The 72,089-nt window shown below is 30.9% G+C and overlaps 2 protein-coding genes and 1 pseudogene across 3 annotated transcripts; 2 read left to right on the top strand and 1 right to left on the bottom strand.

Annotated features, from left to right (window-relative positions):
* Positions 1–561: 561 nt before the first annotated feature.
* Positions 562–42,032, top strand: LOC134695444 (uncharacterized). Of its 2 annotated transcripts, none has more exons than XM_063556696.1 (7): positions 562–690; positions 10,638–10,823; positions 21,128–21,370; positions 23,609–23,850; positions 24,529–25,117; positions 29,988–30,047; positions 38,577–42,032. In XM_063556696.1, exons 3-7 carry the CDS (start codon positions 21,148–21,150, stop codon positions 40,619–40,621), a joined length of 3,159 nt encoding a protein of 1,052 aa, XP_063412766.1. In that variant the 5' UTR covers positions 562–690; positions 10,638–10,823; positions 21,128–21,147; the 3' UTR covers positions 40,622–42,032. The 2 variants fall into 2 exon arrangements, with proteins under 2 accessions (XP_063412766.1, XP_063412767.1); XM_063556697.1 differs by lacking the exon at positions 562–690 and adding an exon at positions 9,140–9,214.
* On the bottom strand, positions 41,540–51,103 carry LOC134695446 (uncharacterized). The gene is made up of 3 exons (XM_063556699.1): positions 50,880–51,103; positions 45,299–45,483; positions 41,540–43,270 (listed from the first exon to the last, which is right to left on the bottom strand). Exons 1-3 carry the CDS (start codon positions 51,099–51,101, stop codon positions 42,727–42,729), a joined length of 951 nt encoding a protein of 316 aa, XP_063412769.1. The 5' UTR covers positions 51,102–51,103; the 3' UTR covers positions 41,540–42,726.
* A 14,195-nt stretch (positions 51,104–65,298) lies between these two features.
* On the top strand, positions 65,299–69,907 carry LOC134695445 (uncharacterized; annotated as a pseudogene).
* The last annotated feature ends 2,182 nt before the right edge of the window (positions 69,908–72,089 follow it).

The raw sequence follows: 72,089 nt of genomic DNA on the forward strand, positions 1-72,089 counted from the left end.
ATATATTTTCTATGCTGACCGTTTATCTACATCAGCACTTTAATCAACGAAAAGGATAACTGTGTTTATGCATGATAATAGTAGAAAACAAAGTCTATATAGTTTTCAAAATCATTGAAAAAAAGGACGATAAAGATTTCCTATATACAGTTTTATAAGAGAAAATTAAAATCACAAAAATACTGAACTCAGAGGAAAATCCAATCGGAAAGTCAATAATCACATGGTAAATCAAATGACAAAACACATTAAAAACGAATGGACAGAACTGTCATATTCCTGACTTGGTACAGGCATTTTAGAAATAGGTTATACCAACAAGTATCGTAAAATTGAGATGTATCCAAGTTTGACAGAGACATTTAAAAATTGTGTACGACACAACAAACCTCACGTTTGAAATTAAACTGTATCGAGTGGAGAAATATCTTGTTGCAATCGATGCAGTGGTAGGATCTATTTATCAGCTACGTAGTATATTATCTAAAAATATACCACACATCATATACCACCTGATTTAAATGTTGAGTTATTTTCTGTAGATTTACTGAAGTGTATCAAGGTTTTTGACCAAATTATTTCTTTGTTCACAGTGTTCATTTAAACATGTCATGAGGAAGATTGTTTTTTTCTAAAGGAATAAAGTAGAAGATTGATTTCTGAAGAGACAATATTTGTTTGCATATTTTGGTAAGTCATTCTAACATTATGCTACGATTCATCTTATATCTCATGTAAATCCTTTATTCAAGTAAGTATCGTCAGCAAGTTTTGTTTACTAAATGTTTGTAAGCTAAATGACATCAATTTGATTGTTTTCCAACAAACAATTGGATGAAGGATAATATAACGTTCAAAGCAAAACAGTCGATGACTTTGGTACAGTCTGTAATGTTTCATCATCTTCATGTATATCAAATTATTTCCGTTGAAAGTATCCACTCAAAGCATATTTTCTCACCTGTATGTGTGCTCAACTGTATTATTTCTTCTGGTTTACATTTTTGTATGAATAGCTTCCCAATTTTCTTTTTTTGACATTTTTACTGTACAGCTTCCTTGTTACTTTGGTGTTGACTGTTTGTCATTACAGCTCTATTGTGTCCTTAAAATGATCAATGGTTTGTACACCAGACTGTTTTATTCTTGAACTTGTTTTTAGCTCTTCAGTTTCTTAAATTGACTTGATATCTGTACAGTTCCCTCAATGTTTCGTTGTGCCTTTGTTAAAGATTCACTCGTCTTCGTTTTTGGCATGCCATTATACATCCATCAATGCGTATGGTTTGCTTTGTTTATCGACAATGCTGTCTAGTATTTTTAAAGTATGCACTTGTACTCAATATTTACTTTTTATTGATTACTTGATTTGAGATAGTCACTGATAAGTCTTTTGTAGAAAGGCGCATCTTACGTGGATAATTTTATCCTAGTATCTATGAAGAGGTCATCTAGATTTAATTTGACGTTGACTACACTTTCCTTACTTATAAGAAATGTGAAGGACGATCTTATTTAAGAATTAATACGTCATCTTATCTCATTATTATTGTATCATCATATCTATAGTGGGATGGTAAACCAATTTGTTTAAATGTTAGCTGATTTTTAATCATTTCTGCAGATAATGATATATGCACTCCTTCTTCACGTTTTAAATATATCATTCCAATTTGCTTCATAATAGTTATCAAAAGTACCAGGATTATATTTTATACGCCAGACGCGCGTTTCGTCTACATAAGACTCATCAGTGACGCTCAGATCAAAATAGTTAAAAATCGAAACAAATACAAAGTTGAAGAGCATTGAGGACCCAAAATTCCAAAAAGTTGTGCCAAATACGGCTAAGGTAATCTACTCCTGGGGTAAGACAATCCTTAGTTTTTCGAAAAATTCAGTTTTGTTAACAGAAAATTTATAAAACTGACCATATAATTGATATTCATGTCAACACCGAAGTGCTGACTACTGGGCTGGTGATACCTTCGGGGACGAATCTCGGGGACGAATCACCACTATGTTTTTGTTTGGATTTGATATCGATGAATAAATACATACAATGGTATAACGTAGTAAATGTTATTATGTAAATTTTCACCGTATTAAAGTTCTACCTTTATCAAGTTTATTAAATATATCCGAATATCAGCTTTAGTAAGTCCAATTGACAGAATGTCTTATTCTTTAAATAATTAATTTTGAAATCTATTTAAAGGTGAAAAGCATAGCGACGAACTTTTATGTTTACTAAATAGAAATGTGATACTTTACCTTAACATTGAAATTTAAACACAGCAAATCGGTTGAATGATTCCATTGATATACTGACGATAAAAACTCTTTAAGTTTATTAAAAATAAGATCTTTTTCTTGTCGAGTTTAAATGGAATTTGTGTTTTAAAAAAAATAAACTTTTTTTAATTCATATTTTATTTATTGATACATCACTGTAGTACTAATTCGTATACCATTTATTGTATATCAGATTGAAAGCCAATTAGTATGTTCTTGTGTTTACATGTTATAAATAAATCATTAGGTCAGTACATGTATTTCCGTTTTGTTAACGGTGGATATAAATGGTCAAAATCCACTATGAATCTCTTTCTGGCTTATAAAAATTATATTTATTCATTTGAATCATCATAAACTGCGAATATCAATCTTGATAATTTTTTAGATTTCTTGTCATATAAGTACGAATATTAACGTTGATAATTTAGTTATGACCTACATGCATCTACCTATCCTCTTTGTCCCCGGTAAGACTTATTGCTTAAATGTACTTTCTCCATTTCTGTCTATATAAGGCGCTTTTCTTAAACAGTAACCCATCTATTGCAGTTCCGAATTGTTGTTATCAACCAAGTGTTCAGTAATCTTCTTGGCTTTCTCTCACCTTGTGGTGTCATGTGCGATAGTATCTACACATTATGGTTGTGTGGTATTCTCAATACTTTGTCTTGTATCTTAGTCGTCTTTGTATGGTCTCTGTATTTTCTTTTCTCAATACCATTGGACGTTAAGCAACCAACAATCAATCAATCAATCGTACATTAATATATGTCTGTAATAAAACTTCAGCTATAAAAGGTGGTACTTGTGATGTTATCATGTTGTTATCATGTTGTTATCATGTTGTTATCATGTTGTTATGTTGTTATCATGTTGTTATCATGTTGTTATCATGTTGTTATCATGCTGTTAATCAGCAGATACAAATAAAGTGATACTGTTTCCATTACCATTTACAAGTTTATTTTTATTCAGCATTTGATTACTTTATATAGTTTCAATTACGATACGTGTATAACAATTTATTCTATATAATTTTATATTATATTTGGTCACAGTCTGTTATCGACGTAACCCATTTCAACTTTGCATAAAAAGAAAGAAAACCGTTTTCGATATCACTGAAAAAATCAAGGTTTACGTGGTTTGACCTGTCCGTATCATTATCTTGTTGATTTGCGTTTGCCATGCAATGCTCTTTAATGTCTCTTTTTATCACCTAGTAACTTTTTTCACTTTGAATATACTATTATTAAGTAAAAGGAAAGGTCGAGAACTAGGAATACGATAAATTAGTGACCATATTGTTTATTATTTAGATGCAACTAAATAACGTCTTCTTTGTGATTCTGTATAAATTAAAACATTAACATGGAGGTTTCGGTGTAGTCATGTTATTTTGATTTGTTATGTGAAAAACGGTAGAGGTGTGTTTTTAAAGTTTCTTCATACAAACGAAACATGAGACATAGTAGTCTAATTTTACAGTACTCCGTACTTAATCAGAAATGACACTGATTCAGACAAAATTCTCCAAACGGACAATATGATGAAACGCTTGAATTCGTGATTGACAACATAGTTGGTTCCCTTGAAGAACTTTTTTTGAAATAAACAATCGGCATTCCAATTGGTAGCAACAGTTGTCTTCTTGATGACTTAAATGATATATAGATACAGTAATGCCCAGTGACCCCGAAATGGTAAACAAGTCGGGTAGGCTACGCTTTTTTTGGAAGACCAATGACAGTTGGGTCAAACCTTTTAGCCGTCCATGTTTCTTGATATTTTGTGGCAGTAATATGTGCAAATCATTTTTTTATTTTGAAGGCGCCGGCTAAATAGAAAATTTGTTATTTTGCCGGTGCCGGTAAAATAGCCACTGCCTTTTTTAAAAGTGGAGAGAGTTGGTAAAAATAGTGGGCCGATTTGGTGTGGGGCGATTTGTCCTAATTCCCAAAGAAGAATCCGGAGAATTCCGAACTTACATTGTTTCTCTCCATTAGGCTTATGGTGTAACACCACTAATTCAGGTCCGGCCAGAAAGCACATACCAGAAAGTAGTACATATTTAACACAAAATAGTTCCTACGCATTGAAATAACTTTCAAAATATTTAGAATATTTTATTAATTTTGGTATCAAATGAAAGCTGCATGACTGGTGATCCTTGTAGAACAATTTTTGACTGATAATTTTGAATAATAAAAAAATGGCATGAAATTTAAAAAGGAGGGTACATTTTGCCTTTTTGTCAGATCGGAAGTACCTGTTTTGGTACATCCGAAGTTCAGGGAACCAGTTCTTTCTTATATGCAATGTAAGGTATGTTGATTGTTTCAGTACAGGACACCAGAAGGTGTTGCTTTGACATGCAATGATTGTCACTTTATTTGAACTTAAAATAAAAGAGGTGTGTCTGTTTGAAACGGAGGAATTTAACATAGAAAGCAATGGGACCATGAATTAGTGGTGTACTTCCTTATTTCCTAATAACCAAAACGAAAGTAAAAAAAAATCAAAAATTGGCATTAACATGTTACCAGAGAAGTTGGTTTATTCAAGAATGTGACTTTTTTGTGTATATGTATTTTATTTCGTTTGAAATAGAGTTTTTCCCTTTTGCTATTTGTAGTTAATATTTACAGATGGGAACCAGTATAACTAGTTAGGATACTGGTTTTGTAACAGTATGTACTATTTATAAGTTTGATGTTAGGTGTAGGAGGCACGAGGAAAGTTTTGGCGGTTTTTATGGGTGGGGTTTAAAGGTACTACATAAAGTTTGGGATTTAAATGTATAAGTATCGAAGGTGCTCGCAGTTACGTCGGATTGAAGTTGGTCACATAGGTATATGTGCAGTTGCTGCTATTTTTATTGTACGTACAGGCGTTGGATGCATTTGCCGGGGGAAAAGAAACGATGCGAAAGAGGAACAATGGTATATGTCATGTGTTTATATAATGTTTCGATTGAAGAAATATGTACAGTTCAGTAAAATAAAATATTGTATCGCAAGAGAAAATAAGATGTTACTGCGAGCAACTAATCCTATATCTATGTTTGTCTTTTTTATAGCCTATTGAATTAGAAATTAAATGCTTTAAATTCGGACGAGCAGGGCGAGGGAGAATTTAAAGTAAGACTATATATACTCTACAATTCTTAAAATTTCGAAACATGACATTCTCAAATATTTATCTCATCCACAAAATATGTTACCTAAGGTTCATCATAACAAATGGACAAATATGGCCGTATTTTCACCTCTAAAACTACTCTGTGTACAGACTGACCTGTGTTGTTTGGAAAGTTTTGAGGTCCACTATCCACTAGATATAGAAAATGTATATTGTGTTTAAGCATGTTAAGAAAGATCAAATCTTTCTTGGATTTTGATTTGCATATTTTTTCCTTTCTGCAGAAGGTGTAAAAATAAACAAACAAACACCTGAATTACTTCGTACTCGAAAATCAACCAAGCAAAATGTTGGATTTCATGTTTCCAGCATGATTTTTGTGCAGCATGCTCAAAGCACAGAGCAAAGTTTTATGACTTCAACTTCTGAGCTTCTTAAAAATGAAGCTTCCAGTGGCCGGATGTTACCCTTCCATGTCAGTTTTAATCAAGCATTGTACTACAGTACATGATATATAAGGTATGAAGATGTTAAAACATTTAGAGATCTAACAGTGTTGGGTTGATGTTTAGACAAGTCGTATGTACAGAATGTACACAAATTGTATCACCATCACCGGTAGGGATTTGATATATAAATCTACTGTAGAGTTGTCGCTGGTTCAGACGTACTTATAAATATAATTATTTCTGTGACTGTATCTTACATTAATTTGTAGGAGTCTTTACCAGTCAGGGGTGCTACTTAAACAAGTGATTTCATAATCACCTATTTCAGTGATTTTGTATATTCAGTTATCACCTATTTAAGTGATTTAAGTGTTTTCTTTGATCTTCAAATGCTAATTTCAGTGATTTTCCATATTTTCACAAACTTTTCTATAATTTTCCTACATAAATCAATTATCCCTTTACTTTTTGATATCAATTTCACCAGCATGACCAGTGCGCTTGGGCAGTAAGTTAGTGCGCTAAGGCTTTTAAAAGTACCCTTGGGAATATTTTCTGTAATCAAATATTCATTAAATACTCTTACTAGTAGACAAAGTCAACGATATTAGGTGACCTGATTGGTTTTCTTTAGAATTAGAATGATTTATTTTAAGGTTATGTCCTGATCTACAAATTATTCCAGTTTTGCATATCCAAATAAACTGTAAAAACTGGCATGCTTATCAAGCAAATGGCAATTTCTGCATGTAAATAGTTGTTTTTTCAATGGAATTCTGGTCTTTTTACCAATAAAAAAATCAAGCTTGTGGGAAAAATATCAACAAAAATGTTATAAACACTTATTGAAGTGATTACATTTTAACTTCTCAAATTACTTGTTTCAGTGATTTTGAAAAGTCTGTGCGAAAATTTTAAATATTTCACAGCCAAAATCACTCAAAGTTTAAGTACCACCCCTGACTGTTTACTATAGATAATTTAGCTGATCTGTAAAAATAACATCTTCATGCCTTATACATATCATGTACTGTAGTATGACGCTTGCGTGCTGGTAACTATGCAGGCGAATTGGTGTCACAATATCTCAGTAGCATGGTTTCGATTCTTAGAGGGAAGAACAAAAAATTGAGAAAGTCAATTTACAAATGTAACATTGTTGGGTTGATGTTTAGACAAGTTGAATATATACATATATGTAGGACTCTAAAGTGCGATTGGGACGCTGAGGTATGATGGTCACGCTAAAGTGCGATAATTTTTGCTTAAGTGCAATTCTTCCATACGCTAAAGTGGAACTTGTGGGATGGTCCACGAAAGTATAGATGTAAGAAACGTAGTTGGATTATGAAGTTAACAGTCATTTATACAAACCAAAACTGAACACGACGGAAGACAAATTACAAATATTTTATTAAGAACTTCTGAACCAAATGTCAATGACTTAATTAATTTATATCTTACCGTGCCTTGTTGGCTAGAGAAAATGTGTTTTATTTCGGTAGCTGGAAGAACTTGTATCCTGCTGCCATTAACCATTTTACTATAGGCCCAATTGATTTAAGTAGTATTCACATAGATGTCCTGTATCCTACTTTTACTGTTAATGGAATCGAACGAATACATTTGAATCATTGTTTATGTTGCAGTTTATTTTGCAGTCCCCCTTAACATGTTGTCGCTTTGATTGAAACGTAACCTCTGCAAAGAAAAGGTACATGTTTGATGCGTAAATTATAAATTGTCGGCTAAAACATTAGTTTGTACATTGCAGGAAAATATAACATTGATGTGTAGTCACTACAAAAATTGATAATACTAAGCTCGGTAAACATTGCCTTTCTCTCTCATTTAAATCAAAGCGTAAACAAATAAATGCTACATATTCCAACAATATCGAATTTTGTATTTGTAATTTATTACCTTGGATGATTGTAAAAAAAGAAGGAGGTGTTCCCAAAAGTTATAAGACAACAATGTGTGAACAGCAAGCTTCACCTATTATCACAATACTTCACAGTCAGGGGCGTTACTTAAACAAGTTATTTTTTTTTAATTACTTATATATAAGTAATTTTTTATTTTAAAAATAATAAAATTACTTAATAGAGTTATTTTTATTTTCAATAGACACATAGACTAAATGTAGTTTTCATGATTTTAAACAACAATTTATAGCATAAAATAAAGAATTTATCAGATTTGAGAGGAGTATAGAGATAAAAGGTTACTTTGAAAATAATGACAAAAATATTACTTGAATAAGTTATTTTAGACATTTGTGAAAAAAAAATAGCAATAACACTTATCTTAGGCACATATGTAATTGATTTAGGTTACAAATTATAAATAACTTCAGGTCTTAATTAATTCACAAGTATCTATCTATTTATATCAGTCTACCTTCAAGATTTTAATGAAAAATGATAATTTAATAGTCCCAAGAGACCAATCTTTGACCCAGAAGCGTCGGTATGAAAGATAAGTGCGTGGGAAAGTTAATTAGTGTTTCTGAAGAATTAGTTTTTATATATCAAGGGAAAAATAACCAGATAACTGTGAAAATTATTTAAAGCTAGTAAAATCTGTATTCTTGGACACCTATAAAAATAATATTCAGAAAAATAACTTATATAAGTTATATTTAAATAAGCCTCGTTTTCAACATTACTTGTATAGGTAATTTTAATTATTACTTGTTTAAGGAATGCCCGAGACTGCTTAATACACCCAATTGTTCATTTACAAAATTATCATGATTATAGTATTTTGTGATACCTAAATTACCTTTATATCAATTATAACGTGGTGGGTCTTTTAGAATCATTCACTTACATGACTTAAGACGAATGTTAAATTATAATGACTATCATATATGGTATACCTTAAAATACTAGATTTTGCAAAGGACTTTTTTTAAAATTGAATGTTCTTAACATTTTTTAAAGCCCCCGAACATGACCCTAATAGCCCAATTGTTCTATTGCATTTTAGCGTGATATACTATCTTACCTTAGCGAATAAACATGCAACCATCTCACTTTAGAGTGAGACACCATTGAACTTTAGCCTAGACCATCCCACTTTAGAGTGACCATCGCACTTTAGAGTAACATCGCACTTTAGAGTCCTACATATATATATGCATTTAGCATGTTTAGTTTCTGCGTAAAGTCTCAAGAGTTCCATACAGCCTACTATAGATTAAAATATTTTTACAAATAACAAACATTATATATATGTCATTACAGATTTAGAAAATTTAAGGATTCAAGAGTAGACAACTCATGAAAGTATCTGTAATGACACACCAAGCTTGTAACCAGGTAACACTGCAAATTATTTTCCGTAATAACCCTATAGAGTTATATTACGGATTACAAATGTGTCGAGGTTTGTGATTGGATAACAACACAGAGATGTCAGTATATATTCAGGAAACTGCCGGGGTATATACGACGTTTTAATCCCCAATTGGAGCCTCAAAAACGTCATCATAACACCGGTAACTATGTGACGTAGTCAAAAGCTATCAGACTTTCAGAGGCTCACAGAGGGAAAATAATGACGTGCTTCAGTCAATAATACATTTTTGATACAAAATCACGCAATTTACACTTTTAATACTTAAATTTAATGTTAAAAGTGTTATTATAAATAATTACATACACGATAAAATTATGTTCACAGCAAATTAGAAAATCCTTCACGTATGCCGAACATATCAGGTTGGGTTTTTCATTATAAATGTGCTGTCAACAAATACCTGCACTGGAAAATAACATTAAGTCAGGGGTAATCCGTAATATATATGTGTAATTCATTATGTAATTCAGGTCTCAGAAAGGATATATACTGTGACATTCCCGGCTAAGGGATTATATCCCCTTCGCCATTTGGCTCAGGGGATTAAAACTCTAAGCCGGGAATGTCACAGTATATACCCTGTCTGAGACCTGAATAACATATATAATATCATTCTACTTTCCAATAAATAACTAAAACTTTACATTTTAACAATTTTGTACACTGCTATATTTTGTGGCCAAAAAGGGGTCTTACTGGACCTTCTCCTTTAATTCTCTTTTATTTGACCAGACACATGACAAATACAAACATGAAAATCAAATATCTTGACATGTATGTTGGTTTATACCATGTATACCGAGAAAATTGTATCGTTCAATTTGCCAGGTAAGGAAAAAGTAAATTTACAAAAATACTGAAAGTCCCTATTTATCAAATGGCAAAATTAAAAGCTCATGCATATTGAATATAAGTTACATCATTTTAGGTATTTATGGTATCGCTGTAAAATTATAAATATAAAAAAGAAGATGTGGTATGATTGCCAATGAGACAACTATCCACAAAAGACCAAAATGACACAGAAATTAACAGCTATAGGTCACCGTACGGATTTCAACAATGAGCAAAGCCCATACCGCATAGTCAGCTAATAAAGGCTCTGATAAGACAATGTAAAACAATTCAAACGAGAAAACTAACGGCCTTATTTATGTAAAAAAAAGAAAAAAAAAATGAACGAAAAACAAATACGTAAAAAATGGGTTTTTCCACTTGGTTTATGGGTAGATTTTTTAGTTACAACACGTACATTGGTTTGGTACAAACCTCAACACACATTTTTAACATGGTTAATTTCATTTGTGATAAATTAGATATATTTTGATGACGATTATTTTGGAATGACTTATACATATATTGTTTTTACTTATATTTCTACAGTATTAAGATTGACTGTTTAAATAAGTAGAAGTGAGGAGTTGACGGTTTATATTACAAGAAGTGAAGAGTAGATTTCATATGAAAGAATGACTGAACCTACAGTAGATAGACCACTGAAACGGACTATACCATATGATTTACAGACACAAGTAGAAGAAATACAGATAAAAGTACCAAGAACTACAGGTATACAAAATATATTAAATGTTATCTAATTAATTAATCATGGTAAAATGCACAAGTTAATGTAGGTCAGAATAAGAATAAAAAAATGACTGAACCAACGGAACACAGGCCATCAAAAAGGACAATGCAGCAAATTAGACAACAATACAAACCCTGAAAGCGACCAATGTCTGTGTTCATTTCCCCAATAAAGTGAATTTGAAAGAAAGTCACAAAATCGTACAAACTAATCACAAAGTACTTACCTTTTGCTGTTTGTTCATATAGAAAAACAAACAATGGCAGCCAAACAATTACTTCAAAGTTTTCGGTATTTAACGCTGAATAAGGAAAAAACCTGAAATAGCGATATCACTAAACGAACAAAAAAAGAAAAGAACGAAAAAGAGTGTAATCGCGTGTAAAGTGGTGAAAAGCGTGTACACGCCATGTGACAAAATTCACGCGTGTAATTCGTTGAAATAGCGTGTATTGCACGCGAATATCATGTCACTTGGCAAGTATGATTATAGTGGACATCATTCATGTGTTTGAGGTCATCGTCACTTCCATTCTCATGTTGAGCAACTTGTTGGAAAATTGTGATGCTGTTTTGCACGAATTGTTCGGCAAATTGAATTCAGTACTCATAATTGACAATCACCACTGATGTCATTTGTGAAATGTGATTAAAGTCCCTACTAAACAAACATTATTAAATATTCGAAAGAAACCATCAGATATAAATTCAGGAATTCGATATACCAGATAAAAGATAACCCAAATCCATTGAAATCACTCGTAATATTTCCAATGACTCCAGATTACCTTCGTTATACAATTGAAGATAAATTGTAAGACAAACTAAATAATAATCATAATAAAAAACAACAAATAGTAAGTTTGAATTGTGGAAATTTTTTGTCATGGATTTATTAGGACAGTTCAACTATATATCAACCGGCCTATGAATTTGCATTCATCGACAATGTCTCATTAATGTCCAAGATAAAAACATAGAAGGGCAACCATCATATGTTTTCTCCAAATGGCAACTGGGCTACCAGACGCCAACTGTAATAAATTCAGCCATTCATTAAATCAATTTATTCAGATCATATTCTGTCCAATCCATGACGCTTCTTTAACGATATCTGAAAATATACAACAGAGAGCAGAAAATATTCTCAAGGGTGGGATAGGGTGGGTTTTGTGTTCCTTCGGTTGAAATCACGCAATGAACAAATCACGAAAAGCATGCAATTTTATACCAAATAAAAGCGGGAAAACCGCTTACGAAATTATGTAGGTAAATAAAAGACGCTCAAGTCCTTCAAAATTAAAGAAAAGATAACTCTAGTTTAGCAGACGATAATCTTAATTTATTAAATTGATTTAATGCTTAATGATTAAATCTTATTATTAAATATTCGAAAGAAACCATCAGATATAAATTCAGGAATTCAATATACCAGATAAAAGATAACCCAAATCCATTGAAATCACTCGTAATATTTCCAATGACTCCAGATTACCTTCGTTATACAATTGAAGATAAATTGTAAGACAAACTAAATAATAATCATAATAAAAAACAACAAATAGTAAGTTTGAATTGTGGCAATTTTTTGTCATGGATTTATTAGGACAGTTCAACTATATATCAACCGGCCTATGCATTTGCATTCATCGACAATGTCTCATTAATGTCCAAGATAAAAACATAGAAGGGCAACCATCATATGTTTTCTCCAAATGGCAACTGGGCTACCAGACGCCAACTGTAATAAATTCAGCCAAATGCTAGCAAACTTGTTTGTAAGCATCGCCAAACAAAATTTATCAATCCATGACAAAAATTAACTTTAACACACAAAACAAATTAAAAATTTAGGTTTTGAACAAACATTAATTGAATGGAGTTTAACAACTAAACATTAGTTCATCGAAGTATATCAACTATACTAGACATTAGTTCAACGAAGTAAATCAACTATACTATACACCAGTTCAACGAAGTATATCAACTATACTATACAACAGTTCAACGAAGAATATCAACTATACAATTCAACAGTTCAACGAAGTATATCAACTATACTATACACCAGTTCAACAAAGAATATCAACTTTACTATACAACAGATCAACGAAGTAATCAACTTTACTATACAACAGATCAACGAAGTAATCAACTTTACTATACAACAGATCAACAAGTAATCAACTATACTATACAACAGTCCAATGAAGAATATCAACTAAACTATACAACAGATCAACGAAGTAATCAACTTTTTTATACAACAGATCAACGAAGTAATCAACTTTTTTATACAACAGATCCACGAAGTAATCAACTCTACTATACAACAGAACAACGAAGTAATCAACTTCACTATACAACAGATCAACGAAGTAATCAACTTTACTAAACAACAGATCGACGAAGTAATCAACTTTACTATACAAAAGAACAACTAAGTAATCAACTTTACTATACAACAGATCAAAGAAGAATATCAACTATACTTTACAATAGTGCAATGAAGAATATCAACTAAACTATACAACAGATCAACGAAGTTATCAACTTTATTATACAACAGATCAACAAAGTAATCAACTTTACTATACAACAGATCAACGAAGTAATCAACTTTACTATACAACAGATCAACGAAGTAATCAACTTTACTATACAACAGATCAACGAAGTAATCAACCATACTATACCACAGATCAACGAAGTAAAAAACTTAACTATACAAAAGATCAACGAAGTTATCAACTTTATTTAACAAAAGATCAACGAAGTAATCAACTTCACTATACAACAGTACAAATATAAACAACGTGCACAACAAAAATAAGAGTTTTAACCTTGTATTTACAACTAACAACAAAACTGTTGTATATTCAATAGAGCTGTTCAACTTGATGCATGCGTTTAACAAATCAAATGAAATAAATTATTCAACTGACATACAAGTTCATGTGTCCATGCACGATGGCTTGCAACTTTAAATAGGTTAAAATTCATTTGGATATCAAAATCTGTTTGGATCTTAATAAACAACTCTAATGCTGACTGAATATCATTAATAAAAATGTCACTGCCAATATATGACAGATTCGCCATGATCAGCGAAAAGAGTTGGGTGGATATCATCAAAATCAGTATGTTTAATAGCCTTGCCCCCAACTTTGTGTAGGTAAGATCTAACCCACTTTGTTTAAAACAGTCTGAAACTGAAATCTTGTCAATTATTTCCCATTTATATGGCAAAAATGAGGATCATCATATCCAGGTCTTATTCGCAAAAAGGCTTTCAAACTTTGTGGAGGACAAATCTCATTTGATTCATTTTTATTTATTTTTTACAACTAAAGTAGTGGATCTCCCATTTTGATCCGTTTTGAAAAAAAAATATATCGTAATAAACAGCTAATTGAAGATGGTCAATATAAACATCCCGCCTATGTAAAACATGCTCTTGTATAACATTCGTTGTAATGACAAATGCACTCACACGTAAAAATGCAGCAAGCTAAGTTAAATGCTGTTTGAAACAATATTGTTTCATAATAAGAAGAGCACACGTGCCTCAAAGCCACATTTAATCTAATCAATATCAATAGTCAAAGGTGCCCGAAGATCTTAAGAAATGTAAAGTCTATCACAACCATCCAAAAGTTTCTGAATGATAAAAGATTTAGTTAAATCTTCATTCCCTTGAATTTTCAATTTGTAACTTATTCCAGATATATATGATCTAATTGTAACGCTGAATAATGATTCAATGACAAAAAACCAATGTAACCAATAATTTGTCTGTTACTTGGTGGCCAACTAAGGGGAATAGAATATTCCATCCTGAACATATTGAACGAATGCAATGCATTTTTATAAACATTTCTGGTACTTCGAGAAATTGAATAATTCAACAATTTTGAAGCTTGTATAACAAAAGATCTAAGAACTCATGTTGAATAGTTTGTGGCGTCCGGTCGGCATTGCGCGTTACTTCTCTGAACTTCATCTGTCCACGAGATAAAGCATCAGCAATAAAATTGTTTTTGAAAAAATATGCAACGCTTTAAATTAAAAATTGAATAATAATGTCCACAAAACTATTTTTCTTAACAAAAAACATAACCCTGTAATTTTTTGAAGATTTTGATTTTAAAATTGTAACAACAGCCATATTATCACAATGAAAAATTATATTCTTATTCGTAAACCTTTCTCTCCATAAAAAGATGGCCAAAGCAATAGGTATAATTTCGAATTAAGTAATGTCACTTAATAAAACTTTGCCCCAATTATGGCCATTGTAATATTGCCCATGGTCCATTTAAATAAGCTGCACAAACCCGTGAATGACCACCTGCACTGTCAGTATACAAATGTAAATCAGCATTTGAAACCCAATTCAAATCTTGGATATATGTTTAGCCATTAAATTCTTTATAAACATATTGCCACATATGCAAATCATCTCGTATTCCTTTGGTCAATCTTATAAAATGATGAAATATTTTAACATTTTTAAAAGAGCCATATAGATGCCTCATAAATGCCCTTCTGGAGGGAAGAGCCTTTGCACAAAAAGCCAATGAACCTGTTAAAGACGCACTTCTTTCAGAGTTGCTTTTCTTTTGCTATAGGAACATCCAAGTTTGATCAAACTTTTGAAAATGCAGTCATAAGACAGAGACAGTCATATTTATGAGCTTCTCCAATAAATATAAAATCATCAAGATAATGATCCAAATTTCAGAATGCGTTTTTTTTTTAACTGACCAATGCAAAAGGTTGAAAAAATTTTAAATGTAGCACAACTAATAGAACATCCCATGGGCATTATTTTTTGGATATAGTAAAGACCATTTAGTTTCAGATGCCCAGTAAATCAAAACCACCAGGATAACATATAAGTACAGGAAATGCCGATTTAATATTCCTTTTTGCCATTAAAGCCGAATTCTCCATTTGTTTTACAATTTTGACTGCATTGACAAATGATGAATAAGGACGTTGATAAACTGAGTATCAATAAAATCATTGATACTTTCATTTGAAAGTAAGAAAAATAAGTTATCAATCTAAGTCCACCAGTTTTCTTAGGAACTAAACCAATTGGAGAGCACCGAAGATTTGAAATAGGTTTATTTTTGAACGGGCCTGCCTATCGACCTAATGATATCTCATTATTCCACTTCTTTTGAGCTACAAAAGGGTTTTTCAAAACAGACAACAAATTTCTATATTCACAATTCACATGAACGTGTAAAACTAATGAATTTTAAAACCATATTTAAATCCATTCAAAAGTTCAACAGCGCTTTGCTTATCATGATATAGTTCCAGAAGCTTAGAGAGTTCATTTACATTAACCAGAGATGGTCATAGGGCCCAAATATTAAACTGGTCTGGATATAGTTCTGAAAAATTATAAATTATCTTTGCTTAAAACCTCCTTTTTAGTTGTCTATTAGCAGAGTTGTTAACAAAACGTGAAATGTTATTTCTCTTAAACCTAGATGGACCAGTATAACATTCATAGTCCATAAAGCAACGACAGCGTAAAGCAGGATGATTAAAACCACATTTGAGACATGCATGCCTGTATTGGCAACTGCGTTTATTGGGAAAACCTTTAAAATTAAAATCACAGCATTTATATCCAACATTAGCCTGCTGTTGTTTTTGAGTATTGTTAGTTAAAATACACAACAACAAAAAATAAATAAAAATCTATGGATCATCATTTTTTAGTATGATCCCTTGATACAACTCAAACGAAATTATTTGTCATAAGAATACCATTTTTCGACAGGATGATCAGCCGCTGCACCGCTTATGATTGACATATATGAGAAAAGTTCACTTGCTTTTCCCGGATACTTTTCAATAAGGACCTGGACATAAGCAATACAACCATCAGTCCAATCCTCAACATAATTAACAGTATGGTTTTTCAACTTTGTTTTGTATAACCAGCATACCGTCATTAATTCCAATGGTGTTTTCATTTTGTTTGACTGTTGAAATTGTTTTGATGCATAAGGGACAAATCAATATATTCAATGCCAATTTTTTTTTTCCTTAAGCTTTTGAGTTATCAATATAACAACCTCATTAAAACCGGGCAACATAGAGGTTCATTAGAAACTTCAATAACCTCACCTAAGGCAGCTAATTCAGGTTCAATCTCTTGAATTCACATCTGGTTGCAAGGCAACTAGTTGAGGTTCATCAACCCTACGTCTTCTTACTACAGGGGCATCTTCATCAACATCAATTTTGGGACGCATTTTCTCATTCCTAAATGGGAGCCATTCTAAGACGAAGTCTCTAACCGTGTCCTGCCGACGACGCCTGCCTCTACCTCTTGGCATTGTTATAAACTATTATAATTATTAAAACAGATTAGCTACATACATCAAGTCTTGAAAGCTCATTCATCTTTCAAAATATAAATTCAACTTCTTATTCTATCATTCAAGTTAGATAAATAAAATACCACATATAACCCACTACGTTGTCTTAAATAAAATTAATATACATTTGAATGCATTAAACAACTGAAGTTGGTAACAAAACACAATTAAAACAAGTGCAATGTTCCTTCAAACCAAATATAACGTCGATATAAACGATAAGTTGAATTACCAAGCTTATTTAATTATCCGCAAATCAAAAAACTTATAAAAGATGTACGTGTAACAAATTAAACATTAGCGGGCATGTAAATGTTAAACGGCTTACACTACACACATGTAATTACCTGTTTAAAGAATAACATTACAATCAAAACAAATATATCACCTATATTAAAGCATTTTAAATTTAATGCTATTCAATGATTAATATATGTGTGCACAAATGTAACTATTAAATAATAGTCTAATCAGATAAATGCTATCCAAGTAAGCGATACATTAGAATCAAACTTTTGGCAAGAACAACTTTCAAATAAAATAGAATTATTCTTTACAAATTACAGAAATAAAATCATTCGGAAAATTCAACTGCAACAACTATGTCTATTTATCACTAAAACATATGAACTTATCTTATGTCTGAATCAGCCTATCCATTTTGTGTTCCTTCGGTTGAAATCACGCAATGAACAAATCACGAAAAGCATGCAATTTTATACCAAATAAAAGCGGGAAAACCGCTTACGAAATTATGTAGGTAAATAAAAGACGCTCAAGTCCTTCAAAATTAAAGAAAAGATAACTCTAGTTTAGCAGACGATAATCTTAATTTATTAAATTGATTTAATGCTTAATGATTAAATCTTATTATTTTTAAAGGAGAAGGTTTGGTACCATTAAAACGTTTCATCTCCCTGTAAATGTTTGCACCTGTCCTAAGTCAGGAATCTGATGTACAGTAGTTGTTGTTTGTTTATGTAATTTATACATGTTTCTTGTTTTTCGTTTTTTTATATATAGATAAGGCCATTGGTTTTCCAGTTTGAATGGTTTTACACTAGTACGTTTGGGGCTCTTTATAGCTTGCTTTTCGGTGTGAGCCAAGGCTCCGTGTTGAAGGCCGTACATTGACCTTTAATGGTTTACTTTTATAAATTGTAATTTGGATGGAGAGTTGTCTCATTGGCACTCTCACCACATCTTCCTATATCTGTTATTTCTAGTTTATCTTGCACAATGATTATCACTCACAAGCTTCATAACGCTTGGATACAGGCAATGCTCTCTATCTGGTAAATGACGTCAAAAAGGCCTGCATTGTTGAGGGTTGCATACCTTGTTTAAATGTTGGAATTTTAAAATAATGAACAAAATAATTCATTTGTGCATCTGGTTATGATTTAAATACATGTAGCAATGTAAAATTTAACAAAACAAGGTTATATGAACCCTGCCAGACAGACATGTACAATTTACTCTAAAGTGTTGTTCTTATATTGCTGTCCTGAACAAATAAAGTGTCTTTGGTTATTGTGCCCTGATTCCAAATGATGTGCCATCGTTGCATTCTTAATGAAAAAGGCGAAAAATGGCTGTACTCGTTTCATTGCAGTGAAGGATGCGATACGGCAGACTTTGGAGAGCAAATGAAAAACGCTTACACGAAAACAAAAAATGAAAGTGACATTCAAATTCTAAAGGAGTGGTTACAAAGTACTGGAAACAATTAACTCCATCATCCAGAGGATATCTCAATGTAGGAAATGAATATGTATCTGGCAAGATTCTTCATTGCTGAACTTTCCAAAGATGGCCACAAATAATAATACACAATCAACTGTTATTGATTTGGCCCCAGTTATGCCAAATTCTATCCTTTAGGGTATTACCTTATTCTAAAATACATGGCAATGTTACAATAAATGTTTTTGTTGTAAATGACAAAAAATAAATTTGTAAATGTGATAAAAATTTGGTGATAATTGTGTTATGATTTAACCTATTATGTTTCATTCAATTGTTATAATTGACCTTTTTTCTATATTTGCAGAACTTAAATATATAGACAAATAGATTATATCATGTCTTTTCCATATTGGCCTTGGTATCATCCCTCGATCCAAATCATCCTTTGTCCAAGTGGCAGGTGTCATCTGACCTTCATTTCATTTTCATTGTTCATTCGACAATATCACATTCTTGTTAGGTAGTCTTTTTCTAAGATATTCTTAGCAATTTATATTTTGTGTGTAGAACAATGGTAGGGTGTAAATATCTGTCTTGTAGAGTGCTAATGACATTGTCCACATTTTGCAGTTCATTGGTCTGACATTAAGTTTTTCATAATTTTGTCAGTTTATCAAATACTATACATATAAGATATGTAAAATTGTGTGAATAAAATTTTTGCAAAGTGTACATGTCTATCTGGAATAGGATCCCAGTTAGGGCAACCAGTCCGGTACCCATGAATGTAGTTCTTAAAAAAAATATATAACTGTTGTTATAAATTGTGTAGTGTTATTATTTCACTAGTTCTGTAACTGAATGTAGATTTATTTGAAAGGGTAGGCTTTCTAGTTTGAATTTCTGTAAAAAATTTGATTTATTTAAATGTAATCTGGCGTCAGTACATAGAGTAAATTGCCTAAATTCTAGTCTTTATTTTTCCCTGGAAGTAGACAGACTTACAGACCCTGTTGTCAATAAAAACAAAATTTTGCAACGGAATGCCGGTCATGAGGTACTGAGATTATACTTAGACACTTCAAAATGAATGCCTAACATGAACCAGAAGTCCCAAGGTGGCTATCAAAATTATTTATTGAACAGGACCCTATGTATTTACTATGATTTAAATGCGTTCCAATGGGGCAAATAATTGGGTCCCAGTTCCATCTAACAGGGTTCATATAACCTTGACCTCATTTTTATGGTTCATCGGTGAAGGTTAAGTTTGAGATTTGATATGTTCCATAAGATAAGATAACATATTTGGTAAATGAAATGATAGCATTGTGTCCAGTTTTGTTAAATTTTACATTGCTTTATGCAGTTAAATCATAATTGGATGCAAAAATGATACAACACTTAAACAACGCTTTGTTGCTATCTTGGATGGCATTTCATTACACGTTTATGTACACACACAAAAAATGTGGTATAATTGCCACTGAGACAACTCTCCACAAAAGTATATGGTTGATTTTAAATTTATTGAACTTAATCATTTCCTCTTAAATTTTAAGTATCTAATTATGATTGTAATTTAAACAATAAATATAAAAAAAAAAATCTTAGAGTTAATGCAGTGTAAAACAATAAACGTGAGTTAAAAAAAAGATCGCATCTTTATGCTGATTCATATTATTCTAGAAAAAGCAAAAACACTGACACTGGTAAATTATTAAGTCAGGGAGTTGGTTATCATAATATATATAGCTAAATATATTAATTAATTCTTTTAGAGATACAAACATTTGGTTAGTAAAGTTGGCGGTATTTCACATCCTCAATGTTATGGTAATAGTAATAATGTACTAATAGCGCAAAAAAAGCAATGTGATCCGTTTAAACTCAACCATGCAACCTTCAAATACTTATTAGTAAAGGTAATATCACACCATTGTTTGAATAAAATTTACATTGACAAAGCCTTTTGTTTTGTCTTCAGCATTTTTGTTTTCTCTTTTCCAATATGAATCAGCAATAAAATGCAATGTTTACTTTTTTTACTCAAGATGAATTGCTTTACATCTCCCCCTTGTTTTTTTAAAATTTTTTATAACATTGTGCCATAGATCTTTTGTTGTGTTCATTGTACGTTCACTTGCTTTTTTTTTCATTGTCTGTATTTGAAATTGTTTGTATTTTAGATTTTTGAATATTGAACAACATGGTGTCAAAAGAGGAGGAAAACTTTCTTCGTATTGTGTATCTACACTACAGAGTAGCCACTGGAGCACTTACAAATTTCTTTGATAAGTTACATCCAAGTTTATCAGCTGATTTGAATATACCAGGAAACAAGGCTATATTGAAAGATCTGTATATTCCCCCTACTAGGAAGAAACGAGTTCTCTATCAGGGACAATGGAATACTCTGTATCCTCCTCCAGGTTAGTTTCTAGGTGAAAACGAGTAATCAACTAATGTCAGTTTTATGTAGCCTACATCATGCCATTTCGACCATGACATATTATGTTTTCTCCACCAGACAACTTCATAAAAGTTTTCAATCACTTGGTTTCAAGCAAGGAATGAACATTTCTATTTTCCAGTTAGGCCAAATAAAAATATATGTGTGGTTCCAGTAAGCCTACCGTCCCTACTTTTTCAGCTTAAAAATAGCCTACCCTGAAGATTTTATTGGCATTTTTCATTAAGCACTGTTAAAGTCAGAATGTTGCTCCAATATATGCATAGACTCAATGTAAAAAAAAAACTTAAAATAAAAAAAAATCCCTACCTACCTACCCTAAAAGAAAATCCCTACCTACCTACCCTAACTTTTTTTCAGATGTAACTGGAACCACACATACCTCTTTATTTGGCCTTACAAGATAAACAGATGGCTAAATGTTCAGTAAAACGCAGTTAACCAAGACTAAAGGGATTTGTAATGATAAGTATGATGGACTGATGTAATCATTATTCTAGGCGTTGTTGTTTCAACATACACACCAAAGGTCTATTTTGTTTCTTTGATTTTTGCAGCGACTTAAAGTATTTGAATATGATTTGTCTAACCGATCGTCTTGTTTTAGAGGAGGGCTATGATTTTTATTTTAGAAATTTCGGATGCCAATTCAACATAACAATTTTTTTCAGATTTTCAGAAGTTAAGTGAAAAAGTAGAATATTTCTCTAAAATGTTGTTACCAAAAAGAAATCAGTAACTGTTTGAAAAAACGTTTCCGAGAAAAATTAACGTAAAACTTCGGTGTTGTTCCTTGGAAATGTCCAGCGACAAGTTAAAACTTCAGATTACTGACAAAAGGTGAACTGTTGTTACTTAACTATCATGAAAAAAGCATTTAAAAATCTTGTAATTGTCTATTACTTATAATTTGTTAATTGGCCGTTGCATTTTTGGATATAAAAGTGCATATTGATTTTTACCTTTTGATATTTAGGTACTGTCCTAATACAAATTGAGCAAATTGATCATATAAATAAGTTTTATGACTCTGTTGAATTATTGAAATTTACAATTTTGTTTCTACTTCATAAGTCATTGTAAAAAATGGAGCTAACGATGAATTCCGAAGATGCATTTTGCGCATCAATCTAATTTCGGTGTTTTGTTATTTATTAGTTGACAAGAAAAGTAACTAATTTGAGTGACGAGTCGTTCAAAGAACAAATACCTTGAAAGGTACAGCACAAAATTGTTCTAGCACTATAAAAAACATACGGTTTAGCATTTAAACTTGACTTAAAAGACAGAACACTTATTAAACATGATTAAATGTGTATTTAAATGTATTTGCATTGCATATATATATACATGTATTGTTCGTTTATTGTACATGAGATCTAATCCCATTGGACTCGTGTATACATAATGGATTACAGAAATAAAGTATTCAATTGTTTTCTGTTAAAATCAATCATGTATTGCTTAATAAAAATTGCCAATGCGGCGTAAAGCAAACAACAATCAATCAATCTTAATAAAAAATATCTAAACGCACTACTACTATCGGCATTATCAGATTTGAAGCATCAATAAGCTAATATTAACAGTGTAATAGTTCTATTAGATAAAGAATGACATTTCGTTAGTTGACGTTTGTGTGGTTACTACAAGTCATTTATATAACTTGTACGTTTTAAGAACGTCACTGATATGCATGCAAAATATACAAAGAAGCTAGCTCTTATAACGGAATATAAGGTCCTAGTATTTTCAATTACAGTGTTTGAACTCAGACAGGTTTACAACGTGCAATAGCCAATAAATTACGATTTCTTTTTCATCAGTCAACTGCAAATATAAAAAAAAAATAACCTTAAAAAAGGCTACAGATGTAATTACGGTACTTACTGTTGATGGATGAATAAGAGATATATCCAATGTAGTGATTGCATCGTAAAAAAAAGGGACGAAGATACTTAAGAAACTATTATGTCACAAAACAAACTGGCACGCCATGTATAAATCGAAAAGACAAACAACAGTTACAAAACACTAACATATCTGTCCATAGTCATTTACATATATTTTTTTATTACAGTCTCACTGACGGTTACCTTAGCACATGTAGAATCGAAAATGATGCTTCTTCCTGCATATTGCTCATGTATAAATCAAATATAGCTATCGTTTAAATTGTTATACATTTCTTTTACAGGATCAACAACAGTTACTTCAGCAGATTTAGACTTGACATTAATCGTTTGTCTACTACGTAACATACCTCCATTGGTGACAGAACCTCCAACTGGATTTGATGATTTACCTCCTTCTCATGACAATAGCGACGGAGCAAACATTGCACGCTTGAAATATTATAAAAACTTTCTTGTGTCACATTCAAAGGATGGTACATTACCTAATGCAGACTTTGTGAGAATCTGGAGTGAATTAGAACAGGTATTTTTATCTGACTACTGTAAAACAAATAAAACTAAGAGCATATGTGGCACTCGAGAAGCAGGGTTATTTTAAATACATATGCATATGCCTGGCTTTATAATATGTCGATAACTGTATTGTGGCATTGCAAAAGGTCGTGTTTTTGATCGATGTATTTGTGCTTTGTATCCTTCTGATAAGTTAAGACCTTTTCAACTGTCATATTCCTGACCGTGTGTTTGCCTGCAGTCATGATAATCTTAAAGGGTTAAGTTGAAAATGTAAGAAGCAAAAGCGATCAGCAATTTAGAATCCGCATAAGTTTTAATGGGACCAAAACAACTTGATGACACTGAAAGGGATTATTGCCCTTGAATAAAAGAGGGACGAAAGATACCAAAGGGACAGTCAAACTCGTAAATCTAAAACAAACTGACAACGCCATGGCTAAAAATGAAAAAGACAAACAGAAAAACAATAGTTCACATGACACAACATAGAAAACTAAAGAATAAACAACACGAACCCCACCAAAAACTAGGGATGATCTCAGGTGCTCCGGAAGGGTAAGCAGATCCTGCTCCACAATAAAAATCGTTTGACAATTATATTATATGTTTGAAGCAATGAACTCAATATCGATACATATGTATATAATCATGATACAATTTAGTTGTAGATCATTCTTTTTTTCAGGCCATTACGGGTCTTGATAATTCACTTGCTACTGCTGCGAGTTTGAAAGATGCAAAAACGAAGATGCTGGATAACTCGATGGTACAAATGTTGTCAACCCAAATACAACTTGTCACGAAAGTTTCTTATTTTGAAGAGGAGTTGAAACACATTTCTTCACATATTGAAAAAGATGTACAAGAAAAGAAGCAACTAAAACAGATAACAGAAACTCTTGATGAAAGTATGAAAACTAAAGAAGATAGTTTTGAAAAAGAATTTAAAGAATGTAAAGAAAATGTTGATAAGTTATCCGAACGACTGGATACTAGTGAAGTACAAATGTATGAAAGAGTTGAAAGTATTGAACAATATTTAGAGGAATTACAGAAATTACAACAATCTCTATATTTACAATTCACTCGAATCAAAACCATTGCCAAAGAAAGTAAGAAAGAAAAAGAAGACTTTGTAAAAGATGTGCAGTCATTGTGCAGTCTTATTCAAGTTGATATCACCAAACAGGAAGAAAGAATAGCAGCACTTGAGAACTTATCTGAAACTGTTCAGGAAATACAGAGAGACGTTGACAGCCTGAAAAAGAAATTAGGTATATGTATATGTTCATAATTTAAAATTAACTGTTAACAAAACTTTGAATTTTTTAAATACTAAGGCTTTTCTACCTCAGGAATAGATTACCTTAGCGTACGCCCCATAGCATCAATTGTCAATTGATGCCATGTAAATAAGTGACGTTATCCAATCAAAATGAACGTTACAAACGTTGTTGCATTAGAATCTGTAGTGTTATGTACCACCTTATGACACAGACAGGTTAAATCGTCAATCAATTCGGGATAAAGTGTTGATTTAAGAAGTCTATATCCGTAAACTGTGTTGGGGCAGTTGGTTGTAATGAAGGAGTCCGCACAGTTCTTATAGAGTAAACAATGAAGAGTGTTAAAAGCCACCCCTGCATTATGATTTAACATTGATTTAACGCTTCAACCAAAGATGAAGAACTGGATCTTCTATCACTGTATTGGATACCTAAACTACATAAGTGTCCTTACAAACAACGGTATATTGCTGGGTCTTCCAAGTGCTCCACAAAACCTCTTTCTAAATTATTAACATCCATTTTATCAGCAATCAAAGACGGGCTTCAAAGTTATTGTGAAACTGCCTATTCTAGAGGTGGCGTGAATCAGATGTGGATACTTAAAAATTCCAAAGATCTTTTAGAGTACATACAATCTAACTCTCTTTCATCTTGTAACAGTATTAAAACATTTGACTTCTCTACTCTTTACACAAGTATTCCACATTCCAAACTTAAAGACAAATTAAAAGAGTTGGTATTACTTTGCTTCATAAAAAAGAATGGCCAACGTAGATACAAATATCTTGTCTTAGGGAGGGATAAATCCTACTTTGTAAAAAGTAAAAACACAAAAATACCGAACTCCGAGGAAAATTCAAAAAGGAAAATCAAAAATCAAAAGGCAAAATCAAAAGTCCAAACACATCAAACGAATGGGTAACAACTGTCATATTCCTGACTTGGTACAGGCATTTTCTAATGTAGAAAATGGTGGATTGAACCTGGTTTTATAGCTAGCTAAACCTCTCACTTATATGACAGTCGCATCAAATTCCATTAAATTGTCAACGATGCATGAACAAAACAAACATACTCAAAGAGTAAAAATGTCAAATAAAGGCAACAGTAGTATACCGCTGTTCAAAACTCATAAATCCATGGACAAAAAACAAAATCGGGGCAACAAACCAAAACCGAGGGAAACGCATTAAATATAAGAGGAGAACAACGACACAACACCGAAACGCAACAGCACACAGAAACGGACCAAGCAACAGACAATACACCACGAGAATAACAAATATAACATCAAAACCAAATACATGAATATGGGATAGACAAGTACCGTGCCACGTCTTATTTCAAAAATAAGAGAAAACAGAAATGACTCAACGTTAAAATAAGAGAAAACAGAAACGACTCAACGTTAAAATGCAACACACACACAGAAACGAACAATATTATAACAATGGCCATCTTCCTGACTTGGTACAGGACACTTTTAAAGGGAAATAAAAGTGGTGGGTTAAACCTGGTTTTAAGGCATGCCAAACCTCGCACTTTAATGGCACAGTTAAATATAACATTAAAATGAAAACAAAAAAATACAGGACTACAATACAAATAAAAAGCAGAACATATTAGACAAAGAAAAGCATGATCAATAGATAACAAAAAGCATCAGGTTTAAAATTCAATACGCCAAAAACGCGTCTAGTCCACACGAGACTCACCAGTGACGAAAAAAATACAAAATTGTACAGCACTGAAGATCAAAAGTTGAAAAGGTTTTGCCAAATACGGCATTGTTTGTATGCCCAGGATAAGAACATTCATATTATATAAAACAATTCACACTATTGCAAACAGTTAATTTTAACAAATGAATATGAAAGAGATATACATAATGAAACTGAAGTAAAAACTAATTACAGAAAACTAAACCCGAATACATAACGCCCAGATATACAAGATCGAAAGTGAAAAAAGTACAAAGTTGTACAGCACTGAAGATCAAAAGTTGAAAAGGTTTTACTAAATACGGCATTGTATTATGCCCGGGATAAGAACCCTATTATATAGAACGATTCATGCTATTGCAAACAGTAAATTTTAACAAATGAATGTGAAAGATATATTCATAATGAAACTCAAGTATTAACTTATTACAGAAAACTAAACCCGAATACATGATGCCAAGTTCAATACAGCATAGACACATCAGAATCAGTCCAGGCGTTGACGCAATTAAAAAAATGACGTCACATACGATGGCGAAAAGGCAAACATTATGCTACATTTGAATTTATAAAATTTAGAAACAGCATGACGTCACACATGAATCCTGGTACTTTTGATAACTATGAAAAACTATAATTTAAAAGTGAGCTAGAATTAGGATTGCTTTAAGATTATATTAAAACTAAATTCTGATAATTCATTAAAACAAAATGCATATTGCAATACTTATTAATAGCAATTAACTGTAATATATATATGTCCAGTTTGTTATGAATCCAACTTCAAACGTAATTAATCGTACAAAATTAAATATAATTAATAAAGGCGGTGATTAATTTTTCTATCCGTAACACCTAAATATAATAAAAAGACGTCAACACATTTGACAAAATGAGAAGATGAGAATTACAAATATAACATTAAACATATAAACTAAATACATGAATTTGGGATAAACAAGTACAGAAACACGTCTTATAGTAATACGAATTCACATACAGCAAAACAGTCACAATCGGGAATAAGTCACGTTTGGTAATTAAAAGATAAGACGAAATAATGACAAACCACAATCTACCATGTGGTAAAAAATAGGGGTACAACAGTCAATATTGTGTTATCATCTTAATATCTCTACATAAACAACAAATGTAACAAAGAAGCACAAAAAGGCATACATTAATTTAACATTCTCATTTTGCTTTTCTTATACGGCTGAATTTATCTATGTAAAGTCTACCCATAATGATAGAAGGTTTCATTACTAAAGAATCACTCTGATTCAAACAAAAAATTCTCTGAAACAGATGTTATCAAGATGCTTGATTTCTTGATTGACAAATTATTTGTTACGTTCAGAGGACGTGTTTTTCAACAGACTGTCGGCATCCCAATGGGAACAAACTGTGCCCCTCTACTTGCTGACTTGTTTCTTTATTATTATGAGGCTGACTTCATGCAGGAACTTCTTAGGAAGAAAGATAAGAAGTTAGCAATATCCTTTAACTCTACTTTCCGCTATATAGATGACGTTCTTTCACTAAACAATTCAAAATTTGGTGACTATGTGGATCGCATCTATCCCATCGAATTGGAGATAATGGATACTACAGATACAGTTAAGTCGGCTTGATATCTTGACTTACATCTAGAAATTGACAATGAGGGTCGGTTGAAAACAAAACTTTACGACAAAAGAGATGATTTCAGCTTTCCAGTTGTGAACTTTCCATTTCTAAGTAGCAACATTCCAGCAGCACCTGCATACGGGGTATATATCTCTCAATTGATACGATATTCCCGTGCTTGCATTTCCTATCATGATTTTCTTGATAGAGGGTTACTGCTCACAAGGAAGCTGTTAAATCAAGAGTTCCAAATGGTGAAGTTAAAATCATCCCTTCGTAAATTTTACGGACGCCATCACGATTTGGTTGACCGTTATGGAATAACCATTTCACAAATGATATCGGATATGTTCCTTACGTCGTAACTACAATCCCCTTTCCTTTCATGAATTTGACCTACCGAATTAGACTATTTACCGGATTTGTAATCACATAAGCAACACGACGGGTGCCGCATGTGGAGCAGGATCTGCTTACCCTTCCGGAACACCTGAGATCACCCCTAGTTTTTGGTGGGGTTCGTGTTGTTTATTCTTTAGTTTTCTATGTTGTGTCATGTGTACTATTGTTTTTCTGTTTGTCTTTTTCAATTTTAGCCATGGCGTTGTCAGTTTATTTTAGATTTATGAGTTTGACTGTCCCTTTGGTATCTTTCGTCCCTCTTTTACACATACAACTTAAGAAATATTTCTGTGAATTAAGATTTTATTTTCACTTGATAATAAAGACATATTTTGTTATTCCTAATTTATTCTGATAGTCAATGTGTATTCTTGAACTCACTTGACAATCAAAACGTGTGTTTTTGTGAGGTCTTTTTTAAACTTTGATTCATAGAAATTTTGGTCAATTAATCCTTTCTTGTCAGTTTAGCAAGAAATATTGGACATAAAAGAGCCTCATTGCACTTACTCATTTGTTAAAAATTTTGTTAAAAAGTTAAAAATTATTGTAAAACATTTGTTATTGTTAAGATTTTAGCCACAATTGATCTTAAGTTGAAAATGAAATTCGTTAACTGTAAACCAATTAATTTCAGTTTTTCAATTTAGGAATAAAATAAGAAGATGAGGTATGATTGGCAACAACTACCAACTGAGTCAAAATAATTAAAATTTAGCAAATATAATTAGGTCACTGTATGACATTCCACAACCATGACAACTAGGAAAGCCACACCCTATAGTCAGCTATGAAAGGTTGGGGGGGGGGGGGGGAAATCAAACAAAAAAACAAATGACCTCATTTTTGACAAAACAATTTATATGAATAAAAACCACTAGACAATGCTAGAAAACATTATGAAACATAACAAACAAACAAAAACATAATAAAACACTAAAGAAGAGGGAGATCAATATAGTCCATAGAAAGAACTTCTTATCTATACAACAAAGATAATCTTATTAAAACGTGTGCTTAATTAGGACTAAAGACAGAAAAGATACAATAAAAATAAAAAAAGTGTGATCTATTGCAACTTGAATAACCGAATTATTTTTCAGATACCTTGAAAGAAGAAATAAAAAAGCAAGTTGAAGATCATATTCCACCACATATTCGAGGTATGCATAATTGTAGTTAACTAAGTCTCTATTATTAATTATCATGCAAGCCCATCAGTTGTTATGTATTTATGTATTCACTGTATATCAGATAGCCAGTGCTCTACATTTATATAAACTGGTACATACATGATGGGGTAGGAAATATTGATAACAGCATATTTAATAATTTCATGCATTTGTAGCTCCTTTCTGGATTTACCCTTGTAAGTAACACTCAAAGCCAAAGATGTATAACATTTATACGGACCGAAACAGTTCAAGAGAACAATAGCCCTTATCTTTCTTGCAACTTGCATATTATTGATGAAGGTTTTCTGCTGTATCCAGTTTCAATTTCTAGAAGTAACCTACCGGATATGCAATATTATTAATTCGTATATTTTAACAAATCTGATTCGTTTAGGGATTGTCACATGATAAACAATATTTTCGAAGGAAGAGAGAAAACGGCGGATAGCAAAAGGCATATTGCACAGCAAAAAGAAAAAAAATCCTCAAATACATAAGATGCCAAACAAACAAAAAAGTAAATGAAATAACAACTAATGGTAGGAAATTAAAATAATATAACAAATATAGCCTTTGTATGAGGTCAATACTAAAGAAATATCGACCCAAAGAAGTATATCAACCTCGGACTTGGTCCTAAGTCAATATACTTCTTTCAGGTCAATATATCCTTGTATCGACCTCATACAAAGGCTATATTTGTATAATATACAATTCCATAGTCGAAAAAAAAAACCAACAGTTTATAAAGTACAAATTTTACTACATCAGAAACAGAACCTTACATTAGCCAAATCAGGACATGGTATATGAGCTTTACGTGTTAGATATATTTTTTTGTAATTTAAGATCAACTGCCCTGAACTTGACTTTTGCATGTATTTAGCTGGTTTTTTTTAAATTAGAATTTTGAGAAAAGTTTAGTTATTACAGGATTTTATTTTTGCTAACCTCCTAGGTTTGAACAAGCACTTTTTTGCTGTCATTTAGTTCAGTATTTATCTGGGTTTTTTTAAATTGAATTTTGAGAAAAGTTAAGTTATTACAGGACTTTTATTTTTGCTAACCTCCTAGGTTTGAACAAGCACTTTTTTGCTGTCCTTTAGTTCAGCAGTATTTAGCTGTTGTTTTTTTTAATTGAATTTTGAGGAAATTAATTAATTTATCTTACCACTCTACAACAAGGATCACAGGAAATTTAAAGTATTGAAGTCTACTGCAGCGCTCAGGAAGCTAAAAATAAAAGAAATACATAATCCAGCTTCTTTTCTTTGGAAATACAAGTACAACAGCTTTTGTTGCAAATTCCTTGATTTGAAGCAAATGTATGAGGAGATAAAAATACCTTAACTTGTTTTTCATTGACCTACTTTTAAGCCAAGGGGTTCTCACCATTCATACGACATTACCATTTATTAGAAAACACTTCGGAAAAATGTTTTGTTACACCTGTTTCAGATACCCTAACAATTTTTAAGGACATTAGTAAGTACTTTTTGTGCTGACATGAATTGTCATTGATATGGTTATATTTATAAATTTACTGTTTACAAATTTTTGATTTTTTTGAAATACTAAGGCTTTCTACCTCAGGCATAGATTACCTTAGCTGTATTTGGCAAAACTTTTAGGAATTTTGGTCCTCAATGCTCTTCAACTTTGTACTTTATTTGGCCTTTTCAACTTTTTTGGATTCGAGTGTCACTGATGAGTCTTTTGTAGACGAAACGCGCATCTGGTGTATATACTAAATTTAGTCCTGGTATCTATGATGAGTTTATTATACGACCGCAAATTTTGAAAAAAAATTTCGTCGTATATTGCTATCACGTTGGCGTCGTCGTCGTCCGAATACTTTTAGTTTTCGCACTTTAACTTTAGTAAAAGTGAATATAAATCTATAAAATTTTATCACAAGGTTTATGACCACAAAAGGAAGGTTGGTATTTATTTTGGGAGTTTTGGTCCCAACATTTTAGGAATTAGGGGCCAAAAAGGGCCCAAATAAGCATTTTCTTGGTTTTCGCACCATAACTTTAGTTTAAGTTAATAGAAATCTATGAAATTTTGACACAAGGTTTATGACCACAAAAGAAAGGTTGGGATTGATTTTGGGAGTTTTGGTTTCAACAGTGTAGGCATTAGGGGCCAAAAAAGGGCCCAAATAAGCATATTCTTGGTTTTCGCACACTAACTTTAGTTTAAGTAAATAGAAAATAATGAAATTTAAACACAATGTTTATGACCACAAAAGGAAGGTTGGTATTGATTTTGGGAGTTTAGGTCCCAACAGTTTAGGAATAAGGGGCCAAAAAGGGACCCAAATAAACATTTTCTTGGTTTTCGCACCATAACTTTAGTATAAGTAAATAGAAATCTATGAAATTTAAACACAAGGTTTATGACCATAAAAGGAAGGTTGGTAATGATTTTAGGAGTTTTGGTCCCAACAGTTTAGGAATAAGGGGCCCAAAAGGTCCAAAATTAAACTTTGTTTGATTTCATCAAAATTGAATAATTGGGGTTCTTTGATATGCCGAATCTAACTGTGTATGTAGATTCTTAACTTTTGGTACCGTTTTCAAATTGGTCTACATTAAGGTCCAAAGGGTCCAAAATTAAACTTCGTTTGATTTTGACAAAAAATTAATCGGTTGGGTTCTTTGATATGCTGAATCTAAAAATGTACTTAGATTCTTGATTATCGGCCCAGTTTTCAAGTTGGTCCAAATCGGGGTCCAAAATTAAACTTTGTTTGATTTCATCAAAAATTGAATAAATGGGGTTCTTTGATATGCCAAATCTAAGGCCACGGTTTTTTAATTTGTTGGTTTACGGATTTTTCGCATAAAAAAGTCGGGTCGGTCGGTCGGAAAAAAAAAGAAAAAAATATCTTTCAAAACAGAAAAAAATATGCAAAATAAATATATATTTCACCTAACTAACAAAATGTTTGTCTTATCTGCTGTTTTGTCATCATTTCTTAACATTAAGTTCGATGAAATATTATTGATCAGTGATCATGAACATCGCATGACATCGTTTAATAATTTCCTGTAAAATAGGGGGGTTGCACGGACAAAGACGAAATTAAATCGTCATTTCACAAACAAGACAAACAGATTCGCGTAGCTCTCAATCAATTACAGAAAACTTGGCGAATAATGATAAAAAACTGATAAAGAAAAAATATATAAAAACGTCGTACAAAAATAAGTTTCCACACACGTGTCGAAAAACATAATAGACTCGTCCACTGGAAAAAACGACAATATGGGGTTAATCAGTTGTCATGCAATCCGGTTTTTATCCCAATGATCGATATTTTTTGTTACCTATGAAACAAGAAAATTTCAAATGATTTGTTAATATTCAGTACTTTAATTGATGTATTCCACCTGTCCACATTTGGACAAGTCTATTTCTCTGAGATGATGCATCTTACGGACTGATGACAAATAAACAAACTTATTTTGTAATTGGTTTTAAACACAGGTTTCGTTCCGCAAAATTATTTGCGCAATAGACATTTCAAGGTCAGTTATAATTGATTTGTCTATTTTTAGAAACGTCAATTGGGAGTTTTATTTTTCACAACAGAAAGTGTTATCAACTTTGTTAATGATTAATGCATTTCATTTCATAATAGAAGAAAATTTAATTATTTTTCAGGGATAATGCATTTATAAGGGTCGGCGGGAATAAAAAACGTGAAAAGTCAATTTTATTTTTATTTTGAAAATCAGCAAAATCGGGTCGGCGGATCCGTAAACCAACAAATAAAAAAACCGAGGCCTAACTATGTATATAGATTCCTCATTTTTGGTCTTGTTTTCAAATTGGTCTACATTAAAGTCCAAAGGGTCCAAAATTAAACTTAGTTTGATTTTAACAAAAATTGAAATCTTGGGGTTCTTTGATATGCTGAATCCAAACATGTACTTAGATTTTTGATTATGGGCCCAGTTTTCAAGTTGGTCCAAATCAGGATCTAAAATTATTATATTAAGTTTTGTGCAATAGCAAGTCTTTTCAATTGCACATTATTGCGCAATGGCAAGAAATATCTTATTGCAAAATATTGTGAAATAGCAATTTTGTTTTTAGCTCACCTGGCCCGAAGGGCCAAGTGAGCTTTTCTCATCACTTGGCGTCCGTCGTCGTCTGTCCTCGTCATCCGTCGTCGTTAACTTTTACAAAAATCTTCTGCTCTGAAACTACTGGGCCAAATCAAACCAAACTTGGCCACAATCATCATTGGGGTATCTAGTTTAAAAAATGTGTGGCGTGACCCGGTCAACCAACCAAGATGGCCGCCACGTCTAAAATTAGAACATAGGGGTAAATTGCAGTTTTTGGCTTATAACTCAAAAACCAAAGCATTTAGAGCAAATCTGACAAGGGGTAAAAATGTTAATCAGGTCAAGATCTATCTGCCCTAAAATTTTCAGATGAATCGGTCAATCGCTTGTTGGGTTGCTGCCCCTGAATTGGTAATTTTGAAGAAATTTTGCTGTTTTTGGTTATTATCTTGAATATTATTATAGTTAGAGATAAACTGTAATCAGCAATAATGTTCAGCAAAGTAAGATCTACAAATAAGTCAACATGATCAAAATGGTCAGTTGACCCGTTTAGGAGTTATTGCCCTTTATAGTAAATTTTAAACCATTTTTCGTTAATTAAAGTAATCTTTTACAAAAATCTTCTCCTCTGAAACTACTTGGCCAAATTAATCCAAACTTGGCCACAATCATCTTTGGGGTATCTAGTTTAAAAAATGTGTGGCGTGACCTGGTCAACCAACCAAGATGGCCGCCACGGCTAAAAATAGAACAAAGGGTTAAAATGCAGTTTTTGGCTTATAACTCAAAATCCAAAGCATTTTGAGGAAATCTGACATGGGGATAAAAATGTTTATCAGGTCAAGATCTATCTGCCCTGAAATTTTCAGATGAATCGGTCAATCGGTTGTTGGGTTGCTGCCCCTGAATTGGTAATTTTGAGGAAATTTTGCTGTTTTTGGTTATTATCTTGAATATTATTATTATAGATAGAGATAAACTGTAAACAGCAATAATGTTCAGCAAAGTAAGATCTACAAATAAGTCAACATGACCAAAATGGTCAGTTGACCCGTTTAGGAGTGATTGCCCTTTATAGTCAATTTTTAACCATTTTTCGTAAATTAAAGTAATCTTTTACAAAAATCTTCTCCTCTGAAACTACTGGGCCAAATTAATCCAAACTTGGCCACAATCATCTTTGGGGTATCTAGTTTAAAAAATGTGTGGCGTGACCTGGTCAACCAACCAAGATGGCTGCCACCGCTAAAAATAGAACATAGGGGTAAAATGCAGTTTTTGGCTTATAACTCAAAAACCAAAGCATTTTGAGGAAATCTGACATGGGGATAAAAATATTTATCAGGTCAAGAACTATCTGTCCTGAAATTTTCAGATGAATCGGTCAATCGGTTGTTGGGTTGCTGCCCCTGAATTGGTAATTTTGAGGAAATTTTGCTGTTTTTGGTTATTATCTTGAATATTATTATAGATAGAGATAAATTGTAAACAGCAATAATGTTCAGCAAAGTAAGATCTACAAATAAGTCAACATGACCAAAATGGTCAGTTGACCCCTTTAGGAGTTATTGCCCTTTATAGTCAATCTTTAACCATTTTTCATAAATCTAAGTAATCTTTTACAAAATCTCCACTGAAACTACTAGGCCACACCACAATCATCTTTGGGGTATCTAGTTTGAAAAATGTGTCCGATGACCTGGCCATTCAACCAAGATGGCCGCCACGGCTAAAAATAGAACATAGGGGTAAAATGCAGTTTTTTGCCTATAACTATGAAACCAAAGCATCTAGAGCAAATCTGACAAGAAGTTAAACTGTTAATCAAGTCAATATCTATCTGCCCTGAATTTTTCAGATGAATTGGACAACTGGTTGTTGGGTTGCTGCCCTCCAATTGGTAATTTTTAAAGAAATTTTGTCGTTTTTGGTTATCTTGAATACTATTATAGATAGCGATAAACTGTAAACAGCAATAATGTTCAGCAAAGTAAGATCTACAAATAAGTCAACATGACCTAAATGGTCAATTGACCCCTTAAGGAGTTATTGCCCTTTATAGTCAATTTTTAACAATTTTCATTAATTTGGTAAATTTATGTAAATTTTTACCAAATATAGTTCTCTGTTACTAATGGGCCAAGTTCATGATAGATATAATTGTAAGAAGCAAAATCGTTCAGTAAAGTAAGAACTTCAAACACATCACCATCACCAAAAGACAATTTTGTCATGAATCCATTTGTGTCCTTTGTTTAATATGCACATAGACCAAGGTGAGCGACACAGGCTCTTTAGAGCCTCTAGTTAATTAGAGTTATCTTTCTTTGTCCAGAATAGTAAGCAAGAAATATCTAATTGTAAGAATTTTTTTTATTTTGAGTTATCTTTCTTTGTCCAGAATCAACTTAAATCTTTGTTATATATATATACAATATACAATGTATATTCACTTTTTACTACCAACTGATAAATTAAAATAATCTTTACCATTCAGTGATAACAAGCAGTTGTTGTAATCTTAATATTTTATGATGTATTTAAATGAGTAGTAATTGTTGCAAACTCCATTAGAAATTTTAATTGAGATTAGTTTTGGAATAAGGGAAAAAGGGATGTGATTAAAAAAAATGGGTTCAATTTTCTCATTTGAAATTTCATAAATAAAAAGAAAATTTCTTCAAACATTTTTTTGAGAGGAATAATATTCAACAGCATAGTGAATTGCTCTAAGAGAAAACAAAAATTTTAATTTCATTAGAACACATTCATTCTGTGTCAGAAACCTATGCTGTGTCAACTATTTAATCACAATCCAAATTTGAGCTGAATCCAGCTTGAATGTTATGTCCATACTTGCCCCAACCGTTCAGGGTTCAACCTCTGCGGTCGTATAAAGCTATGCCCTGCGGAGCATCTGGTTTAAGATTGTCTTCAAAACTGTTTGTAGGCAATAAGACCAATAAAAAATTTATTACAAATGTAAGTAAAAATTGAGAATGGAAACGGGGAATGTGTCAAAGAGACAACAGAAAACAGCAAAAGGCCACCAGTGGGTCTTCAATACAGCGAAAAAGTCCTGCATCAAGAGGCGTGCTTCAGCTGGCCCCTAAACAAAAATGTATACTACATGTACAATTTCAGTGATAGTGGACGTCATACTAAAACTCCACTCCTAAATCTATAAAAGAAACTAAAATTGATTAATCGGACAACTTTAAATAAATGTTCCTTAGGGGATTTAGTTTATAAATTGTATCCGAAGTTTTCATCCATCGACAAACATGGCTGCCATGGCTTAAAATAGAACATAGAGCTCAGATGCAGTTTTTAGCTTATATCTCAAAAACTAAAACTGTTACAGCAAATCTGACATGGGGTAAAATTGTTCAATTGGCCCAGATCTAACACTCTAAAATTTTCAGATGAATCAAACAACCCATTGTTGGGTTGCTGCCACTGAATTGGTACTTTTAACGAAATTTTGCATATTTTTGTTATTATTTTGAATATTATTATAGATAAATATAAACTGTAAACAGCAATAATGTTCAGCAAAGTAAGATCTACAAAAAAGTTAATATGACCAAAATTGTCAATTAACCTTTAGGAGTAATTGCCCTTGAAAGACAAATTTTCACAATTTGTCCATTTAAAAATCTTCTCCGCTGAAAAACAAGTGAGCAATTCAGGCTCTTGAGAGCCTCTTGTTTCTTAAAATGTCCTGTTCCAAGTCAGGAATGTGCACTTGTTATCTCATAGTCTGTTTTTATACAACCGCAAAAAAATATTTCTATTGTATAATGCTATGATGTCCCTGTTGTCGTTGTCAGCTACGGCTTTGGCGTCTGAAGACATTTGGTTTCCAGACAATAACTTAAAGTAAATGGATCTCTTTGAAAATTTAACAGAAGGTTCAATACCACAAGCGAAAAGGTTGGGGTTGATTTTGGTGGTTATGGTACCAACGGTTTATTAGTAAGGGACCAAAAACAAGCATTTTTTTAGGGGGGCATTATAACTCTGTTCTTTTATCATTGTTCTTTTATCAATGTTCATGTGATAAGGTCAGTTTCTATGTTATAACAAGTTATTTATAGCTTGAAAGGGTATTGCATCGTTTGTTGATGTGGCATTTATCAAAAGTCAATCAAGCAAAAGGTTCTATCTAATCACATTAAGTATGAACCCCAAATATGTTGTTTATACACAAATTGGTCAGCAATCCATCAACACAAATAGCATAGATTATATTGATCTGTTACTTAGCTGGTTGGTTTTAGTAACAGGTTAATCAGGGACATTAAAATATTTGGACTGAGAAAGGGGCATGGAGATTTGTAAATGAATATCCAGGCCTATATCTTCAGTTCATGGTCAAAATTAAATTTACAAATCAGACATCAGCTTGTACAAGTTCTTTTCTTTACAGCTCACCATGGACAAGAAATAAGAGAATGGGAGCAAGACCAAACTACCTTTTTGGAAACCAGAGCAACACGTCGCATAATAGAATCTCTACCCTCACATAACTGTAATGTTGTGACAGGAAGCTCAGGTTGTGGTAAATCTTCAAACATACATCATGCTGCCTTACACTTACGTAACAGTTTTGGATTTGAGATAATACCTGTCTTAACAGGACCAACAGATATTATGAATTATTATAATGAAAACAAAAAACAAGTGTTTGTTGTTGATGACATATCTGGAAAGGAAACAATAAACACACAAACATTACAGATGTGGAGAGATTATTCAGAAAAAATGGAGAAAATATTTAAAGATGTAGAAACAGATGCCGGAGGTAAACATGATGGCAAGGTTTTTAAGGTATCGAGTCCAAAATTGCTGATTTCTTGTAGACTGCATATATATAAAGAAACACAGTTTCAACGTATTTCATTTTTCACAAGAAATGAGTGCAATTTATTATCACCCGAGTTGTGTTTGCTGGAAGATGAAAGAATGCATATGCTGCAGAAGTACCTTCCTGATGACATAATTTACAATATAGGAGAAGTCACAGAGAATGTTGATTACTTTCCCTTGCTTTGTAAATTATCAAAAGACAAAACATCTGAGGAAGTCAAGAAACTGTTTACAGCTCCTTTAACTAGTATTAAAAAGAACATAAACAACATTATTAATGAGAACAAAGAACACCTCTGTGCTCTTACTCTGTGTATCATATTTAGTGATAGATTCAATACAGATTGGCTGAAAAAAGGATCAGTTTTAGTTAATAAGAAGGACACACTTGAGGACATTGTTAAAGAATTTGACATAGACTTAAGCAAAGAGAAGCATAGAAATTCTTTAAAAGATGGTTTTTCAACATTAAATGGCACATATTTAAAACTGAAAGGAACAGAGTATAGTATGATACATGACAAGATCTATAAAATGGCAGCTGCCATCTGTGGACAACACCTTCCAGAAAGTTTTATCAAATATGCTACCCCTGAATTTATTAAGAACCATTTCATCTTCAAATCTATAACAGAAATTCAAGAAAAGGAGGATTTAATAGTACTATTGAAAGATCAAGAAGAAGATTATTTTGAACGACTGTTAAGTGACTTAAAAGAGCATGTTGTTACAAGCACATTCAATAATGCACAGTTATTTAGTCAGACATTTAGAGACAAGTTAATAAGCTTTTTAAGAAAGAGTGATGTAAAAACAGTATTAAAGAGCTTTGATACAGAAAGTTGCATTATAGACATTAATTATGATGAACTAGAATATAGAGATAAGAAGAAACACTTTAATACGACACCTTTAATAGAATCAGCAACAACGGGATACTTTGATATTGTTGAATTTCTAATTGTTAATGTTAAATGTGATGTGAATAACGCAGACGAAAGAGGCAATTCCCCTTTACATAAGGCATCTGAAAGAGGACATACAGCTGTAGCTAAACTTTTATTAGAGAACAATGCTGATGTATCTCAGTGTGATGTGGATGGTGCGTCCTCGTTGTTTTGGGCCTGTTATGGAGGACATAAAGATACAGTAGAACTGTTACTTCAGAACAATGCTGATGTCAATCAGTATGATAATGAAGGTGTGTCACCATTGCATGCGGCCTGTATACAAGGACATACATATATAGTAGAACTGTTACTTCAGAACAAAGCTGATGTTGATCAGCGTGATGAGAATGGTTGGTTTCCATTGTATTATGCCTGTGAAGAAGGACAAAAAGATACAGTAAAACTGTTACTTCAGTACAATGCAAATGTCTCTCAGTGTAATGAGGATAATAAGTCTCCATTGTATGTGGCCTGTAAACAAGGAGATACAGATATAGTAGAACTGTTACTGCAGTTTGATGCTGACGTCAATGGTGGGCATGGTAGTCCTCCAGTGTATGCGGCCATGATAATGGGACATAGAGACATAGTAGACCTGTTACTGTCTAATGATGCTGATTTTGATGATGCTGATTTTGATGATAAATTATTTTAGATAGGTTGAAAATGTTAGAAGCAAAAGCGATCAGAAATTGAGAATCGGCATAAGTTATTATGGGACCAAAACAATTTGATGACACTGAAAGGGATTATTGCCCTTAAATAAAAATCGTTTGACATATATTTATGTTTGAAGCATTGAACTCAATATCGATATATGTGTATATTATGATACAATCTAGTTGTAAATCATTCTTTTTTCAGGCCATCACGGGTCTTGATAATTCACATCACTACAAAAGTCCAAAAGTCTGAAAAGACCAGTTTTTGTCTCGATTTGCATGAACTTTTACTCGACAATCTCAAAAAGAATGAATTATGTCTTAATTTTTCTTGACAAATTCTGACTTGTATTAAATAAGTATGAAATTTACTCGACATATTCTCGACATTCTGAATAATGTCTTTAAATTTCTCGACAGATTCTCGACATTCTTTTTTTTCCTCATTATGTCTCGACGGATTCTCGATATTCTTTTTTTTTCTCATTATGTCTCGACGGATTCTCGACATTCTTTTTTTTCCTCATTATGTCTCGACACATTCTTAACATTTTGAATTGTGTCTTAATTTTTCTTGATATATTCTTGACATGCTAAAATCTGTCTTGAATGTACTTAACACTAGGTCAAACTAGTTTTCCAATTGTTAAGTTAGAGTTATTCCCCTTAATGAATTAAAGCAGATTATTTTTTCTTTGGAAGTGTAAGTGTAGATAGTAGTATGTAAATCTATATTAACATTTTTTATGCATTTGTTAATCCTTCGTATAATAAATAAAACAAAACTCTAGGTATAGGTTTAGTTGCTAGCAATAACATTTCTCTTTTCTAGCTAGCAATTTTAATCATGTTAAAACATTATAAATAAACATATATATTATAACAACAATATTCAAACAAAACAAATTACAAAATGTCCAATACATTATTTAAATGGACTGAAGTCATATTTGATATTGTAAATCATACATTCTGTGAAAAAATAATATAACATAACTGAACCCCACCTTTTGAACCGCCAAAGTATGTCTTTGCATATTTTACCTATATATATCTTTTCCCAAAAACAAGAACCTATTATACAACTTCTCTCACTAACCATTTTTGAACTTATAAATACTATAACAATAACACAGGGAAAACCCAAAGTCTCGACAAAAAGAAATTTATTTTTTTCCTGCAAGATGACAAACAGTAAAGTGACAATTCAACATTCAAAACATATTTGCCAGTTAACAATAAAAATACAAGACAACTAAGTTAAACAATAAACAAAGTATTCTTTGTGTTTCTTATCTCCTTAATTTAACTTGTTAAAGGGTATTTTCTACTCTGTGTAAAAATAACCAGCTTTTTACAATACTATTACAAATTGATTTAATATAAATAAAGGGACTGAAAAAGCAGAAAACAAATAATTGGTCTGTGTGCGTTTTTTCAAGATAAATACATTGAAAATTTGTCAAAAAATAAACATTGTTCTCAACTTTTCCTACACTTAACATTGGCACATTTTTTCTTTCAAAAACCATGAAAATATAACAAGAATTTCTATAGTTTTGTAAACATATCATTTTTAACTCTATGTGATACATTTAAGGGAAAAAAGTCGTAGTTAGTGTGCAAAATTTTTAAATGGTAGTTCATGGATAAACTTTTAAAAACAAAGCTATAGGATTCCCAATTACTGGCAAGTTTTAAGATAGAAGAGGAGAGAACAGTCTTAAATGAATTAAATATATTTTTATTCAATGAGTACTTTATATTATATATCTTAATTGAAACCTGAAATATTTACATAAATATATACAAAAAACAATCAGCTAGCTTAACCTATAATCAAAACTGTTAACTTATAGATATAGGAAGATGTGGTGTGAGTGTCAATGAGACAACTCTCCATCCAAATAACAATTTAAAAAAGTAAACAATTATTAGTCAATGAAAAGCCATCAACACAAAGCCTCGGTTCATAAAGGGCCCTTAAATTACTAGTAAATTTTGATAAAATCTGAAAATAAAATTTAAATGACAATAAGATAACATATTTCAAAAGTCAAACTTTACATGTTTTTACAAAATTGTCTACTAAAAAAGACTATTTAGTTTTTTTCTTTATTGTCTGTATTAGCTGACCCTCTACTTGATCTACTTTGCCCAAGCAATGAAAGACAGTGTTCTTATGAATACTGTCTTTGTAAAGTTTACCACTACCCAACTTCCATGTTGAAAGCTTAGGCCCAGCTTTTTTTAGGTAGGTAATGTCGACTCTTGAGGTCCATATCTTTTCCACAGTTGCAAAGTCATACGTCTTGCCGCCACTTGCAATGCAGACATTGTCTCCTACTTTAAAATAAACTCCTAAACTGTTTGTCTGTGGAAGCTGTTCTGTTGTATGAGAAGAGACTGATGAAGCAGGAGAAATCATTGGAGGTTGAGTGGGTGAAGTTTGTGGAGAATTTGCTGGAGTAGATACTGGAGACAAAGCAGGGGAAGATATGGGTGATGTTGTTGCGGAACTCACAATTGAAATATTCCTTTGTTTGAAGGATGCCCTGGGTTGTTTTGGTGGTATTACTGCCTCTCTGGCTTTCTTCCACTGCAATTTTCTAACACTACCGCCAGTTGCTATGGCTAACTCTCTGAAATAAAAAAATAAATAATTAGTTTCTCTGTACTTCTATAAACCTAAGTTTGTAAATATTTATACAGATTTTCTTTTTATAAGTAATTTGTTTTTTATATAGTTAACTCGTCAACTGAAATGTTATTATTTGTTTTAGCTGTTATGACTAATGCATCAACATTTCAGAATATGCTGCATTATAACACACATCTTTCACTAGTATATAACTTAAAATATTGAATTGTTAACAACAACAAAGGTGTTTAAAATAACAATAATAATAACTGTTATCATATTGCATAAAAGATTCAATTATCTCCATTTTTTAGTTGGTGTCCAATGTTAGCCACAATGGGGAAATATTAACATCAGAGGGTGAAAGGGTCTTTTTTAATTTTTCATAATTAAACCATTTTATTTTATAGAAATTTGGGAATAATAAGCAAGTTCACGAGTCTTCCAGACTTCTTCATTCTATTATTAGGATCAGGAACTGACATTTCATAAACAGAATTCTTATTTTGATTAACTGGACGATTTTTTTTTACTTCCATATCTCATATATATTGCGTACACCTTTAATTCACGGTTTGCATGATAGTTTAAAAAGCCAGTACCGGAAACATGGAATGTAACAACTGAACAAAAATCTCAGAAGACCTCTAAGAAGTAAAAAGAAACTGGTATCATCATCTCATTCTGTAAGGTAAGTTTATTTGCCAGTATTTGTTTCCTGTTTCTTTAATTGTTTGTATAGAACAGAAGTGGCAAAGGTTCACTGAAGATATATCTATCAACAACTGTTAATTTTATTAACATTTCCATATCAACTCTCTGAGTAAACTATGTCACTTATTCACTTGTCTAAAGTAATCGATAGCATGCAATTCTGTGATTTATATACATGTTATTTGTTTTCAATTTTAAGATTTATTCAGACCATTTATTGGATTGTTAAGCAGGTGTTACTCTTGGTCTTCTTATAACTTGTTATGTAGCCTGGCTTATATATAACCTGATTAAGGGGGCTCGTGGGTCTAAAACTTTTTTATTTATATGATATAGGATTTCGCTATATTTTTCTATTTATAAATGAACTTTATCTTATTCTTAATAGATAAATAAAAAAATTTGGTCACCATTCATTTCGGCTCACAATCTTCAAAAAAAAAGCATACATTTTTTGTAAATGTCCTTTTTTTCTGTCAAACTTATAATGAGAGAAACAGTAATATCAAAATAGAATTTTTTTTTACAGAAATCAATTAAACTTATACAATTATTTAATTTATGAACAGCTTATTTGAAAAAAACAATAAAAATATAGTTCACCGATGATTTAAAAAAAATATTTCAATTTTAATGCCAAAAAATGGCATTTTTGCATCAAAGGGAGATAATTTAGAGCTTTTTCAATGATATTTACATTTTAAATGTCACCTGGGGCCAACACAGAAATATTTTTTGGAATGATTTTTGTACCATATGATAAAGTACCAATTACTAATTAGGATAATTAATAAAATTTGTAATGAAAAATAATTTTTTTAATTTTTTCTGAAAATCTCACACCCTCAAGCCTCATTTAAGAATATGTATACATGTGCTTGTCCCAATTCAGGAGCCTGTAATTCAGTGGTTGTCATTTGTTTGTGTGTTACATATTTGTTTTTCGTTCATTTTTTTACATAACTAAGGCGGTTAGTCTTCTTGTTTAAATTGTTTTACATTGTCTTATTGGGCCTTTTATAGCTGACTATGCGGTATGGGCTTTGCTCATTGTTAAAGCTGTACTATGACCTATAGTTGTTAATGTTTGTGTCATTTTGGTCTTTTGTGAATAGTTGTCTCATTGGCAATCATACCACATCTTCTATTTTATATAACTCAAGAATGTTGTATGCTACGCCCCATTATTTTTTAAACACATTACAGACAAACATGTACTGACATTCTTAAGGTCAAAGGTAAACTTAACACCCTTTTGACCTGGTGGCAGGAGCATGAATTGTGCATACACTTCTTAAAACAAAATTATACTCACTTGGTTTTTTCATATCCCTTTTGGTTGTACATTCTTTTTCTGAACCTTGTTCTAACTTTTTCTCTGGTTCTAGGTGTATCTGGTAGATCATTAATGAAGTTGATAACTTCCGAAACACTGTCCTCAAAAGTTTTGTCAGATGTGCTGCTCAGTTTGGTTGTATGGAGGACACTGGTTATCTGGTTCTACAATGATGAACAAATATGATAAAATGAATGATAATATTACAGAAAGAAATTAAGGAATAAGTTCTAATACAGTTCTAATGTACTGACATTCACTTAGTGTGACACACTATATTTTCAATGTCCAATAAACCATGAAACTTGGTCAGAACACTAATTTGACTTACAACTAATAAGGATCAGGAGCCTGTTATTCAGTGGTTGTGGTTTGTTCATGTGTTACATATTTATTTTTTACGTTCCTTTTTTTTACATAAATAAGACCGTTAGTTTTCTTGTTTGAATTGTTTTACATTGTCTCATCCGGGCCTTTTATAGCTGACTAAGCGGTATGGGCTTTGCTCATTGTTGAAGGCCATACGGTGACCTATAGTTATTAATGTTTGTATCATTTTGGTCTTTTGTGGATAGTTGTCTCATTGGCAATCATACCACATCTTCTTTTTTATATGTTCTAAAAGTTTAAAGTAGCTGTGACTTAAACGTCATTGAAATCTACCTTGACCGGAAACTTTAACAAGAAATGATGCGACAATCTTTACTGACAGAAAGATCTAGGAACATGGAAAATAGAGAACATAGAAATAGCAGATGGGACATTAAAATTGACATTTATTTTAAAACAACAAGAATTATCAATTTTGCCCTTAAAGGTCCATTTAAGGCCATAATTACATGCCCAGGTTCATCTTGCAATTTTCAGTGTTTGTATCCAATTTTTTTTCTTTCTTAGATGTGACCATAAGTGATAAATTGTTAGAGAAGTGATGTTGTAATATTAAAAATATGCAACAATCTTATCATTTTCTTGCAATAAATTGAAAAAACTTCATGAGACTTTCTATGAATTATTACTTAAACTCTTATATCAGTTTTAAAATTAAGAAAGAAAACGGTGAATGTGTCGAAGCGACAACAACCTAACCATAGAGCAGACAACAGTTTTGTATAATATGAGATTTAAATCTAATAATGAGTAATTATGACTTATGAAAGTTTTTACTCCAATTTCATGGTTCACTGACCTGATCCCTATTTCTGTTATATATATAGTCATTGTGCTGTCAGTTTATTTTTGATATATGAGTTTGGATATCCCTTTGGTACCTTTCCCCTCTCTATTCAGGTGCAGATACAGCTATTTTTTGCTCCCAGGGGGGTCAAAACCAAGAAATATGTCTGGGCCTTTTATAGCGGACTATGTGTGTGGGCTTTGCCCATTGTTGAAGGCCATACAGTGAACTGTAGATGTTAATTTCTGTGTCATTTGGTCCTTTTGAGAGTTGTCTCATTGGCAATCATACCACACCTTCTTTTTTCTATTAAGGGGGCTTGCAAGTCTAAATAATTATTTTTTTTCAAACATAGGATTTCACTATTTTTCTATAAATAAATTATCCTATCCTTAATGGAAATAAATAAATAAAAATATGTGGTCACTGTTTATTTCAGCTCACAATCTACCTTTGAAAAAAGCATGCATTTTTTTTAGGTAATGTAAATTCAGAAATTATTGTGAGTTTTTTATTATTGCAATTAATGCGACAGAGTTGTAAACGCAATAATTAAAAATTCACATTTTGTAATATTCTAACTGAATAAAGCATGACTTTTCTCAAAATTGTAAAAATTAAAATCGCATTTAAGTTTAAAATGACAAAATCGCAATAATACACACGCAATAATTTCTGAATTTACAGTACTTTTCTATTGAACTTATAGGAGAAAAAAGGTAAAATTGAAACAAAAAAAGAACCAAACTACAGAAATGGTTTAAATTTTACAATGTTTAGTTTAAGATCAGTTCATTTGAAAAAAATATAGGTCACTAAGGCCAAAATAAAAAATAGGTTTGTTTGCCCAAACGCTACCTACCCAGAAAAAAGCTGCCTACTCAAATTCTTTTATTGTCCTGATTTGAAGAAGTTTTTTTTTAATCAAATAGGCATGAAGACTTACTAACATCTGATACTTCAATTTCTTTTTTTGAAATAAAAAAAAGAAAATGCCTACCTACCTACCCACTGTCTCAACCTTTGGGTAGGGTTTGGGCAAACCAAAATATTTTTAAGTGTGGCCTAATGAGTTAAAAAAATTATTTTAATTTCTATGCAAAATAATGGCGTTTTTTACCAACGAGGGAGCTTTTTTAATCATCTAAAAAATTTAAAAGTCATCTGGGCCCAAAACAACTGTTTTAAAGTAACAACTAATTTTAGATGTAATTAATAAAATGTTTAATGAAAAAAACAAATGTTTCAATTTTTGCAGATTTTTTTGTACCGTTGCATTAGCCTCCTTAAGAACAAATTCTTAAACTGAATAATGAATATGTCATAAAAAGACAATATTTAAAGATCTTGCTTTTATATATTTAAATTATAAAATCTTGTATCTTTTTTGTCATTAGCATTTTGAAATAAATATGTTCACTGCAATTATTTTCATTTTTCTGTGACTTTAAGTCCTTAGACTTCTTCCTGCTTACCTAAAAGTCACATAGTAACATTTGAGTTTCCTTGATACATTTTGAATCTTATTTTGAATCTTTTAAATTTTATTTCAAATTAACTATTAGGAGATACTCATACAATTTTACCAAAAAAACTGTTGAAAAATATTAATCATTAATATAAGAAGATTTAATAGGTATCTGGAACTTACTCAGTATATTACACCTATTTATTCATAATCATAATGAAATGTATTCATATTCTTCATTATTAACAAAAGCTAGGAGTAAATTTTTATCAACGAGTGCAATACTTAACAAATAGCGTATAAGATTCAGCTGAAAAAAAGCTTTATTTTTTGTATGTGGTAAGAAAATTTCAGGTGTATTAATTTTCTCTGACCCAATACATGTGTAGTTTCATATCTTCATGCCGTAAGCATACATTATCCATTTGAACCATTTTCTTTATAAAAAAACTTAGTATTGTTTAAAGTTTTCAAGAAATAAAATTAATTCATTGGCCAAACAATTTTATTTCAAATATCATTCATTAAGTTATAATTCAAAATTAAGTGAAACCTTAATGGCATGTAAAGAAAAAACAGATTTATTTAAAACTAAGAAAAATTTCTACTTAAATACAAAATATCAAAGTACCCTATCATTAAGTGTTTAAAACATTTAAAATAGATCAGTATAATAATAATGAAGGGTAATATGCATTAAAAGAAAGGCTTTATTATTTTTTCATAATTTCATCATAATTTTTCCAATTCATTTTATTTTACTTTAATTACATTTTAATTCACTCGTTAGTAATTTTCACACCTTTAAATGATCAGTGTACAATTGATGAAGGTAAGAGTTTAATCTTATCATTTTGATCTTAATTTACATCCACAACCTTGACATCTTTATTGCACAATATATTAGATCTTTAAATTTTTTCACACCTTTCGTGTATTACCTATAGTTAGAACTTTTTGCAAAATAAATTTTATTACTTCATCAACCTGATCAAAGGTAAATATTTTTTTAATCCTTTGATTGATGTTTTTTATCCAATCATGAAACAGCATCATTTTACTTTTACCTATGTTTAAAAACTCATTGGCCAATCAGAAAGTCTTAAACATAAACATAAGTAATGCCATATAAATATAACCTCAATTATTTAATTGAAATCCATATCTCATTATCCTGTCAGTGCATAAATGTTGTTAATCTTGTTTCTTGTATTAAACTATGGTTGTTGCAGTTCCTTTCAAATATGGTGAGTAGACTTTATTTTTTTTCAACTCATACTTGAATATAATTATACTGATTATTATATACACTCGCAGCAGAGACAAAACTAAATAGATTTTGATGTTTATTTATGGTTAAAAAATTAAACAATTAGTGAGATACCTTTGAAAAGGCTTTTAAAATATCTAAAGAATAAATAGGGACAGTTAAGGCTATAATACAAACAGCAAGATACACAAGTAGATTCCTTCAGAAAATGCACTCTTTCAGAGTCGCTTCCCCTCAAAATGCATTTTCGAACAAAAAACATTGTGCTATATATATTATAATGATCCTTAGAAACTTGTAAAAATATGAATATAAAACTTTGGCAATTTTTCTTCTAAATAATTAAGTTCTTTCATATTAAAAAGCAGATGTGGTATGATTCATTATTGCCAATGTGACAATTCTCCACAAGAGACCAAATGACACTTAACTAAATAATCAATGTACAGTCTACTACAATAAGCAAATTTAGGCCAAAATTGCATAGACGGCTATAAAAGGCCCCGAAATGACAAGTGTAAGTTACAGCATGTACAATTCAGTTTTATTTCATGGATTTATTTATATTTAAATATTCAAAGTTTTAAGTGCATGGTATAGACTTCTGCTATCAGAACTGAAAATATATATATATTTGAAGGTCATACATACTGCCTGTTTTACCTAAATAACTTATAATTTCTTCAATTACAATTCAAAAAGTATTTAAAATTAGCAGGTCATTTAAATAAATATTGACACATAAGCAAATAAAACATTTTTAGATAATTAATTTGTATAAATGGGGCTTAATGCTAAATTGAAGTATTTGATTATTGTTGAAGGCTAGGCAATGTCAGTCACATTTACCTTCCCTATAAGAATAATTCTAATTGATAAATTTCTCATTATCATGGCTTGTCCTGAATATGTATCTGAACTACCACTGAATGTTTAAAGCTAATCTATAATTTGACACTTATTGGATAACTTTAAAACTTAAATTATACTTTTTTAAATGCTAGAAAATGGGGGAAAACATTAATAAATTGATATATTTATAATTGCTGAATGTTTAGATTTTCTGATTATGGTTAATTCAGACTGATCATCATCTTTTCAACTTTAAATGTGTTGTTTCTGTTGATATACAATGTACAAATTGTAGTATGCTCCTGAATGGTAGTTTTGATCATGCTAAATTAGTACCAGACTAATACAGTATAATAATATGTTACTTTCTTTCATTGAACACTCTCTATAACGAATGCATAGACCATTATCAATCATACTGATAACTCATTAGTTTGAAAATATCACTTCTAAATGTATGAGAGGATATTTCTGATATGATAAGACTTGTTTTACTTTCTAATAGAAATAAATAATATTAAGATCACATCCGACAATATCTAATCCAACATTCTTTTGATTATAAATGTCTTTAATACAAATTTCCTTTTTAAGATATTGGTTAGAATTTAGTTAAGAAAATAAAAGTACTTTTTTTTTTAGAACAGACCCTTAATTTTTTATATTTTTTCAAAGTATGATAGTATTACTACATCTATCATGTCTATACAAGAATGCAATATTACTTTTATTATGTTCAACTGATACTCTTCAATAAAGGTCTAGTAAAATATAAAATACATAATTGTCTTACCTGTAATAGCTTAAAGGCAGTTGTTTTTGGTTTGAAGTAGTCTTCAGTAGTCATGTTGAGAACTAAAATATCAGTCTGTGTACCAACACTTTCTTTGGTCAGATTACAGGCACACACTAGTCCAAAAGCCATTTGTACAGCACAGCACTTGCATCTTAGATCACATTTTGGTGGCTGATCTCCTCTGTCAGATTGTGTATTAAAGTTCTGTAGTGTGGCCATATATAGTTATGTCTTGAGAGGAAGGATTTAGCATCTGAAAATTAAATAAGAAATTTGCAATGTAAATTAAATCACTTTTGTATGCATAATAAAATATGGAAACATGATAATAATTTCAGTGAACTCTTAAAAGATTCAGTAAATTAAGACTTGAGCATAGACATCCTTTTTGATAGACTATTTTATTATCGTAGTCATAGCAATTATTTGAGTATTTTGCCTTTGTAATAGAACAATAATAATTAACTAAGAAATTGTTATTTGCCAAAGATGTGGAAATGTACAGAAATATCACAGTCAAGAGTACTACATACATGTACAAGTTACTTTTATTTTATTTATTTAAAGAAGTTAATTAGTAAGATACGTGTACTTTTAAAAATAAACATACAACTTTGATACAAGTGTATTTTATTTAATTTTTCTAATATATTATTTTATTGGCTAATTTAGTTACATGTATGTACCATAGACATTAAATTTTTTTAACTTATACAAGTAAAAAAAGTCAAACTATCTTAATTTCTTTGAGATTTTTTTATCAAACATGAGTGTCTGTCCTTTACCATATGTTTACAGATGTCATTATTCAACATGTATGTTTAATTTCCTCGACAATGAAATTTGAATCTAACAAAATTTACTTATAAGTAGACACAAATAACTTGTACTAGAAGTACCCCTGTACTAGAAGTAACCATGACTGGTTTCTTAAAAAAATGGTTGTTTTTATAATGACATATTATTGCAAAATGACTTATTAATTTTAGATATAAATTGTTAATATCAATGATAGATTAGACCGTTGGTTTTCCCGTTTGAATGGTTTTACATTAGTAATTTTGGGGCCCTTTATAGCTTGTTGTTCGGTGTGAGCAAAGGCTCCGTGTTGAAGGCCGTACTTTAACCAATAATGGTTTAATTTTTAAATTGTTATTTGGATGGAGAGTTGTCTCATTGGCATTTACACCACATCTTCCTATATCTATAGACCCTCACTTCTCACCATTTACACACTCACCAGTCTTTAGTGTAACCATCTTAACTGTTTTACCCTGGACAAAATAGTTTTAAGTTTATTTATCATGTTTATTTAGCTAATTAACTATATATATATAAATATACTCTTTAAACAAAAAGTTCATATTTCCCCATCTCAGTGTTTTAATATCATTCTTGTTAGTTGTTTGTATTAAGTAATTATCAACACAAATTATCATAATACATTGTTTAAAAATTTAAAAAAATCAGATTTATATAAAGAAATAGGATGAGGTCAATAACAATAAAATTACAGATGGAAACAAGGAATGTCACAGAAAAACAACCCGACCAAAGAGTAAATAATTTATTTGTGAAAGAAAAAAGTAGCACAACATGTTTACATGTATGTATTGTTAAAAGAGAAAGCTAATAAATAATTATGACTTTTGAGAAAGATCTTTGGAAAAAGGGAGATGGTACAGATGGGATAATCTCTGTTAAAAAGATATAAAAAGTACTAGATTTTGAAACACTATATTTGTCTACTATAATGCCACTTCTGAATTTCATGTTTAATTGTCGACTTAATTCCACCATATGATAATAAAATGTAGATACTACTTTTTGAAACACTAGTGTGATTTTGCTGGGAGCAAATAAAAAGAAAATTATGCCTGTCAATATTTATTATTAAAAAAAGTTCTTGCTTGGCTTTAATTAATGGGAAAAAAGTCTGCACTGCTTAAAAAAACTTAAGTACACATATGATATTTTTTTTACGAAATCAATAATACATGTACATATCAGAGTTGATATTTCAACTAAAATGCATATATTTCAATATTATAAAGATTTAATTTTTGTGAAGGAAGTCAACTTAGGAACACTGATTGGATCCAAGGGTACAATATTTTTTTTTTATCTATCTATGAGTCATCTGCAGTGTGTATATTTCCAAATTCAATTTTGAAACCTTTTGAAATATTATATAAATATTCATTAATTTGGTGTTAAATGACCGTGGGCATCAGACTTCAGTTATGTTTTTACTTTTTTAAAGCTTAGTACATTTGATTTTTATCACAAAGTATAGAAATGTTTCACTGAGAACATTAATACTGTTTCGAGAAAAAAGTCCAAAGTCATCATAATACGTCAAATTGATGGGTAAATAATTTAACTGTATATTCGGATTTCAATATAAGCTATATTGTATAAACTCCACCAAACTATTGTTCTTTTGTATTTGTTTTTACCTTTCACAATGATTAATTTAATTGGAAACTCAAGAATTCAAGTAGAAACAAATATTTTAACTGGGTTATTTGCCTTATATTTGCTTTGTAATTCCCTAAATGTATCACTTGGATATTTCTCTATAGCCATAATCTATTAAAATAAGAAATGTTAAATTGTCCATCTAAGAAAAAAAAAAAACCAACCTGAGTTGAGGCTTAATTTGGATAGAATTTATATTCTCCTGTGTAAAGAATTGTTCACATTCTTGGCAATTCATTCAGCAAATATTTCAATATCGCTTCATTTAGTAGTTTCTATCTTTTTTTTTTATATCAGGCATATATACATTTTTTTCATCTCAACTGTTTGCAAGGACTTTTGTTGGAAATTAATACTCCCAATGGACATAATTAGCTGTATCATAGATTACGTTGACATTCTTTTAATGCTCAAGAATTTAATTTTACACAGGTAACTTTTATCTAAAATAGGTAAATCTTCTGGAGTAAACAACAACTTTAAATGATAAATACTACTTCATAACTTTTGACCTCACGTGTGTAGTAAAATTTGTTGATTGATGCATGTGGCTATTCTAGTAAATGAATTAATCTACTAAGCGAGAGCACTTAGCCCTTTTTGAAAGGCTAATGCTTGTTTATAATACAATTGAAATTATTTTCTGTTTAAGCATTTGTTTACCATACGTTATGCTATGTTTAATTTACATCATTTTTAGTTTTCAGATATTTTGTTTATTACAGACAATGCTTAATAATAATGTACTATAAGCAATTTAATATTTTTTATGCCCCACCTACAATAGAAGAGAGGCATTTTGTTTTCTGGTCTGTGCCTCCGTTCCTTTGTCCGTCAGTTAGTACGTCTGTGAGTTTGCTCGCACCACTTCAGGTCAAAGTTTTTGGTCAAGGTAGTTTTTTAAGGAAGCTGAACTTGATACTAAGTACACTTGTTGTTTATGATATTATCTTTCCAATTTTAAAGCCAAATTAAACTTTTGATCACAATTTCACGGTCAACGTTTCAGAGAAAATGAAAGTGGGAGTTTAAGGTTTAAGTTTTTGGTCAAGGTAGTTTTTGTTGAAGTTGAAGACACAAAAACGTATTGAAGCTCTGTATTAGGTTTTATTGGTTTACATTCATATTGTGCTTTTTTTTCTTTCATTTTTTCACAGAAATAACAAATATGTGTATAATAAATAAGAACATTTAGACCTATAAACATAATGCATTCAGATAGTGTATAAGTATATGGACTATCAATCATCCTCGCTTCATTGATTTGTTAAAGTGCTGTTATTCAATTTGATTTAAAAAATATATAGTTTTAATCTTTTACACTCTTGATTTATGTCATATTGTGTTATAGAAATGTACTTGTATTTATTGCTCTGATAAGCATAATGTGCTTAAAGTTATAAAGAATTGAATAGAATTGAATTGATTTAATTGTTTTAAAATGCACACATGAAAGGGTTTTTAAAAAAGTTGAGCCCCTCATCGGGGGGGGGGGGGGGGGGGGGGGTGTCCTAGTAATCACATAATCACCATTTTTTTGCCAATATAATCCCATAATCATTAAATATTTGCTTATCTTTAGTAATCAAATAATCATAAACTAAAGATAGTCCTAGGTAATCAAATAATCCTGAAATATTTGGCTTAATAATCAAATAATCATTAAAAAAACGGCCAAGTAATCACATAATCAATAACCCCATGAGGGCCCTCAAAAGTGTGCACCCCCCATATGTTAGTTAATCAACTTTTCACCCCACTCATTATTTGCCTAAAAAAAATTATGTGCCCGTCCATGTTTGCACTAGCCCAACCCTCATATAAATATTGCACAGTCCCTTATAGGCGCTGTATTAAAATCAATTTTCTATATTCAACACTTACATTGTATATTAACAGCATGGGACAAACTGGCTTAAGAATATATTCTTATAAATATATATATTTTTTGGTCATCTGCTTGACCATGATAATTTTTTTTAAGAAAAATCATCCCCCTCCCCCAGCCTAGTGGATAGTCCCTCACATAATTATAAGTGACTATAACAATTGAATATTGTCTACCTTTTTTGAAATAACTGAGTCCCATCTTATTATGCAAAAAGGTTAATAAACAGGAAGTTTTGTCTGACATCTTAGCTGCATGTCGTTCAGACGACAGAGCTAGAAGCTGATTCAAGGTGAAGGTTGAAACGTTGTATCATGTGACATTTTTTCTGTGTTTGCCAATCTCGTGAACATTGACAAACAGACAGATTGATTAGACAGATGGATAAATGTAGGATTTTTAGAGATTTTCTTCATTTGTTTCTCAAAGCCTTTCCTAACTTAACCTCCTTATCCAGGAGAAAATAGAAATGGTAATGTTGCACTTAAGACAAACCATTTGATAAGGAGGGGGGTGGTGGTTATAAGTTTGTTTACCTGTTTAGGTTTTGGAGAGAAAAAAATATTTGTTTTTGACCAGTAAATAGGATATGTATGTTGCATCCTCATGCAGCTGCCACTATGACTATGTGTAATATGATGCTAAAATTGAAAGAAAACAAATTGATTTTGGACTAGTCCCCAAAAATATAGATTGTTTTTGCCAAAGAAAAAAGATGTTTGTCTTGAATTGAAATCCCCCCTCCCGATAATCAAAAGGTTGCAGCCTCACAAAACACAGCATAGTTATTTATTTAGTCAATATTTATAGTGAAAAGAAAAGTGTCCATTTCAGTAGCAGATCTAGAAATGTTCACAAGAGGGGGTCCACTGACTAACTAAGAGGGTCCCTGCATCAGTCATGCTTCAGTGATTTATATAAGCAATCAATTTTTCCCACAAAAAGGGGGGTGCCCTATGTAAAACCCGCTTAATCCACCCCTGCTTTTCAATGATTTTTTTTATTTATACTTGTAGTGCATATCTTATCAGGGTTCTCTCTAAGGCAAGTCAATGAGTCCCAGACTCATCAAAATCAGTTTAGACTCATCATGTTCAAACTTGCAATTCCAAAGATGCATTAAAATTGTAAAATTTATTGTATCTACTGCAGGATTGATCACAAATTTATCTCTAAAGTTTAAATTAATCTAAATTATGTGAATTTTCCTTGCTCTAGTATTATCAAGGGGACTGCAATTATGTATAATAAAAGTACAAGAAATTAAATCACTGTGAACCTTGCTAGAGAAAGTTAAATGTGAAAAGAAGTATCTGTGAATATAAGTTTGTTTACAGAATATACAAAATAATAAGAGGTATTATTGAATGGTTTGATTAAATGACATTCAAGTGAAAGTAACTTTCTACTAGTCTTGTTATATTAGTGATCTAAAAAGTATTGTTAGTTAGTTCTCATTTTATGTTATTTCATCAGATTTTCACTGTTAGGCTATAAAGAGGCCCTAAAAATATTCATTTGTATAACATAGCAGGGAGATAACTCTTTAAAATTATTTGAATATTTAAATCACATTCAACACTTGTTTTAAACACAGAATACATATGTAATGTTAACTGGAAGAAAAACTAAGTCCATTCAAATGTAAAATATGGAAAAAATGGATTTATTTTTTACAAAATTTACTTCTGGATATTATCTTATGATCATAAATAAGCTTCTGTCCAATTTCTGTACAAACCAAGGATAGTTTAAGAAAGTTATTAAAATTTTAAAAACTTTAACCACAGAGTGAATGTAATGTTTCCCCGCAGAAAAACTGAGTCCATTTACATGTAAAATATTGAAAAAATGGTATTTTATTTTAACAAAATTTTCTTCTGGATACTATCTTATGATCATAAGGTCCAAGGACACAGTTATCGTCCTTTGGTTTTTGTTGTCTAGGAATATAGTCCCTAGTGTAAACAGTGTATAACTAACATGTTTTATTTAATACACTTTCCCAATTTATTTCTTTATATTAAATGCATGAAATATTAAGTAGGGGGATGTAATTCATGTCAAAAAAAATTTGGTGCTGAAACTTTTTGTTAAGTAGTGAATTGGACCAGTTCTAAAAGGTCAAATTTTATCACGTCTGAAGCTGTCAAACTGAATTTTACACACCCTTAATACAGAATTGTCAATATTTTGAGTTAGAGCTGGGAGAAGTTTCTATAATTTTGATATTATTTGTCTCACTGGTAGTACCCTACACTGTAAAAATATTTTTGAGAAAGAGCAGGTGCTATTTTTTAATTTGAATTTATTGTCTCAAAGCAATGCACTATGAAATAACTGTGTTCTCGGGCCAAGCTTCTGTCCAAGTTTGGTAAAAATCAAGTAAAGTTTAAGAAAGTTATTTAAATTTTCAAAAACTTTAACAACAGAATGAATATTTGTGGACGCCACCGCCGACAACTGAATGTAGGATCGCTTAGTCTCGTTTTTTCGACTAAAGTCGAAGGCTTGACAAAAACTAATGACAACATTAAAGTATTGTTACATTTTAACCTTTACTTCAACAAGGACTCATAGTATTGATCAATATTTAACCTATTTAAATACTATTTTATAAATTGTAAGCAAATCCATAAATAACATATCCACTTAAAATAATTTCACAATGATTTAAATTATATTAAATTTTTATAGACCGCAAAAATAGAATTTTTTTTCGTCGTATATTGCTTTCATGTTTGCGTTGTCTTCTGTGGCGTCCGAATAATTTTAGTTTTCGCATTCTAACTTTAGTAAAGGTGAATAGAAATCTATGAAATTTTAACACAATGTTAACGACCACAAAATGAAGGTTGGGATTGGTTTTGGGAGTTTTGATCCCAACATTTTAGGAATAAGGGGCCAAAAAGGGCCCTAATAAACAATTTCTTGTTTTTCATTTTATTACTTTAGTTTAAATAAATAGAAATATATGAAATTTTGACATAAGGTTTGTGACCACAAAAGAAAGGTTGGGATTGTTTTTGGAAGTTTTGGTTCCAACAGTTTAGGAATTGGGGACCAAAAAGGGGCCCAAATAAGCATTTTTCTTGGTTTTAGCACCATAACTTTAGTATAAGTTTATAGAAATCTATGAAATTTAAACACAAGGTTTATGACCGTAAAAGGAAGGTTGGGATTGATTTAGTGAGTTTTGGTCCAAACAGTTTAGGAAAAAGGGGCCAAAAGGGTCCAAAGTTAAACCATTAGAAGATCAGATCATAATTTTTTGCACAGATGTTTTCAAAAGAAGCAGATGTGATATGATTGCCAATGAGACAACTCTCCAAAAGCGCTGCTGGATAACTCGGACTAAAACAAAGTCGGACTATAACAAAATCGGACTTTAACTAACTCGGACTATAACAAACTCGGCCTACCATTATTCATATGCAGAAATATATTGAACCAACTCGGACTACGATTAGAAGATTGTTTTTTTTACCGATATAAAAAAAAATCTTATATATTAAAATTATATACGAATATAAATTTAGTTCCCAATTTCGTGTAATAACAGGTACTTGGGTGATTAGATAGGTGTCAACAGTACATGTGTCAGTTGTTTGTTTAACCTATGGTGATTAAAAAGGTGTCAACTATACACGTGGCATGATGTCATAATCAATTAAGATATGCATATAATAACAATTTATTCTGAGAGGGACATTATTACAATTAATACTACAAAGACAAATCAGTGGTAAATTTTCAATATATGAATATCAAAAAGATTTTTTTTTGTGTTTTTATTTTTAAATATATCGTGTTAACCTATACTGAGATGAAATTGTTTTTATAAACATCAAAAAGGATATTTTATAATTTACAACCTATATTCATGGAATGCAAGAAACATGTTGAAAAATTAATTATAATTAAACAGAGAGTGTTCATTTAATAAATATCTGTCGGTCTATCAGCATGATATAAGTATCAAAAACATTTTGACATGACCTACCATCAGAATATCATCAGTTAATGATGTTTGCTGCTCAGATTCAAATAAATAACTTTCCAAAAACTAGTATGTATGATAGGGGTTAAGTTGAGGATTAAAAAAATCAAAAAGAATATAGGGGTCAATGTGATTGTTTTTGAGATATTAGCCATTGAAATTTTGGTCAGAAATGTTCTCTCTTGACTTTTCTAGCTTTACCATTGACCAGTTAAAAGTTTTCAAAAACTATTTAATATAATTAAGATTTATAAGACTTTCACAAATGGCTTATAATTATACATGTATAAGATTTATACAAAGAAAAAATGGGGGTTCATGGTCAAATTTTTTTAAGGCATTCAAATGGATAAAACCAGAGAATTTCAAAAGCTGACAAAATTTCCAAAACATGACAAGCAAACATCCTTAAATATAATTGAAGACAATTTTGTTAAAAAAAAATTGTATCTCAAATTTGATACTAATGTTTATGTTAATCATGGATCATAGTTAGACTATACAAATCATTGTTTAAATCAAATATTATACAATTATGTTAAATATCAAGATTTTAAATACTTAACAACATCAAATTGCAAAATAGGGCCTTGCTTATGCTCAGAAAAATAAAATATGATATATAAAGCAAAGCAACATTATCTGATAATTAGAAAATATGATAAAAAAAAATAACTTTACTTCTGAAAATGCAATATTCATGTTCATATTCATAAACAGGTGAGAAAATAATGAAACTTAAATGAGTTGAAATGGTTTATTGGGTCTATAATGGTTTTGTTTGAATATAATTATTTTATACAGAGTAATTAACACTCCTCCCCTCTTTTTCTATCTGTCCTCCCAAATAAAAAAGCCAAATAAGTAACTTTACTAGACAGATTTTGATGCCTTATATTAATTATTCACATGTTAATTATTTAAACTAAGTACTATAGTGTATTTGCAACTCACCGTATTTTGCTGGTATGACATCTGACTTGTTGATCTACTACTAGTTGGCAGAGAATAAGTTGGCTGGTATTGGTGCATTATCTGGTTGTTACTTCTCACATTGTTAAGATGTGTAAAGGTTGGCTGGTAGTGACGTTGATATTCCATGTTGACAAGCAAACAATAATGTGCAAGAATTCAGTTTTACTTTTTATATAAGGTTAAAAAGATGATAATTGATTGGTTAAACATCTACTTGTGTTTTCTATTTGAAGTTTTACAGGTGTTATAATAACGATGAACATGGCTTCAATGCCAAGCTGACATGTATATGGCTCTTGTAAATTGAAAATACCATTTCTATTGTGTTTTTAATTTTATGATTGGGTTTGTGAAGCCATTCAAATATATCCTGATAGGAAACTTCAAATGATGAAAGGTTTTTTGCAAATTCATTAAATGTTTGGATTGTTTTTCCTAATTGCTATCAAAACAACATTTAAATGATTTTACTATGTATAATACATTTGAAATGTTGTGTACAAATATATTTGCAATGTTAATGATATGCATTAATTACAATCAGAAGTTTTATGTTTATAATACATTTATATTTATAATTAAAGTGTTTTTGAATAAATATAAATGTAAATTATTTATTTTCCTGCATCCTTGTGCATTATATGTAAAGCGGCTTTGTGTTTACATTTTTAAATAGTACTATTAACTTTAAAGTTTATAGTCCTAACCAGTAATATTCTTTAATATATGATTATGTGAAACAATTTATTCGCAAAATTTGTCAAATAAAAATTAATTCAACAGAATCAAAAGACTTGGTAATCTATGAAAATCCACAGTCAGTCTGTGGATGATGAGATTCACTTAATTTCATTATGTCCAAGAAAAGCTAGATTATAACTTAAATTTTACTTTCAAATTCTACACAAAATTAAAAAAGTATCAAATTTAAGCTTAACCTTTAGAAAGCATATTTCCATGATTTTTACCTTGTCATATTCATATGGCACATAACCATGACAAGAGCACCAGAACTAGTATAGCAATTTAGTAGGTTGATTTTTTTAATTTTGTTTCATAATTATTTTTTTTATATCTTATCAAAATGACTTTTTTTTCCTTGAGGTTTTGTGACTTTTTTTTGTTTATGTTTCTACTCTATATTAAACAAACCAGTACATGTATTATTAAACATAACACTTCAATCCTTCATAATTAATAATTTACAAAAAAGTTCCAATTTTTTTTCACAAATGTTTTTTAAATTATAAACTTAAAATTTAAAAGCTCATTAATTGGTAACCATATGTATACATAACAGCCACTAAAGAAAAAATATGTAAATGTTTGAAAAAAATTTAGATTAAGGCCATATTACAAATTTTCCACATTTTTAATGAAAAACAGGAAAATATGGGCTAGTTGTCTTCTCAAGAAACACTCAGATCTCATTCATCAAGGATTTGTATAGTTAGACTAACTATACAAATCCTTGCATGCATCAACAAAAAAATCTTTTGATATAATTTTTGTTTTTCAATTAAAATAATTGACAAGAAGATTAAGATTGTTTAAAAACTGATACACTGTGGTCTTGATCCAAATGTGTTTTTAAATTATAAACTTTGTTTATAACTTGTATAAAAACGTGAATCCTATCCACTGGAATTAATGGTTAAAGTTCAGTTTATAATTTTAGTTCAATTAGTCCAGTCAAACTAAATTTTAACCTCAAACTTATTGCAACAGATTTTTTTTAATTCTAATCTTTATATGTCCCAAATATACACAGAAAAAAGTCCTATAAAATCTAACTTGGGGAAAACTCAAAATCAGCATTTTTATTAGAAAGGGATTAACTCTGCAAAAATGAGGTTTTTTTGGTCAGTTTTTGGTTGATTTTCTTGAAATTTATGTAAAGTATGATACTTCGATGAGGTTATAAGTTGATATTTGACTAATTATATAATCTTCTGCTCATGAAATGTACAAAACCAAAGTGGTATGGGTAGTTTTATATTTTTGGTGCATTTTTCATTGAAGAAATTGCAAATTTGAAGCTTTGTGACCATTTTGAAAAAATAATGTGAAAATTTGGTATTATTTACATCTGTACATTATATTTTTTCAGCATCTTACTTGTCTAAAGAAACTTTAAACCACAAAAAGAAGACAACATGCTTAATTCTTATTATTAAATTTGAGAATCTTGAACTTAGGTCCGAGTACACAGTTATCGTCCTTTGATTTTTCGTTGTCCACGAATGTAGTCCTTATTGTGGACAGTGTGTTACTCGTCAATTTTTGTTATACCCCTTCCAAATTTATTTCTCCATGCTTTATGCCTTATATAGCAAGTTGGGGGATGAAATAACACTGTAAAAAAAATTGGGTCATAAATATTAATGTTAAGTAGTGATAAGGTTCAGGTGAAAAAGGTCAAAAATCAGCACTTCGGAAGCTGTCAAAACATTTCAAGACCCCCTTAACATAAAATTGTCCATATTTTGAGTAAGAGCTGATGAAGTTTTCTATAATTTTGATATAATTTGTCCCAAAAGTAGAACAGCACACTGTAAAATATTATTGAGAAAGCGCAGGTGGGATTTTTTAATTTTCATTTATTATCTAAAAGAAATGCACTACGAAATAACTGTGTACTCGGACCTAAGAGGTGAAATCAGGAAATATAGAATCTGTACTTTGGCAACTTCCCTGAATGATTTGATGGTGTCAATTTGTCAAATAGCATAAAACTAAAGGATTTAAATTTTATTTGATAGAATATCAGCAAAAATTACCAATTTTGCCATTATATGGTCAAAATAAGCATTTCATAGCTTTTCAATTTTGATGCATAAGTGGCATTCTGACTTTCTATCGAACATGTTTTTATTTGTCAATTTTTGTGTTTCTATGCTTTAAACCAGTTGTATTACTCATTTGTGAACTCTGAATCTACAGAAAAGAAGATTATCTCAGACAATATGAGCAAAATGTGTTGTATAAATGATCCTCGTCTAACACCCTGTTTGGATTAAGTTAAATCTGAGGCGCATGGCACATAAAAGTTGAAGTCCATAATAAAGATATCACTAAATTTGTATAAAAAGCACTTAACAATGTATTTTGTACCTTTTTCATTTTACATAATATCTTTCTTTACTTCTGTAGGATAGCTTGTGATTCAAATATAAGCCTTTTGTGACTAAAATTGCATGCAAGTTTTTCACTAAAAAGTGAAAAATCTTTGTATCAGACCATACTGTCTGCTTAAACAGTTGAATGTAAGAGCCTTTTTGTGCTCAGATTTATTGCATCATGTCACCTGAGTATAGAAATGATAGAAAAGACACAAATTTTTATTTCCTATAGCTCAAATATGCATTTTTAAATGTAAATATGTGCTACGGCCTAAATTGACCCTAAATTATTTTTAGTCTTACTTAAATTAATATGATGTTATTTGTAAGTGTTCTGTCCATTTAAAGTACATTAAATACATATATAAGGATTATTTCTAATCAAAAAGCTTCACAAATTTAAAATTGCTGGAAAATATAACATCTTCATATAAGGTCCCCCTTCATTGGAAAACCTCCATTTTTAGTCATAGGCTCATATAAAGTTGACTTTTGAATAATTATGCTAAGTCCAATGTATCAAATGAGTAATCTATTGCTTTAAATACATGACATATTATATATATAGGCAAATTGAAAGTATTTTTTTGCAATATTTAAATTTTAAAAGCCTCAAATGTTGATAGTTGAAATTTCTCAATGTTAACGTCTGAATTTAACGGGCAAAGTTGAATATAGAATTAATCATAATGTCTTTAATATATATCCTATTGCTATGAAACTTTGTAAGCAGTCTTAGAATATATTAAGCTTTAGTCATACCAAGTTTTATTAAGTTCTTTCCTATAAGGTCCGAGTACACAGTTATCGTCCTTTGATTTTCGTTGTCCACGAATATAGTCCTTATTGTGGACAGTGTGTTACTTGTCAATTTTTGTTATACCCCTTCCAAATTTATTTCTCCATGTTTTATGCCTCATATAGCAAGTTGGGGGATGAAATGACACTGTAAAAAAATTTGGGTCATAAATATTAATGTTACGTAGTGATAAGGTTCAGCTGAAAAAGGTCAAAAATTAGCACTTCGGAAGCTGTCAAAACATTTCAAGACCCCCTTAACATAAAATTGTCCATATTTTGAGTAAGAGCTGATGAAGTTTTCTATAATTTTGATATAATTTGTCCCAAAAGTAGTACAGCACACTGTAAAAATATTATTTAGAAAGCGCAGGTGGTTTTTTTTTTAATTTTCATTTATTGTCCAAAAGAAATGCACTACGAAATAACTGTGTACTCGGACCACTTGACATGTTGAAAAATTCAATAAATGGTAAAAAAATGAATTACAAAAATCTAGGTAATAGCTTGATAAAAGATATGAAAACACCTTTAGAGTTGTTTGTTATACTCTAAAGAACGCTAAAAAAACAAGAATCAATACATTCTGATGAATAGAAGCGGAAAAATTATCATTTTGTATCAATTTTTATTGATATTTCTACCATTTTTGTAAGAGTTTTTTAAGTCTTCCTTGAGTAAAATTTATGGGAATTTTTCTGTGTTTATTTGGGGTATAATACTAAAGATTAAAACTTTAGAATCTTCTGTTGCAATTACTTTCAGGTTTGGGTCAAATTTATGCTAGATTTACTGGACTAAATTGTTATTTTTGATCGGGTTGTTGTCACCTGGACACATTTTCCATTTAAATTCTCTATTTTATTCTCAAGTCATTTGCATGATCCATATACCACTGCAGTAGTTACAGTCATTTTTTCTCTCTATTGCAGGATGACATCATCAACATCTTTGTCATATGAAGTATACAGCCATACCATCACCTTAATGGATAACTTGAAGAGACAATGCACATGTTCAAAGTGTAATGGAAAATTTGTCAACATTAAGACTTTCCGAGCTCATTCAAAGAAAATCCATAACACCCATGCTGAAATATCAGACACTCATAGTGAACAACCTGAGATTGTAAGAGAGTCTAAGGAACTTTAAAAAAAAACTTTAATTTTAAATCAGTCACTTCATGAAGGAACTAATAGAACTGTAAAAGATGCCATAGCCGAACATTTATTCATATTTTCATCTAATAACGGAATGTCAAAGACAGCTTTGTCACAGTATCTTCACCACGAAAAGTGTGTTCTACCACAACCAAACAACCTTCCATCCACTTATTGTAAAGCTGTCACTATTATTCAACCATACCTGATGCCAATAGAAAAATTTAAATGCTGTACAAATGACTGTAAAATTTTTCCCATCAGTAGTACCATTCTTGCCTGTCCAGACTGTAATGAAAGTTTGGTGTTTTCAAACAACAGGAACAAAAAAACATTCCAATATATGCCTATAGTACCACGCATAGTTCGTTGGTATGGAACTAGGAACCTGGCAAAGATTCTTTATGCCAACAAGCTTAACACAACTGGCCGGCTAAGCAGCTACACAGATGGCAATATATTTCGACAACAGATGACAGATGGAGTCTTCAAAGATCAGCAACAGCAGAACTGTGTGCCATTGGCTCTTTTTGCTGATGGTGTGAATCCAAATAAGAACCAAACAGTCCAGAAGTCAATATGGCCTCTCATCATCACCTGGATAACACTCCCACAAGAAATGCGATATATTTTAGGACCAATGATGTTGGCAGGTATTGTTCCAGGCTATGGTAGAAAAGAACCAAAATCACTGGACCCTTATATTAACGTTTTAGTTGACGAACTTTTATCAAACATTGAATGTAACTTGTATGACGCCTACACAGATGCACCAGTAAATGTAAAGATTGCTTTATTACAGTATTTATGTGATATACCAGCTTTTTCTAAACTTTTACACTGTTCTGGTCAAGCAGCTATTCGTGCTTGTTTTTTCTGCAAAGATACAGGTGTCCATAGCAGTTCCGTGAATAAAGTATTGCACATATCGAACAGAGAGTTTTTACCCACAGATTCGCCATTTCGGAAAGACAAGACATTATTTGCCAAGAAAACTGAAGAGGTTGCTCCCAAACCACAAGCATATTCAAGGGAAGAAGAAAAGGAAATAAGAAAAGAATATGACAAAAAAAAAAAACAATAACCAAAAATGTAAACTACAAAAAGAAACTGGATTTAAAGGGATACATCCACTTCATCGCCTACCATATTTTGACAGGGTGCATCAGATGCAACCAGATGGCATGCACACATTAGCAGATGTCATCAGCAACATTCTTGATCTGATAACAGGCAAATCTGATGGACCTAAAGTTCGCCAGTGCGAAAAAGATTATAATCGATTTAAAGAAACCTGGCCAAAAAGACCATCATCATCAACAACCGAATGTGAGAGACCATCCAAACAGGCAAAGAAATCATCTGTAGATACAGCTGTTCCTGAACCAACACCAAAAGCGCCTCCTTTACCAGCAGCTCCTTGGTTACTAACAAAACAGGATGTTAAATTAGCTGACAACAGAGCAAAGAGTGTTAAATACCCTAAAGGCTTTGATTATACTCCTGCTGACCATTTTACCAGAGCATGGACACTGCGTACAATGCATGGCAAACAACAGGTATTGATTATAAAAATATTTTATTTAATGAATTAGATATGAATACTGTAAGTTCAGAAATTATTGCTTGCAATTATTATTGCACCTTTTTTTGGGGACTAAAATGCAATTTAGATTTTAGCAATATTTAGAAAAATCCTGTTTAATTCATATATATACAAAATTTCCAAAATGCAAGGTTAAGGTGGTACCTTACACTACAGGGAGATAACTCTTTTAAATCGACGAAACATTTTAGAGTGTTGTGTTGTTAAAGGAATATTGAGCTTCTCAATGATCAAAATTAGTGTTTGTCAAAGCAACCATTCAGGGGAGGGAATAATGACTCATAATTAATAATAATTTTAGATAATATTATAATTATTTGAAAGCTGGAAAAAAGTATAACTTTTGTTTATTTCTGATATATATAATATATATATATAACTCGTCTAAACATCAACCTTACAATGTTAGATCTGTAAATTTGCTTTCGCAAATTTTTGGTTCTTCCCTCGCCGGGATTCGAACCCATGCTACTGTGATATCGTGACACCAAATCGCCTGCACTGTAGCCGTCCCGCTAGACCACACGACCACCTGGGCTCTATATATATACTGAAAGTATGCCCTATATATCTAGTAATATATATCATTTCATCCAAATGCTTTGAATATTTGTATTTTAACAAAATGCAGTTACCATGCACAAATGCTATGAAATATTCAATAAACTGATCTAAAAAAAATGATTAACTTGAAGATAGAATTTAAAGGAAACCAATTACAAATGTCAAGTTCCCTAAACTGAGAATTATTGAAAATATCAATTATGACAATTATAAATGTCATTAAAGATAAAAAATTATTTTGAACTTTTGATAAAAGTCAAATGTGTAAATATTGTATTGGGTTTATTAGAGTACAGTTAATTCAGTCATGACAGATACTTGTATGATATAAGTATTTTTTTTCAGAACATTTGTTAATTCAAACTCAAATAATAGTGAATATTCTCCTTTTATTCATATTCATATAGAAAAATACTTTATTTCAGTTCGTAACCAAGAATATTGCAGCATGGTGTATCAGAGGCCTCCTAGCAAAGCCACAAGAAGAAACCTTATTCAATTTATTTGGAGTGATCAAAAGACTGACACAACCATCCTACACAACTGAGCAGCTTCAAGGACTTATTGAAGACACAAGTACAGCAGTGGTGTTACTTGAAAGGGATTTTCCTTTGACCTTGCAGGTTAGTTTATCTACTTAGATGTATGAGTTCTATATTCATCCGTATTTGCAATTGAAAGAATCAAGTAAACAATAATAATCTACTTTATCATTTTAATTATCTCACACAATTTACAGCAGGAGGCTTACAGTTAATATCCGTACACCCCTGATCAACCAAAATAAAGTTAATTCTTATAAGATTTCAAAACATTTTATTGATGCCTCTCCTAGGAAATGTAAATGATAAAAAAACAACGAATTGAAACAAGATATTTTGTTTATTGATTAAAAAACGCATGATTGTTTTAACCATTTAAATTAATTTAACAGTTTAAAAAAAAATTCTGCACATAATAAAAGATTGCTTACTACTACATGTACTAGCTGCTAAGGTAGATGGAGTTTTATTTACAGCCTTAATTGTAATTGTTCAATCAGATTGTAGATTTTTGCCTCATAAGAATTAGTATATTTTTATGATCTAATTTTCCAAAAGTATGCTCTGAGAGCTGAATTAAACAAATAATATCAGGCACTATTTATTTTAAGTACTTGGGGTGCTATCAACAGTTTTTTCTATGATGTCATATTTTGAGGGGCCATGCATAAGTGACCCTTAGTGGTGGACTGATTTATAAAGATACCTGTATAAAACTAGATATCACTGGAATCAGAATGTTCTCTAGCTTCTTATAACCTTGATATAAAGTGTACTTTTATCATATTAAAAAAAAGCCTAATTTGAACATAAAAAACCTGAAATCAGGTTATGTTCATACCCATACAGACGTGCACATTTTATATAATCAAAACTGTTTGAAATTTATAGGTTTTAACCAGGTCTTTGAAAAGTACGGTCTCCTGCTCCAAAAACAGCTACAGTGGCTGCAAATATGTTTTAATTTTTCACTGCCTAAAAACAGGATGTTTACAGTGTTGTCTGCCTTCAAAACATGTATATTTAATATAATTTTTAAAATTATTTCAATATTCAACCTTTTTTAATTGAAAGCTAATTATCTTTTTTTAATACAAAAACATGATACTTTAGCATTAATTGAGTAAATAAACAGGGGTTTCCCTCCATGGTTATTTTTAGTCAGGGAATAACCCCTGTTGTTTATATGAAACTGTTTATAGCACCCTTATAAATGTATACATAATTTTAAAAAAAACGATTAAAGGGCAGATAAATTGCGGAATGATATAAAAATGCAACGTAATAAGATGTCACATAATTTCAAAAAGCCAACTCTCTCAGTGACCTATTAATGGACTTTCAGTCTGTGCCAAACTGTTTTAGGGTTTGTCTGACCGAAAGAGAAATCTGGGTTTTTGTACATATATTCAAACAAAATATTTCAAAATTTCTGTCTGTCCGAATGATTTTTTATCTGCCATTTTGTCGTTCAGACAGAGTTTGGGATACACTTGACTTTGATGTTAATAATTAAACATGATGCTTGTTGCAATATCAATTAAAATAAGCACATTCAATTATTTCCCTTGCAATAATTTCCTTCACACACATCCTGGAGTTGTGTATAGCTGATGTGTTAAGTTTCATCAGTAACATCATAACAGACAGACACTAAACCAGTGTCAGTACTGTAGTCAGAATTAAGGTTTATATAATTTTCTTTTCAGATGTAGTACTCTTTAATATTACATAATATATCACTTTGATCCGTTAAAATCTCATCATTTTCCCCTTTTAATTTATTTATAGGCTTTTTTTACCTGTCTCTGTTTTTCTAAACCTAAAAAGTAAGAGTTATTTTTTTCCCCAAATTCAACCCATTTCTCTCGTGATCTTATTTGAGCCCCTTTAGCCTTTTGTTCATAAATTTTGGTAATATTATTTTCAAGTTCTTTAATATCTTTATCTAAAATGTTATTCTCAATTTCCTGCTCATCTCTAATTCTCATTTTTATTTCTAATTTTTTTTCAAGAGCACGTAAGTTTTCTCTTGTAAATTTGGCTTTAGATTTACAATAAGCTATAGTTGTCTCCCTTACCTTTAAATATATCCCATGCTAAACCAAGATTTTTTAAATTACGATTACCCTTAAAGCATTTTTCCAGTTCTTTATCAACTAATTTTATGTATTCATTATCTTCTAATATAGAATTATTTATTTTCCAGTACCCCCTTCCCTTTTCTGATGCACCTGTTCTAAACTTCATAAAAACACTTTGATGATCCGTAGAATCAATAACTGCAACATTTTACTAGTGGTATGGAGTCTGAACCTATCAGAATCATATCAATCCTACTTGCCTGCAATTTATCTTTTCTCCGCCAAGTATATTGTTGTTTATTCTTATTGGAATATCTCCAAATGTCTGTTAAGTTATTTATTTGTATTAAAGATTTTAAACTATTTACTGATTGGATATTTTTTACTTCTGAACTAGTACTTTTTCTGTCTATCGCTTTCATCGTATCATTGAAATCTCCCCCCATTATTGTAATTCCTATTCCTTGTTCTTTTAATATTTTGTTTACTTTTTTGAAAAATATAGTTCTATTACTTTTACAATTGGGTGCATATATACACGTTAGTGTAAAAACGCTTTCATCAATTTCTACATTTAAAAGAACTAATCGTCAATCTACATCGTTATGTTAATTTATCAATTTATAATTCAGTGACTTTTGAATGAGAATAGCCACATCCCTACTAGATGTCGTTCCGTGACTGCAAAATATATCATATTCTGAGTTATTTCTAATTTCTGTTTCTATGTTTTCATCAAAGTGCGTTTCTTGCAAAAAACAAATAGAACTATTTTGACATTTAATCCATTCAATTACTCTGTCTCTTTTAATTTTATTTTTAGTACCATTTACATTTAAACTACTTAAGTTTATTAAAAATCTAGAAGCCATTTCTAAGTATAATTTCATGTGTTTGTATTATTTCCTCACATAACTGTACATGCCTACAAACAGTACTTTTAGAACACATGCGTATAACAATCATCATGATCATATATAAATCAACAATGTATAACTTTCTATTTCTACGAACATTAAAAGTACAATTTATCTGACTACATAAAATTACAGGTAACAAATAAAACACACTACCTGTAAATACGGCATTTGATTTACCGGCCTGATTTGACTTTATGTTAAAATCAATAGACAATACAATTGACACTGAAATAAACAACAGCCACGTGTGATTTGTTACAGTCTTACAATGACTATGTGGATGGATATATATGTCTGATATACGTGTCTTATTCACAGAATGTGTGCATATATTTTTATTTAAATAAGTGAAATGGAGAATATAGACAAATTTAAGATATAAAGAATGTATGTATACTTCGTTGTTTTTAACGTCTATAGCTGTTTCGTTTGCTATGTTTACTAAAGAATTAATCTGTTTGCAAGAAGTAGATATTTTACATGTATCTAATAGGAAGTGTAAAGGAATATCCGATAGTGTATTTCGAGGATTTATTACAAGTACAATATTCAAATATGTTTCGAAAACATATTTTGTTAAACTACAAATACAGTATTGATGAATACTCTGACACTAAGGTAAGTATTTATACATTTTAAACAGCAAACAGTTGTGTATGATTGTATTCAGTGTTTTACCTAATGTCAACATTGTTCATTCACTATTAATAGCATACAGCATTCGTTTACTTGTGCTAAATATAGCACAGGTAAAAACCAACATAAAAGCAATATGTTAAATATAACAATAAATATTCGCTGCTTGATTTTGTTCAGCGATTGACCTTTAATCACAATCTTTGATATCAATGTTACAGTTGTAATGCACATTATTATACAAAAACATATTTCATGAGATAGCTGGTGTTCACTACTCCAAATATGATACATTGATAGATTGAAAAAAGTACTTTATAACGTGTTTATCGTATATCGTTTTGTTTATATGGATTAGACCGTTTGTTTTCCCGTTTGTATGGTTTACACTAGTAATTTTGGGGCCCTTTATAGCCTGTTGTTCGGTGTGA

The sequence above is a fragment of the Mytilus trossulus genome, chromosome 13 (assembly GCF_036588685.1).
Source record: "Mytilus trossulus isolate FHL-02 chromosome 13, PNRI_Mtr1.1.1.hap1, whole genome shotgun sequence".
Classification (NCBI taxonomy): Eukaryota; Metazoa; Mollusca; class Bivalvia; order Mytilida; family Mytilidae; genus Mytilus; species Mytilus trossulus.

What these genes read in the sequence shown, in the direction of transcription:
- LOC134695444 (XM_063556696.1), top strand. Translation starts at nt 21,148, where the DNA reads ATGGTGTCAAAAGAGGAGGAAAACTTTCTTCGTATTGTGTATCTACAC. An exon ending in TCTGGAGTGAATTAGAACAG is followed by an intron (nt 23,851 to 24,528) that starts GTATTTTTATCT and finishes TCTTTTTTTCAG; the next exon opens with GCCATTACGGGTCTTGATAA. An exon ending in CAGCCTGAAAAAGAAATTAG is followed by an intron (nt 25,118 to 29,987) that starts GTATATGTATAT and finishes ATTATTTTTCAG; the next exon opens with ATACCTTGAAAGAAGAAATA.
- LOC134695446 (XM_063556699.1), bottom strand. Translation starts at nt 51,101, where the DNA reads ATGGCCACACTACAGAACTTTAATACACAATCTGACAGAGGAGATCAG. An exon ending in CTGCCTTTAAGCTATTACAG is followed by an intron (nt 45,484 to 50,879) that starts GTAAGACAATTA and finishes TCATCATTGTAG; the next exon opens with AACCAGATAACCAGTGTCCT. An exon ending in AAGGGATATGAAAAAACCAA is followed by an intron (nt 43,271 to 45,298) that starts GTGAGTATAATT and finishes TTTTTATTTCAG; the next exon opens with AGAGTTAGCCATAGCAACTG.